Consider the following 68,215-nt stretch of genomic DNA (forward strand, 5'->3'; position numbering starts at 1 on the left):
GAGCGCCCGCATAAACCTGCTGCAGTTGCTCCTTAGATTAAAACTTTCTGAATTACTCCTGATTCTTCTGATCTCTGTTTTGGAACCCAGAAACATTGCAGTACCCAGGCTTGCAAACTATTAAGAAGTGCTGAAAAGATCTTCATGTCCAGTTCCAGAACTTCCACAAAGCAGCCTTAGCCATTAATCAGTGAAAAGTTTAGTCATTCCTTAGAAAGAAGCATTAACTTCACATTGAGATTCATGTCAGAGTGAAGATTTGAACATGAGTTTCCTAAATTGTAGTTCAATGCTCCAACTACGGTTGCCAATCCCCAGCTGAGTCAGATAGGGATCACAGTTAATAAGACAGGCAATGAAAGAAACAAATACTTTGTTGCACTGGCTAACAATGTTTAATAAAACCATTTAAAAACCTTTTAAATAACCTTTTTGTACTTCACTAGAAATAACAATTTCACATAATGATATTATCACAGAGGTCCATTCCCACATTCCAATATTACAAGAAAGGTCCTTTGAGCACCCAGATATAGGCTCATTTTGTCAATGGACTTCCTCAGGAGTAATCCTTCCTACATTTCTTCTAGGCTTACAAGCCTCTTGTAACAACCCATTGTTAATGCTCTTCTGCAACATCTTCTATCTTAAGTTTTCTCATCCTGGAATAAAACAAGGTAATAACAACAAGACACACCACAAAGCTGAATGGAAATAGTTAATCCTTAATTTTACATATAGTTGTAAAAAACTTACCACTCAATGACACTTAAGTACATATATTTATATTAGGAGCTTAAGCCAGTCCAAATTTATTCATTTAACCAGATGCACAAACCTTCTGGAGTTTGCTGGCCAATAGCTCTCTGCAATATTTTTATTAGAAGCAAGCTGTTCTTATAGATGGCCAATTGCTCTTATACTCTTTATAATAATTATTTATTTATTCATTCATTCTTAATTATGAGTAAGCCATTCTTTTGGCAGCAAATTAGCTCAAAGCCACTTAAGTATAAAATTTTAAGCAGGCCAGTCCTGTGCCTCTTCTATAACTGAATGCAAAAGCCTCTTAGAGTCTACTAACAAATGCTCTGTGCAAAAGACTGAAACACTAAGGGTGATTCTGCATTAGCCTTTGTTCTGGCTCTGACGCTGTGTTTCCCCCGGGGCAGATGTTGGTTTCCACACATTTTGACCCGGGGCGGCAGTTTGACCCACCTCTGAAGCAGTGCTGCCCCGGATTAAGAAGATCGGCAAAATACCAGAAAATTTTTTTGCTGCGGTTCCGAGGCTCAGAATTTTATGTGCGGAACTCAAGCCAGTGCGCTGTCAAACTTCTTGCATCAGTAGAACACACCCAAATAACTCCACGCCCATGATTCCACCCAGTTATTTTGTCATACTTCCGCAATTTTACTCCCTTTGAAAATTATGCAATATTTTTCTGAAATGGATTAATTTTTACAACGCAAAACAATATAACGATGTAATGCTATTTTTTTTCCAAATGCATCACTTACTTGCACCCGCCCCCCTTCTTTACTATATTCCACGTGAATTTGATAATGTGCCATTGCATTGCGATTACGTTCTTCCCCCTTCCGAAAAAATCAATCCTGACTGCTATATTTTTTTCCAAATAAGATTGTTGCAACGCAACTAAATAAAAAGTGATGTTGCACGAACTACTTTAAACATGCGTGATTGTTACCTTTATCGATCCCCCCCCCCCCCCATGGCCTCAAATGGGAGCGGAAATTTGATTATGCTTACAGCTTTATATTTTTGATAGGTTGGGGAAACTTTCTCCCTTAACCCCTCTGCATATTTCTTCCCCCCCTTTCACACATCTGTTTGTTATAGGTTTTAACAGAAAACTGTGTGCTTAACATTCAGCGTGTGTGGATAAAAACGGTGGATTGCCGACTCAGATTTCATGGTGCTCAACCTGCCAATGGCAGGGCGAAAGGAAAACACGTGACTTTGCCAGTATTATGCCTCTGGCATTGCGTTGTAATGCAAATAAAGACGTTACGTTGTAACGCAAACACACATGCGTGTAAAAAAAAAAAGGGAAACGTATGAGGGAGGGGGAACTCCGGGAGCAGTGGTAATGCGGAATCAGAAAACATGGAACAGATTGGGAATTGAATCCGGGGGAAATCCTCTAATGCGGAATCGGGAAATCTGGCCCGCATGGAACAACCCCGGAGTGAAAGGAGGGCAAACGCCAAATGCGGAATCAGCCTAACTCTACTTTAAAGACCATTCTGTTGATTCCATGCAGCTGTGTGTTACATATTAGTTTCTTAAATGTATGACATTAACAAAAATTCTTCAAGGCTGAAACCCATTGCAATACCTCCATTTGAATGGGCCTTTAACATAATAATTTTTAACACAATAATTTTGAGAGTTGAACTGGGCTATATTTCACATATTTACCTAATCCATTGCAACACCATCCTCTATGGGAGTTTAAAACATTTCAAAATCATACCAGAACCTATATTACTACCATAAAGATCTAATGGGACCTCATTTAAAATTGTAGATACTTTTTTACGATTAAGACCATAACCAATGAACTAATCCTGATTGGCTGCAATCCTCTAAATTGGAAATTTACTTGTAAAAAGGTTGTTCCATAGAAAAAAAGGTTGTTCCATGGAAAAAGTTTCTTAGAATGTATATGATTCCAGTTATGACAATTCCCACATTAGAACACTCTTAAAGAGATACAAATTGTTTGTGCTTGTATCTACAATTTGGGAAAAGAATCTCTCCCAGCTTGAACATTGATGAGAGTGCCATGAACATTATCACATTGTCCCTTTGGAACTATAATTTGGTTCGCAAGAATGACTGAAGTTGTGGCAAAAATAGAAGCTTCAGCTCCATGGTTTGGGCATACTCCCAGAAGAGCTGTTTGTGCAGTAATGTTTTGCTTTATAATAGTGAATACTTCAAACGAGTCCTGATGAAGCTTAAAGCAGAAAGTGCCAAAGCAGGATTACAGCTGAACATCGAGAAGAGAAGCAATGACTATTGAGGAATTACACAACTCTAAGGTCTTTAACTTAATCTTTATTTATACAACTTTGGTGGGCTATTGCTGGCAGGAAAAGTTAAAGGCTGCAGGAAAAGAGGAAGACCCAGCATGAGATGGTTGACTCAGTCAAGAAAGGCATGGCCCTAAATCTGCAATACCTGAGCAGGCTGTTAACAGCAGGATGTTTGGGAAGACATTAATTCATAGGGTCACCATCAGTCGGAAGCAACTTGATGGTACTTAAACATACACACACAAGGTTGTCAATGAAGAACTGCAATTGCTAAAAGTTTTCTGTTCCTTGGCACCATCATCAAGGGAGACTGCAACCAAGAAATTAGAAGGAGATTGAGACCAGGAAGAGCAGCCATGGAAGATCTAGAAGAGATCCTTAAATGTACGGATATGTCACCCAAGGTCAAGATAATTCATACTACAGTATTCCCCATTACTATGTATAGGTGCGAAAGTTGGACAATGAAGAAAGCTGACAGGAAGAAAGTTGATTCATTTGAAATGCCATGTTGGGGGAGATGTTTATGGGTACTGTGGACTGCCAAAAAGACAAATAAGTGGGGTATAAATAAAATCAAACCTGAAATCTCGCTAGAAGTTAAAATGGCCAAACTGAGGTTGAAAGTGACTTGAAGGCACTTAACACACACACATTGCTTTAAAAATGACAAGGCTATTTAAAATTTCCAGTTTCAGAACAATCCATGGGATTTTCTAGAGTCAGGTGCACATAAAAGAATTCCTGGACACGTGCCTACAAAATCCACTTAAAAGCGCTTCCCAAGTGAAGGGAAAGAACCTCAGGGGCAAATAGTTAACTCATAACCAGCCTAAGCATTTCAGCTGGTATGAATGCATATACTGAAGTCGATGTTTGATTTATATATTTTGGATATTTCCATGCTGCCCTCAACAAACAGTTTCATAGCATAATGGCAGGTTGTGCCATAAATGACAGGCAGAGCTAACTTCTTCAGTCAAGCATTTAGTTGCCCAGTGACATGCAGGTGGCTAATCCTGCTTTAATATTTTTCCAGTGTATCTTCCTAACATGACAGTGAATTGGATATCACACTGTGCAAAAGCCTGAAAGCATTAAAAATGTATCTCTTGTCTGCTGTAATGCTCTGCATGGTACTCAAAAGACACGGTAGAATAGTTTTAGTAAACCCCTGTGTTTCATTTCAACAGTTTCCTGAAACAAGATCAAAGAAAGTTTGGCATAACATAAGACTGCAGAAATTTACTTAGCAAATTGCTCTAGTGTGTTTGGCTTTCCAACCCAAGGGGGGGGGGGGAGAAAGGATTTAATGACCTCCAAAAACAAAGGCTTAATGAGTACTCAGATATTTTGATCTGGGGGAGAAATGGGTGCTATTGTTAGCCTCCAACATGTGACTATTAGGAACCCACGGAGAAGTAGAAGAAAATTGGATCTCTTAACAACCTATATTTATACACATCTGAAGAGGCTTTAGAACAGCTGCAGTTTACCAAAGAAGTTCAGTGTCATTTTTCAGATATCACCCACCAGTATTTTACAAATTGCTACTCTTGTGCAGGTCAGGAGTCCCTAACCTTGTTGAGCCTATGGTCAGTACTAGAATTTTGAGGGAAAATATTGGGGAACCACTATAAAATGGCTGCTGCACAGGGGGTAATAGAGCAGAGCAAAAACAACTTCCATGGAGATTGAGATCAGTCACACAATCTAAAGTTTCTAAATCTAATCTGATTAATTCTAATCTAAATCTAAAGGTTCTAAAGCTCTTATGACAGAGGTGGCTGTTTCTGAACAATTGTTGCTTGGAGACAGAAAGGTGATGCCTCTTTGGCTCTTCTAAAACACCTCTGGCCCCAGTGAAGCAGCTGAAAGCCAGAACTGGCTCTTTGCTTTGGGGGGGAAATACTTGGAGAAGAAGGAAGTGAGCATCAGGAAACACATTTATGGGAACCATGGTGCCCCCCTGGGTACCACATTAGTGTTCTAATGCACATAAGTTTTGCCAGCTCTGGGCTGGGAAATATCTGGAGATTTGCAGGGTAAACCCTGGGGACAGCAAGGTTTGAGGAGGGGAGAAACCTCAGCAGTAAACAATGCAATGCAGTCCACTCTCCAAATCAGCCATTTTTTCCAGACGAACTGATCCCTATAGTCTGGAGATCAATTGTAAAAGTAGAAGATCACCAGGCCCCACCTGGAGATTGGAAACCCTATGATCATAGCATCATGCAATGGGCACAGAATGCAGCATCTTTTGGGTCTCTGACCTAGTTTACACATGCAGAGGAATGAAATGGCAACAAGGTAGCAGAGTCCCCAGGAGGTAGAATGGACTGTGCCATTTCAGACTGCAGATGGAGGCCTTTCCAAGATCAGAATTTTGATGGCTGTGTTTGCTCAGAGTACACAAGCATAGTTTTCAGTAATTTGCTCTACTGTTGTGAAATCTTCTAACACATAGTCAGCTTTTACCTCAAGGTGTCTGACATGAGCCACTCCATTCCACGAAGTGACTCCTTCTTGTTCTACCATGGGGCTGCAAGATTTCCCTCTGCTTATTTTCAGGGTTCCTCAACTCCAGCCTTTCTGGAATGGTCTCTTGGAAGAAGTTAGGTGTTTGCATATACCTCACTAGCTTTCAGGGAGGCCTGCAAAGCCCAGCTAGCCTGTTTTGATGCATACTTTTCATGCCTCTTATTTCTATTTTATTGTTATTGTTAATTAAGGCTTCATGTTTGTTGTAATGTGGAATAATAAGCTTTTTTGTGTATTATTGCAAGCTTTCTTGAGGTTTCCTGTTCAGGAGGAAAAGGCAAGATAGGAAGAGGGTTGCCAGGTCCAACTCAGGAAATATCTGGGGACTTTGGGGGCAGAGCCAGGAGCAAGGTTGTGAAACACACAATTGAACTCCAAAGGGAGTTCTGGCGTCACATTTAAAGGGGCCATGTTCCTTTTAAATGCCTTCCATTGAAAATAATGGAGGATGGAAGCACCTTTGGGAGGGGGTTCATAGAATTGGACACCCTAGTCCAATCTTTTTGAAACTTGTGGAGATTTGTGGGGAGAGGCACTGGATGCTATGCTGAAAATTTGGTGCCTCTACCTCAAAAAATAGCCCCCCCCCAAGGCAAAAATACCCACATATCAATTCTCCGTTATACCCTATGGGGATTGGTCTCCATAGGATATAATAAAGTGCTCAGTGGACATTCCCCCTCCCCCCACACTTTCTGATAACCCTGAAGCAAGGAATGGCCTCCAAACCAGGGGATCGCCTGCCCCCAATTTGGGATTGGCAACTCTATACTCAAGGTCTTTGTTCTACATAATTTCCAAGCTGCAAAACAATGGAATGATGGAGTCAGTAAGTGCCATGAAACAAGCTGTTTGCTGACATTTTCTATTCATAGGGAAGTTTTACATAGGGGGACACTCCAAAATGTGACCCTGTATCCGCGAAGTGCTGTAATCTACTCCACCACCTCAGGTCTTTGCTGAAAGCTGCCAACAGCCTGAACAAAAAATATCCTTTTATAGATGCTTAAAGGGGTATTATTTATCAGATGATATTGGATTAGAAGGATTTTAACCCATGCTTACACGGTGGTGCCATTAGGGCCAGAGAGGCTTTAAAGGAGACTGCAGCTTCACATCTTAAGTATAGATTACCACTGAAAGTGATAATAGAAAAAACATCAAGCCCAGAATCTAAAATTAGTTAACTCTATGCCGTTATGCTTACATAACAGACATAGAGTTTATTAGTTACAATATTTTAACCATGCCACTTGAAAACTAATATTACATATTAGTTTTCAAGTGGCATGGTTAAAATATTGTAACACATACGTGAATTTCTCTGCACAAATTTTTTTTCTGAGAAGTGTCAGATACCTCCCTTGCAGGGCTTTTTTTTTTAACTGGAATGCAGTTCTGGCTGGCTTGGCATCAGGGGGTGTGGTCTAATATGCAAATGAGTTCCTGTTAGGCTTTTTCTGCAGAAAAGCCCCGTGCGAAACAATGGTGATGTCAGGGGTATGGCCTAATACACAAATGAGTTCCTGCTGGGCTTTTTCTACAAAAAAAGCCCTGCTCCCATGCAAATGTTTATCAATGCTATGGTTAAAGTTAGTATAAGACAGCAGCTGGACTCAGCATTCCTGCCAACATTTCAACTACATTCAGAAATCATTTTTAACCAAACATTGACACCCTCTCTGACCCCCTTTCTTAAGGGAAGAATCCCAGTTAGAAAATAAATCTAGATTCCTTTGATATATGAATGAAGATGCATGGGTTAACCAGAGTTAGTTTTCCCTTCACAAACTGGGTTTCTAACTGCAATTGTAAGCAGATTTTAAGTATGCCAGCCTCCAGGTGGGATCTGGGGATCCCCCAGAATTACAGCTCATCTGTAGACTACAAAGTTTCCCTGGCAAAAATGGGTGCTTTGGAGGGTGGACTCTAGAGCAGGGGTGGCCAGTGGTAGCTCTCCAGATGTTTTTTGCCTACAACTCCCATCAGCCCCAGCCAGCACGGCCAATGGCTGGGGCTGATGGGAGTTGTAGGCAAAAAACATCTGGAGAGCTACCGTTGGCCACCCCTGCTCTAGGGTATTGGAATCCACAAAGGTTCCTGTCCAGTCCAGGCTGCATCCCCAAATCTCCAGGAGTTTCCCAACCTGGCAACCTTACTCCCCATCCCCTGCATGTCGCCAGAGAGGACCTGGCAACCCTCACACCCTGTCATTGCTATGTTCACTGGTGTCAATGGGCTTAGAAGAATGTAACTCTGCTTTTGATGGCATCGTAAGAACTCTGGTTTGCAGACACAAAACTACCACCTGTTAATAGCCACAGGAGAACAAAGAGGGGAAATAAAGAGAGCCTGCCAACAAGCTACATTTTTACACATACTGGGATAATGTTGGTTAAATGTGGTCTCTAAAGCCAACCCTACTAAATGGTCCTGGTAAGGTATTCTGTCTTCTTTAGTACAGAACTGGATTTTCTCAATATGTTTTTCCAGTATAGAAGGTGAACCTAAAATATTTCAGTGGAAGAAAAAATAGGCCAAAAATTAGGTCAGACTATTTTAAAACCAACCATATTGGCTTTCATATGTTGCCATCCATGTGTCCATTTTACAAATCTCAAAGAATCCTCGGTAGCTCTGAGCAACAGTAACAGAACTCACATCATTCCATTAACATACTTGGTTAATCAACAATAAGTTTTTTGTCGCTTGATGTGTGGTAACCCAATGTCTTTGAACACCTGTGGGTATTAACAGTATTTTGTAACATAGTTTGTCACACAGCATTAATTTGTTGTGACAACATTAATATCAGTGGAATTTTCCTTTACTGTTTCTAATTAGGGTCAGCGAACAGCTTTACCAGTGTGAATCAATAAGATACAGGGGATGAATTGCCTCTTGTTTATTAAACCTGCATTTATTGTATTTTTTGCAACTGAACATCAGTCAGTGCTACAATATTGGCATAGTGATTTTTTTAATCAATTTGCTGTCTGCTATCATACATCCTCTAAGAATCTGTAAATTGTCAGAAACAAACATCAAACCATTTTTGTGATCTTTATTGCTAGTAAAATTTCAACAGCAGCTATAAAACATAACATGAACCCAATAAACCATTTGTTTCCAGAAAATAGCTGAAGTGTGTCAAAGGGCATACTACTAATCTTCCATCTCAGCTCCACTCCGGAGCAACAGTGATACAGGAAGAAGGCTTTGCTCACCAGCACCAAAGCAGTTTAGATGTAGACTACGAAAGACCTTGCATCAGGACAAGGGAGAAGTATTATAACTGGATTAAGATAATTAAATACCATAGCAAAGCATGTGTTTCATACTAGCAGTCCAATATATACAATTCAAGTTGTCTTAATCCAAGAATAAGTCGACCTGGCAAGGAACAGAGAGTCCGAAGTAGCTGTCCCATGTTTCAAAGATATGAATCTTCTTCCTCAGCACAGGTAAATTATTGGACATGCAATTGCAAATTCCAATAGGGCAAAAAGCTTCAGTATTCCAGTAAGGCAAAAAGCCTCAGTATAAGTCAGGCAATAAGCCACACAGCTCTGTATTGCCCCAAGACAATGTATCATTTCTTAGTTGTAGATTTAAAATTTTGAGTTATAAATTGCGACGTCCACTCAGAGCTTTAGTTGTTGTAGATTTTCTAGACTATATGGCTGTGTAGATTGGCAATTGAAATTCTAATCTTATCTGTAGTGCTGTTGTAAGATGCAGAGCATCTTGTGTGTTTTTAGGACTGGAAGCCATGCCCTATTCATTTTTAAACTCTCTTCCTTCCTGTTGAAACTGTGTTTATGTTTATGGATTGCAGTGGTTTCCCTGTGCAATCTAACATGGTAATGGGATGTGTTGTCCAACATTACAGTGTTGGAATAAAATACTGTGTCCTGTTTGAGTTAGGCTATGTTCAGCCACTGCTGATTGTTCAGGTTGGCCAAATGTGCAGTGTCTTTCATGTTGTTTTATTCTTGTCTGGATGCTACATTGTGTGGTCCTGATGTAAACCTGTCTACAACTGCACAACAGCACTACAGATAAAATTAGAATTTCAGTAGCCAATCCATATACAAAAGAACCCCCTCAGGAGAGCTCCTCCATTAACATGTCACAGACTGGGAGGCTCCCACAAGATAATGACTCAGCCCCTACCCCAATTTCCTGAGTAGATATAAATTACCTGCCTACCATCTTCTTCTCACTTTGACCCAGAGAGAACTCCAGTCTTCTGCGTTATACCTCTGAGGATGCCAGTCACAGTTGGTGAAACATCAGGTCTCACAATGTCAAGATCATGTCCATACAGCCCAGAAAATCTACAACAGCTAATGAACTCCGACCGTGAAACCTTCGACAACATATTTAACTCAGAGCATTCAATGAGTCACACTGGTTATTGTTTATGCTAGATACTAAAGTTACTGGCAGTCTTTTATTATATGTGTGGAATTGGATAGAATTTCCATGACTTAAAATGTTAATATATAAGAGACTGTATCGTATACATATATATTGGCAATCACCACTATTTTTATACTAGCCTTGATCAGTTCCGCAGGGCCTGCAAGTCTACCCTCTTTAAGTTAGCGTTTATGAACAGCTGAACTATAAGTGTACAACACGCTAAAATGGTCCGGCTCAGGGATCTGCTATTGATATGCCAACCGACAGAGATAGCGTCAAACAATAATGTTACCGCCAGATGTACTGTTAGATTTAGAATTGTTCTAATTAAGTATTGATTGGTTTTAATGTCTTAATGTTTTAATGTTAATTCAATGTTTTATTACTGTACTGTTTATTTTTGAATGCTGTTAGCCGCCCTGAGCCTGCTGTGGCGGGGGAGGGCGGGATACAAATAAAATTTTACTTACTTTTTACTTACTTACTTACTACTTCGGGAATTAACAACTGATCTACATGCTTTTCACTCTGTTCTTCTCCATTTTGAAGATTCAGAAGAGATTACAAGAACACTGTAAAAAAAAATCCCCGAACATGAACAATTAAAATCTCAGTTTAAGAGTTCCAGCTGTTGGGTACCAGACCAGGCAAAAAGGTGTTAACAGTTCTTCCAAAAATTGTACTACTAATGCTTCTGTCAAGGCTCCTGAGGAAAGGGATTAGAACATTTGTGGAATAGCCTCAGTGCTTTATCCATGCTTTATGATTATTAATCCTTCCACTAAACCCTTCTGGTATACTCAGTGGTCTGCAATTCTCACCTCAATTTATCTCACATTGTTGTCTGCAGTTCTGGACAATGTTCTCAAAATAGGCTTGTTATCTGTTCTTTATTTCAAGAAAGTGTTCCTTATTTGTTTCAGGAATACCTATAGAAAAGAAAAAATATACCGCACCTGTACAAAGCAATTTTAATATATTTCAAGGACATAGGGTTGTCTGGTCTCTCCTGGCAACTGGCAGGGATGGGAGGACTAAAAAGTAATGGAAGGGAGACCCAGCTGACATTGCAGCAATGAGTCTGTGTCACTTCTGAAGTGACCCAGAAGTATTGCGATGTGGTTAGCATCCAGATCTGTTCAACAGTTTCACTCTGAACAAGATGTGTACACTGGCAAATGCTTTGGCTGGAAATAATTAATGTCCTGTTATGTGTAGAAAGAGTCCAATCCACGAAAAGTAAATTATAATCAACGTACAAACAAAAAAGAGCCAGAAATAAAACCATATTCACCCAAAGGCTCCCTTAAATAATTGTTCCTGTAAAAAATAATGTGTTGCCTTCACAGCTTTTTGCAGTCCCTTCCATAGATATGGCACTGCCCCAGGAGAGGAAAAAGTCTTGCCTAGGTGATGGGGAATAGAAAGCAGGCCTTGGTGGGAATTTGATTGTAGCATCCACTTGACAGTAAATTCTAGCATGCACAAAAAATTTGTTAGTCTTCAAACTGCCACAAGACACAATAGGTGACTGCCACTATAGGGCACAAAATTAGTAGTTATAAACCCACTAATTTATTTAATCAATGTGCGTTCAGAGAACGCAGCTCCTTGGAAGAAAGCAAGGATAAAAGTCAAGAAGTGGAGGACTCTTTAATCTTATTTTGGCAAATCCCTTAAAACGTGCAGCATCAATCTCGCCCTTTCCTTGCATTTCATTATTTCAACGGAACTAGTTTCTAACATGCAGAAAAATCAAATCATTTCAGAAAACTGTTTTACTGAGTACTGTTGACACATGTGATTACAACAGTGATTCTTGAAATATCTACGTCTACACTGGAGATGAGAAGGGGGATGTTTCACGAAACAGACTGGAAGATGCGAAGCTCGCACTGAAACGACGCCAATCCCAGCATCCCGCTTCCCCCCCCCCCCTTCATACCAGACCGCTGCTTCTAATACCACATACTAAGCTATCTCCTGCAGATGGCGCTGTTCAGTGGGGACGCCGTTTGTGAAGTGCGAGAAGGTGGATTGTCCCAGCACGCAACCCGTCGTCGAAGAGACTTTCCAGCTGACGTGTGAGTTTCAGCAGGCCTTGTCTGGACGCTCTTCTCACTCTCCGTCTCCCGCTGTCTCTCCTTTTCCCGGAGCCACGATTATGGCGGCTACGTGGGAAGAGATTCTGAAACTGTCTCAGCAATTCCAGTCCGCCCAATTTGCCCAGGCGTCACAAAGGTGAGGGGGGGGGGGGGAGACATAACACGGAAGCCCAGGAGGCGGAGCCAAGCGGGAGCCCCTTCCCGGTAGCTCGCTCCTCCGTCAGTTTTATTGCTGGCGTGCCTTAACCGCTTTCCCCTGTAGCATTTCCACTTGCGCTTGTATAAGCAGCGTTTCTTGCAGGTGCTACCGTAACATTCCGCCCAAAAACATAGGCTGAGGTTTCCTGTTAACTTGGGGTCAGCAATCTGTCATGCTTTCCACACAACCCAAGCACCCAGCAGGTGGAACTTGCCCTAACGATTTATCTCCATGATAAGAAAAGCTCGGTTTTTGCATTCTGCTGTTAAAGCCACAGGAGTAACTGGTTGGTTTTTGGTTATTTTTAAGCGATATTTCTGCTTGCAGGAACGTGTCCTGAAAATTCATAACTTAATATCTTCTGCCTCCCTGTGTATGCGCACACACAGAAGCCACATAGTTTCAGATGGCTCCTCAAACCAGAACGTAGGCAGTCCACTAACTAGGGTCTGTTAAACCAGGATCTGAAATCAACGTTTAAAATTAGTATTATCAACCAGTTTTCATATGATGTACAAATGGGGACAACTTGACTTAATTCTGTCTTGTTCCCCTATGATACCCTCAGGTAATTATTGCAGAAACTTTGTAAACAGAGCAAAAACATTGAAAGCAGAATATGTTGAAACAGACTAGGTGCCTACAAACAGAAACTTGGTTTGACAAACCAGCTAAAAACATGGTTTTGTGTCGTCTGTACCAATCGTCTCACCAAAGCGCTCATAGCTGCCATCCTTTATTATTGTTGGTAGTGAAATCCTTGCCAAAAGGCCATTCCTAACATGGAAATTTAGGAAAAGCTGGAAAGTTATGCCTACACAATATACATTTATCCTGTTGGATAGCTTCATTTGTCAGAAGACTAAAAGAAGACAACTCTGTCCCCAGTTTCTTATTTGTGTGTATTAAAACAGGTATACTCGCTTGAGATCTGTAAGAAGATAGTGATAGTTAAAGTGATGTTCTTGCTTAAGTTTATGCCATCACAAAGTATGTCTGGAAAAATATTTCTGAGGCTTTCATAATAGTTTTCTACAGACACTTTGTTCTATATTATATATCCACACATGACTAAAATTTCTATGGCAGTCTTCTGGTTATAGTATAAACCTTGTGTTTAAGAGTTTTACTGAGACCGACAACTGTTTTGATTTGTGGACAATCATTATAGTGGAGCACTGGGGAACTGAAATGCATTCGAGATCCATTGATGTTAGCAGCTCACACTTTTATGTTAAATGTATTTGAAACAGAGCCAAAATTGAAAGAGCTCACCACAGAAATCTTGTACTAAATCACTTTCTTGGCTCTCACTGTTTGTGACAGTTATAAGCATGGCTTCCTAACCATGCTCACACGTTCCTTTTGCACTCCTTCATATGTGGGGTACATGCAGGCACACAGGCAACTTGAAGTTTTCCTTCTAACACAATGGAGTTCTAAACTAAGATTAAATCAACATTTGTAATCCCAGGGTTTCAGAGAGAAGGAAGGAGGAGAGTATCATTTTCCCAGGTGCCTCCATCTGGATTTAACAACAAATTGCATTTCAGCAGAAGCTCTCAGTCATGCTCCATACATGAAGGAAGGTGGAAAGATGCAAAAGAAGTGAGCAAACTGTGTTTGTGCTGTGAATAAATAAGTTTTTTTGTTTATTCATTTATATTTACCCTGTCTTTCTTTCCCATGGGGACCCAAAAGTGCTTATGTTGTTCTCCTCTCCTCCACTTTATTCTTTCAACAACTCTGTGAGGTAGGTTAGGCTGAGAATGTGTGACTGGTCCAAAGACACTTCGCAAGTTTTCAGAGTAGAGTGGGGATTCCAACCAAAGTCTTCCAGACTATAACTGTTACTCTGTTGACTACAGCCATTGGCATAGTTGCATGTTTGAGTAAAATCCTAGGTATGAAGGGCTTGTAGGACACAGGCAACCCCCCCCCCGTGTTTTTGAATCACTAAGCATGGTTTGTAAACACTTTATGTGTTTCAGATTTGTGCCTTGAAATGGTGCTCACATCACTGAATTGTGATACAGTGGATTGGGCAGCTTGGCTGTTGCCAAGGACATAGGATTGCAACCTACTTCTCCATTTGTATTAATCTGAATTAATTAATATGCACCAGTAATAACATGTATATATTAACTGGAATTCTTATTTATCCTACAAATATAGCTGATTGAGGGGAGTAATTGTGCTACCTTATTTACACTAAGATAACTGAAGTTAGAAGGCTGTTACTATTTAGGGTTACACTGCATAAACACAATACAAATATTGTGCTGAAGCTTCTCTAGATTCTTATAGTTGCAATGTTATCACTAGTTTAAATTCCAGGGGTGTGAGGCTGTACCTGAAGATGTTTGCCTTGTTTTATTATGTGTGCAGATTATCGGAACGTAATTGCATAGAGATCATTGCCAAGTTGATTGCTGAAAAACAGCTGGATGTTGTACATACTCTTGATGGGAAAGAGTATATTACTCCTGCACAAATTAGTAGAGAGATACGTGATGAACTTCATGTTCGTGGTGGTAAGTGTCCCTTTGTTTCTCGATGCCCTTAGAAATTAAAAGAATGAAGATGTGACATCCCATTTGCTCTTGGGGAAAAATATATGTCATAGGAAACATGTCTTTGTCTTGCTGAGTCACCTGCAAGATGCGATTTTAGTGCTTGATAGTGTCGTACTTCCTCTGAGTTTAATAAACTTCTGTCAGTGTATTGTGATGTGGTTAGCATCCAGATCTGTTCAACAGTTTCACTCCGAACAAGATGTGTTCACTGGCAAATGCTTTGGCTGGAAATAATTAATGTCCTGTTATGTGTAGAAAGAGTAATAAAACTAGTTTTCTTTCTGGTAATGATCTCTTCACAGCTTCACTTTCATCCTTCCACTTTTCTTGTTCCTTCATCAGACTAGCAGACTTATTTCTGTAGAACTCACTTCCAACTAATGACATAGATACAGAGCTCTGTATAAGCCTGATGTACTTTTGAAGTCCATCTATGAGGCATCTTCTAAATTCGCTTCAGAGGAGGAGATGCTTTCTTGCATCCATGCTTTTGCCTTTGTGGAATAGCATCCTCTCCTAAATTAGATTTGAATGTCATTGTGACTGTGTAAAACTCTCTGGGTATGCCAGAATCTCAGGCCTTCAAGTAATTGCTGGGTCCTCTTTATCTTTTTTGTGAAGCTGGAACAGCATATGAATAACAGTACATGAAGTTGGAGTAGCCATGCTGGTAAAGCTGCATGTGAAGGGAAGTTACAGTCCTCCACATACCGTGTGAGTGTAAGTCTAAGTGAACTGACTAGGGTTATTTCCAAGTAAACATACATAAGATCTGGCTGAATGTTTGATTGGATTATAAAATTAAATGAACAGTCTTAAAATTTTACTTTCTTTGTTAATGACTGTTTATACCAGTGTCTTAAAACCTGTTTTAATACATTCTTCTTCTTATAGGTCGCGTAAACATTGTTGATTTGCAACAGGTAACTTTTATCTTTTTTTTTTAGAAAAGAAGTCTGAAATCTGTATTTAATTGAACCATTGTAAAGTTTATAGTAGATTGTATATTTAAATGGTCCTGACCTCACTAGCCCAGGCTAGCCTGATCTTGTCAGATTATGGAAGCAGAGAAGAGTTAACCCTGATTAGTATTTGGATTGAGGACCACTAAGGAAATGCAAGGTCACTGTGTTAAGGCAGGCAAACCACTTCTAAACGTCTCTTTTCTTGAGTCACCATAAATTTACTGCAGCTTGATGAACAAATAAATATATAGTCATAAAATAGTGTATACACAGCTAATCACTAAGCTCTAGTTTATTTTTAGTAACTGTAGGTAGCAGTTCTTTACATACTGTTATGATGGTCTCTTACTTGGTTATACAAACAAATGTTTTTATTTGTGATATTTGTTTGATACCTGATTTAACCTATAAAGGAAGCAGGATTTTCTTTAGAAGTTTCTTATTAAATAACAGAGAACATATAAATAGAAATGCCTGATCACTGGGGCATTCACAAAATTAATTAATGTTTCATTTCCATTAATTTTTTCCTTCTTTTTCTAAACTTCAAGTAATTGAAGCTTTTCATAATTAGTTTTTTTTTACTGAAAATGTACATTGTATGTTTGAGTTAATAGCTGTTTTATTTCCCGGTACCACAATCTCTGTTCCAATACAGATATTGCTGGTGTATTGAAATTGAAAAGTTGCTGGTGTATAATCATTATGAACCTGAAAATAGATTGTTTTAATGGCAATCTAATTTGACTTCTAGGCACGAACCTGTTTTTTTTCCTCCCCTCCAGGTAATAAATGTAGATCTGCTGCATATTGAAAGCCGAGCTAATGACATTGTCAAATCAGATCGAACCATTCAACTAGTGTTGGGACAGCTTATAGATGAGTGAGTTCTTTCAAGGGTAATTAAATATAGTGGAAATTCATATCATGCTTTTAGGTGCAATGAATGTCAAATGAAGGCCAATAGTTATGAATTATGATTGAGGAATCATTCTTGAGCTTTTATGAAGCAGTTTGAACTGCCATAAAAGTGAGAATTGCTGTTCTAAAGTATTATTGCAGTTCTCTAACTTTCCGTAAGACCTTACCTGGAGTATTGTGTTCAGTTTCGGGCATCACATTTAAGGAGGATATAGACAAACTGGAACGGGTCCAGAGGAGGGCGATGAAGATGGTGAGGGGTCTGGAGACCAAGTCCTATGAAGAAAGGTTGAAGGAGCTGGGCATGTTTAGCCTGGAGAGGAGGCGGCTGAGAGGTGATAAGATTACCATCTTCAAGTACTTGAAGGGCTGTCATATAGAGGATGGTGTGGAATTGTTTTCCGTGGCCCCAGAAGGTAGAACCAGAACCAATGGGTTGAAATTAAATCAAGAGAGTTTCCGGCTCAACATTAGGAAGAACTTCCTGACTTTTAGAGCAATTCCTCAGTGAAACAGGCTTCCTCAGGAGGTGGTGGACTCTCCTTCCTTGGAAGTTTTTAAAACAGAGGCTAGATGGCCATCTGACAGCAATGAAGATCCTGTGAATTTAGGGGGTGGTATTTGTGAGTTTCCTGCATTGTGCAGGGGGTTGGACTAGATGACGCTGGAGGTATCTTCCAACTCTTTGATTCTGTGAAAGAGAGAAAGGCTTCTCTTGCCCTATTTCTTGTCATTCTTTGTGAGTGAATGAATCCAAATAAAAGAAAAAGACAGATGTGTGCAGATGTGTGGCATGACTGAATGCACCTCAGACAGGAAACTGTCGGAAGCGAAATGCACACAGAAGATAGGAGAGGTGTCCTATATTATATCTGATGTCTGAAGCAAAATGACATGAAATGTGTAAAAGGATCTGGAAGCATTCCATCATCTGAACTAGTTGCTCTAGACACAAAAGCTGGAATTCAGGAACTTCTTGGTGAAGCTTGCCTTGCTTTTGGGGTGGATCCAGCAGAGTCTGAAGTCTTGAAGACTCCTTATGCTGGAAGCTGCTGTGCAAAGGGGCTGGATCTACTCTCCTATGGACACTGTTATCTGGGATCTTTGGCAGAATAGATTGTATTTGGTTTTAGGAACTATGATTGAAATAGTACAGACAACAGTAACTTGATATGGTTTTATAGTAATCTGTTGCTGACATGGATCATCATGACTTGCTTGTGATGTCAAACCTGAGTGCAATACTCCTAGAAGTTGAAAATAGTATGTTAGCTCAAAGCCTTTCAGGTGCAGGTGAAAGAATACAAGGAACTGAATTCTGTGACTTCAGTTTACCATTCATGTAAAGATTCCAGATAGGTAGCTATCTATGTAGAAGCAAAATAAAAACAACACAAGCCCTGCTGGATCAGACTGAAGGCCAATCTAGTCCAGCATCCTGTCTCACACAGTTACTGGCCAGTTCCTTTGGACGACCAACAACAGGGCATAGAGGCCAAGGCCTTCCCCTGATGTGTTGCTTCCTGGCTCTGGGATTCAGAGGTGTAGTACCTCTGAATGTGGAGGTTCTCCTCAGTCACCATTGCTGGTAGACATTGATAGACTTATCTGCCATGAATCTATCTAATCCCCTTTTAGATAGATAGTCCTGTGGCCGTCACTACATCCTCAGGCAGCAAATTCTACATTTTAACCACTTTTTGTATATTTGTCTGTCCTGAACCTACTGCCCATCAGCTTCATTGGATGCTCTCAAGTTCTAGTATTTGGAGAGAGGCAGAAGTTCTTTATAAACTGCTATCATGACCCCCCTTAATTGTCTCTTTTCTAAACTGAAAAGTCCCAGACTCTTCAGCCTTTCATCATAGGGAAGGTACTCCAACCCCTCCTCTGTAGTTTTTCCAGTTCATCAATGTTCTTTTTTGTGATACAGTGATCAGAACTGCACACAATATTTCAAATGAGGCAGTACCATAGATGTATACAAGGGCATTATAATACTGGCCATTTTATTCTCAGTCTCTTTTTTAAGAATCCCTAACATAGAATTTGCCATTTCCCTGCTACAGCACACTCGGTTGAAACTTCCACTGAGCTATCCACTATAACCCCAAGATCTTTTTCCTTCTCAGTCTCACCAAGTTCAGACCCCATTAGACTGTACTTGAAGCTGGGATTTTTTTGTCCCAATGTGCATCACCTTACCGTTACCAACACTGAACTTCATTTGCCACATTGTCACCCACAGGACTCCAGTAGCGCCTTAAAAACTAACAAAATTTATTCTGCAAAACCTTATGCTGGAATAATTTTTTTTTGTTTTGTTTTAAGGTACAACTGGAGACCTGTTTTATACTGATGTTTTTCTAAAGGTCTGATATATTTATAACATCTTAATGTATGAAATAAAGATTTTCTTTGCCTTTCTCTCCCACCAGCTTCCTGCACATCCCAAAAAATCTTCTGTGAGGAAGGGGGGGGGGTTGTAAACAAAATGCACTGTAACACGAACTATGGTGAGAGGAGAGTTAATTGGATGCAATTATTATCTATGAACACCACAGCAAAACAGTGAAAGAAGCAGTAGGCTGTTCTGCATGATTTTCCCCCTTCATTTCATCCCCCACCCCCATGCTACAGTACATTTTGTTTACAAGAATTTCCCAGGGTTCATTAGAAGACTTGTAGAATTTGCAGGGAGCTGCTGGAGGAAGAAAGAGGTGGTGGAAAGCACTCCAGCAAACTACATCTGTGAACTTTTTCCATAGTATCAGACGAAAAAATGCTGAAATAACTGGTTTAAGAATACATATGTGAGGCAAATTTAGAACTGTGTATCAACATTTTATACTTGTATTCATGTGTTAGGCATTACCTAGATCAAGTGGCAGAAGAAACCAATGACAAATTACAGGAAACAGGCCAAGTGAAAATATCTGATTTGTGTAAAACATATGACCTTCCAGGAGACCTCTTGAAGCAGGTAACTGTATACTGTCATAATGCAAAAATGTCCCAAGTAGATGATATTTTATCCCCATAACTATTTTATGGTCCTTATTTCTGGGATAATAGGTTTATTTTCTGGATGACAGTGTGCTGTAGTAAAATTATGATGCTTGAATTTTATGTGATCCAATATGCATTATTTTAATTTGCTTGTTTCTACAAAACACAGTTACTGGAGTATCAAATCTCAGTGTTGTATCTTGGTTCCATTTTCCGGCAGCCTCTGTACTTAATAATATAGACATGAAGCAATGTCCTTCAAACGTAAACTAATGCTATCTGATCTGCTTAGTTCAGTAAATGAATGCTATCTGATCTGCTTGGTTCTTCAAAAAGAACAATAGTCTTTGTGCTCAGGTGCCAGGAGAGCAAGTCATTGCCTTGACCCATACTGTTTAAAAATAGTCTTGGAAAAAGTTTGTTGATCTGTAGATTGCATGGGGGGGAAATCTGTAGCTAAAGATAAATAAAAATGCACTTTCCTAAATGAATATATGAGGAAAATAAGTGGCAGTATGTTTTATTTATATGGCACTCTTACATATTATTGCCAGTATCACTTTATAATATTATTGAAAGATTTGGTATTCACTAGACTAGACCCATACTGGTATGTGCAGAATGCCTTGTTGTTCTGAATACTCTAAATGGACCTCAAATTGTGTCACCAATTAGCCACACAAAAATTATTTTGCTGTATTTTGATTATTAGTTGTTTTCCTCCAAGAATGATGTCCTGGATCTTGTTTACTGCATCAGAACATTGTTCTTGATAAAAAGAGTAAGAAGCCTGAATGCTAATATTGAATCATAATGAAAATGGTTATTGATGAGTAAAGGGCGTTCTATGCTTAGGGGTGCATATTCTTTCTCTCAAGCAGTTTGTGCCACAGTGGCTTTCAATAACAAAAAAAAAGTGCATGAGAAGGAAGGCTCATTCTTTACTCTTGCACCCTGCACCTATGGCCCCAGATGCTTCTGAGAGAAATTCATTGCTGCAAATAGAGGCCACAGCTCTCCCCCATTTATAAAAACTGCATTTTCTGCCTTTGTTTCTCACTTTTAACTGATGTTGTTAAAAAAGAGAGTAAAGAAAAAAAGGGGGCCACTGCTATGGAATAGGACCAGTGAGACTGAATTTGTTGGTATGGAGCAAGCTGTCTCCAGAGTTACCTTGAGATTCATCTCTCCCATTCCTGCCAAGGCAGTTGAGAGAAAAGTCTGCTTGCACATTTTCCTTTCTCTCTTTGTAAGGAAAAGGGCTAGACAGTTTTTTTAAAAAAACAAAAACTAGAAATTCAGAGAGGGGGAAAGGTATATGTCTAATAGTGAATCGCACATAGTACTCTCTGCAGCTTTGGGCTTGCTAGTTACTGGTACCCATGTACATTGTGGAATGCTTCAAGGAAATAATACAATGAAGTACCCCTGCTTATGTGCTTGCAACTGTTTGAATTTATCTCACAGTGGTCCTGGACAGGAGAAAGTCGATCAGGGGCTTTCTACTAGATACTGTTTATGTGTATGTGTGCCTGTTTCTGTGCATCAGCTGCAGGATGCCAGAGAGAGGAGGCAGCTCTAGAGTGGAAAAGTAATATTAGATGGATTGTTCCATGTGCCTTGGAATAATACAGACTTCATCCATGAAATCATTTTTGCCCTTCCCTCTGTATGGGGCAAGGCAGAGCAAAAGCTGTTCAGGGAATCTTTCATGTTCAGGGAATCTAACAGGCTCAGGCTCCCACCAGTCTTGTGACAGAGCCACAAAATGTAGCTCAGAATATTGTAGAAGATGGGTACTCCCATCAGTTGCTCTTGGATGAATACAGATTGTTACTGTGATGTCTGAACTAAACTTTCCAGAGCATGTTTGCCAGGCTTCAGAATATCAAGCTTTGTGATAACTAGAGAGAACACTGGATCTTCCAAAGATCCCCCTAAATGCCCATTCCACCCCAGATTGATCAGAAAGATTTCTCTTATATGGCAGGCAGTGATGGGGATGCTTTTGTGGTTGTGGTTGTGGTTGTGTAATACCTGACTCTGTCGAGGTTAAATCTTTTTATTAAACACCTGTGGCATGCACTCAAAACTCAATGCAGTGTTAAATCATTTGTCCAATCAAATTCTGTGATTCTGTTCTCAGACATTCTCTGCACGTCTGGGTAAAATTATCCATGGGCAAATAGATCAGGACAACCGAGGGGTGATTTTTACAGAAGCATTTGTAACTCGGCATCGGGCCCGCATTCGTGGACTCTTCAGTGCCATCACAAGGTAAATCTGATCATGCGTTTCTGCTTGTGGGAGTTATACTGTTTTCCCTGTACATGGAGGGGGAATGAAGAATTGATTCTTAAACATGTACATTTGTAACTGTGTTAAAAATCTTCTTGGGAAGATGTGCAGGTTGCATACATAGCTGCAGTAATCTGCTATGTTAAGACTCTCTATTAAAAGGCTACATTTGAATTAGATTCTATTTTTAATATCTAGCAATGATGACTGCATCATTCTCATGCTTGTTTTTCTACAGTGCACTCTGCCGTAATCATATAGACTAGTAGTTTCACACTTCAATTTTTTGGATTGTGGGCTGTCAGATCAACAATTGTAATGCTTCAAAGCCTTCTAATAGTACAATGTGTGTCACAATGACAGGGAGTGGGTATGCATCAGGCAGCTCATAGGAAGCAGATTTATTATGTTTGTGTGTTTTTTTTCTTACCTTCCATCTAGCGATCCAAGTACAGCCCAGCTACTGGGACAGAGTGAGAAAGAGCTAGAAGCTACAAAGCAGTGAGGGCATGCATACTTTTAAAGACTTCGTTCCTGCCTAATTTACATTGGAATTGTTTTAGCACCTCTCAGTTTATGTGTACTGCCATCCAGCTCATGCAGCCCAGACAGCATCTCACACAGAAAGTGCATTGCCCATGGTATTATCCATAAAGTCAGCCACAGAAATTTTCTTTACCTGCTGCCATCCTATTCTGTATGCATAATGAGGCTAGGTCTGCAAAACTGTCAGGTCTTGGAATGCAGGGAATATTAGAAAGGTGAGAGGACTTTCTCTCACCCACCGTTTCCACTCCGTTCCAGTCTTCCATCCATACTATGTTCTCCCCTGTTATGAGTAAACTGAGCTTGCATGTCAAGAATTGCTTGCTAATGGCATTAGCCTACATCATGGACTTTGTAGGACAAGACAGCCCAAGTCAAATCTTGGAGACTACAACAGGAAAGTAATATTCCCATGAATACAGTTGGTCCGACCATAACAAATTTCATATGTATGAAAATAAATGTCAAATAGCTAGTATCTTCTTTGACACTACAGAAAATGTCTTCACTGACAATAGTGGAGAAAGCAGAACTCATTCATTCTTCACAGCCTTTTGCTACTCCCAAAAAATGTCATATAAGTTCCACAAGACCCTATTACAGCCTGCCAGTAGTGTCTTTTGACAACATATTTGTTAAGTATCAGAAAGTATATGCAGTTATGCATTAATAGAGCAGAATGACTTCATGCCGTCTGCACCCAAACATATTCAAATTCTGGACTGTGAATAAAATAAGCCAAATATGCAAAGCACCAAAGTCACACTCCTAAATGCTTACAAACATGATGTAAATCGTTCCAAATTTCACAGCACTGTAGGTATTGAAGCTTAGAAAGCTGCATTTAGAAATAACCGTTTAGTGTTATGGTGTTTGACTTGAAATAAACATAAGATCTTGAATTTTCATTTAAACGTTTCCTGGCTTGTGATATATCTTTCTTCTTTCTTTAGACCTACAGCAGTAATTAACCTAATAACTCGGCATGGCTTCCAGGAGCATTTGCTTTACAGTGAGTTTTGTTCAGAGTCTTTCATGGTAATATCAATTTCAGTAGTCTCTCTGTATAAGAGGCATACTACATGAGTTGCTGATAAGTAATAGTCTAATGTCATTAGTCTATAAATAGACCATTAATCTCCCCAAACAGGTGATGCCTTTCCAGCCTGATGTTGTATATCAGGGTGGTTGCATACCTTATCTTTTAAAAAAGAACACTGCTTAAACTGATCCAGTGAAATGCATGTTGCCTGGTTTATATGTCTGTTACATGTCTAACTTAAACAGGTTTCATGTAAACAGTTTTGACAGAACATGTACAGATCTCAACAAGCAATCATTTTCCTATACCATTCCAACTTTAGAGCTTTCCTGACACTGGCAATGAAAATTCTTGATGATGAAACAGCTACCAGAGAAAGATGAAACAAGAAGCACAATACTAGTCTTGTCATCTGTTCAATTATTTGACCTTGGCAACAAACAGTTTTATCAGCCAAGCACATGCAGGGGTACAGAATTCACATAACTCAGTCACATTAACTGCTTTGGCTTCTTATTTATAGGCTTTGCTTGGTGTTAGTGGAGCCAGACTCTCTGTAATGTTCATAGCATTATATGCCAGTAAGTGAAATGTGTACTTTATATCACTATTTACCTTTCATTTAAGAAAGATAATGCCTTATAGTGGTAACCCTTAAGAAGCCCTATCTCATTAACAAAACCTTTCTGAAGTCCTTAGTGTATGTCTCTTGAACCATTGCATCTCATGATTCCTTCAGAGCATTCCAACTTAATTCCTTCTGCTCCCTTATCTAATTCTTTTTTTCTTTCCCTGCATCATATTTTGCATATCTTCTGGGAACACAACCTATTTCTAGTTGTCTACATCTTGAACATACATGTTTTCCTGTCTGCTGGTTACTTCATATGTTGCTGCAGCACTACGGGAGCCAGACCAAGTGCAGTGTAGTAGCTTGCGTGTCTGATGAGGATCTCAGAGATCCATGTTGAAATCCCACTCTGCCATGAAAGCTTTCTGGGTGACCTTGAGCCACTCACTCACTGACAGCTTAAACTAACTCACAGGATCCTTGTAACAATGAAGAATGATGTTAATAGGTGTCTTTAGGTCCCCACTAGGGAGAAAATTAGGAAATTCATACGTAATTGCGATTTCTGGTCAGGCTTCCATGTTGATGCTTGGAATTGTCTGGAACCTTCCCACCTGTTTGTTACCCTCTATCCTGCTTAGCTACTGACCAGTAATTAGCTGGGGGGGAAAGTTTCTTGACAAGCCCTGCCCATGTGGTTGTTCTGCGCTTCAAAACTTTACCATGTCGCAAAAAGTCACAGAAAAGTGGTTCCTGCACTAGACTAACATTTCTCAATGTCATTTACCTGTGTTTTTTTTCTGCCCTCAGTTTCCACCTTCATTCTTCTGCCATCAGTCTCCACCTTCAGACATTACTCCATATCATCTTCAGCACACATTGTTTATCAATTTTGATCCATGTATGTCATTTTCTGCTTTAAACTGAACCTGCAACAATGCCATTCATCTGATTAATTTTGCTTATCTGGACAGACAAAGCAGTATGCGGCCATAATGCCAACACAGCAGCTCCTGCCTTGAATGCAGCAGTGCTGGATTTGGCCTTTGAAATGTCTGTTGCTCTGCTGTGACTAAATAGCTCAGCCCAAAGGCATTGAATATTGTCTTTCAAACTCAAAATGGCTTTAGGGGAAACTATGTCAAAGTATCATCCAGGAAATGTCAGTGATCATTTATTAATTTTTTATACATCTATATCCTGTGCTTTCAGCTTACCTGGCTCTTCAAGTGGCACACAACATACATCAAATAGTTTTAAAAGGTCAGCAACACTAGCAGAATTCTGATATATGAAAAGTTGTGGAAATAGGTAACAAAGAAATTACAGCCACAGTGTCACGGAAGAAAAACATTGGTCTTATGAATATTCACAGGGAGGGGATGATGCTGTGAAGATGTGGATCCACAAAGCCTGATTTCCTAATTCTTGTGACTCATGAAAAGACAGGCACCCTCATTTGTGTGCAGATATGTTTAATGATGTGGCTATTTCATTTTCTTCATCAGCTGTCTTGGAGGAACTTGTTAATGCTGGACGTCTGAAAGGCACAGTTGTTGGTGGAAGGCAAGACAAGGCTGTGTTTGTCCCTGACATCTACGCCAGAACTCAGAGCAATTGGGTGGATTCTTTTTTCAAGCAAAATGGCTACTTAGGTAATGGCTTCCATGTAAACATAAATCTGTATCTAAAAGTTATTTGTCAAGTGAAGTTAAGTTTTAGGATAGTTCTCAAGACAGCCCAAGGGTTGTGGGGAAGTCAAATACATGTTTCTGACACTCCTCTCCTCCCACCCCCAGAATTTCTTGCAGTCAGATTCAACAGGAGAAAAGGTAGTGCAGTACATTGTTGTTACACTGCCTGCCCACCCCAAATACAGTTTTTTACTTACAGGGAAGAGATCTTCATTTCCTTTTTTTCTCAGGGCCTGGTAGTAATAACACTGGGCAGGCCAAGTTTGGAAAAGCAGCCTTGCCTGCAGTTAATCTGCCCATGTCAAAGTCCTTAATGGCAGATGGGGAAAGCAAAGGGTGGAGTGGGGCATAGGTTTCATGTACCTTCTTGCTACTTTATTCATCCCCTGGGAACATAGAGTAAAGCAGGGATGGAGCATTTCAGATTCCGTCTTGTGAAGTGAGTATATTTGTGTGTGAGTGGAGCTGGGGAAGTACTAGCTGTCTCAATTCTCAAGCAGTGGCCTTTAGTCTGAGTTCCATCACACTTCATTATGAGGAAGAAACAAAACGCTGTAAAATGATCAGTTATGCAAAAAGACAGGTTTGTCACCCTTCCTCAGTTTTTTAAAAATTATTTATTTATAGTTTCTATACTACCCTTCCCTGAGTTCATGGGACTCAGGGTGGTTAAGAACAACAGAAAGTACAATATAAAACCAGCTTTAAAACAATCAAGTTAAAAATTAAAGAGCATTGAATAGTGCCAATTTATATACAGTATACATTACTGTCCTGCAAGTGGGAGAAAGTAGCATTGGAGGTGGGGAGAAGGGAGTGCCAGATAAAGTGGTAGCCTTAAAATCTTAAGACTTAAAATCAAAGACTTTCTGTCATTTTGTAGAATTTGATGCATTGTCCAGACTTGGCATCCCAGACCCTGTGAACTATATAAAGAAAAGGTACAAGTCCTTGCAGCTCTTGTTTCTGAAAACATCTTGTGTTGGACAGGAGATTATGGATCAAGTGGAAGCCTCAGTGGATGAAGCCATCAATTCTGGGACTTGGGTGGATATTGTGGTATGATCTGTATTTTGTGTCTTCCTACCATATTTGTTATATCTATTTATCTACAAAGTCATTTTTTATGCAGTTATGCTTTATATGTATGTCTGAGTGAATAGGGGCCAACTAGTGTATGAAAGCTTAGTAACATTCTGCCCAACATTCTGTCACCAGTTATACCAGTGGAAAGGCTTCTTGGAGACATAAATATCTCTCCTTCCAGACCGAACAGTACAGGATTAAAGATCAGAGTGGCCAACTACTGAGTGGGTTAGGTTGTAAACAAAGCACAGTTGGCTTCAGACTTATATTTAATTTATTTAATTTATTTTTAATTTATTTCAATAATATTTAATTTATTGATCAGTGTGAGTAATTTGAAACAATTTATCCTATGCATGCTTCTTAAATATTTTATTTGGCCTATTCCATTCCCTTAAAACCTTTAGCAAAAGTTTCCCCTATCAAAAATGTTGGGTTTTGTTAACCTTTTAAACATTTATTTGCATCTTCACACCCATTTATACCTATAAACACAGAAATTTACATAGGTTATTAAATATGTTCTTCTTCCTACTCTCCAATAGCATTTGTGTTTTCAGCAGGCGTTTCCCACATACTGACCTAAAAACCAAGATTTTGGATTTCCGATTAAATTCAAGAGATCTGTGATTATGATTTCTATGGTTTTAGCTTATTAGTAGCTAGATCACCTTTTCCCTCCATTCCTGTTCAGCAATTGAAGCAGTCAAGAAAAGACAGGCTCAAGCTGTAGTGTCTTCTCCTCGTGTAGGACACTACATCCCTAATAGCTTCAAGGATTGGTTTATGTTATAGAAGATGAATGGAAAGGAGTGGTTTAAATATTCTTTTTCCTAACAACTGTTCTCCAGTCTTCAGAGCTATCTATGACTGCTAGTTGGCTATGCAGAAACCACAGAAGATCCTAACTGTAGATCTTTTATGTGTTGTCTGTTGGCCCTCAGAATGCTGCATTCTGCATGAACACCATAACTAGTATATACAAGTGACTTTGTATGTGAGCACATAGCTGAGTAATAATCTGAACTTGACTTCTTTTCCCAATTTTGTGTTTAATATTAGCCTCTTCTTCCAAGTTCATTATCGGCAGAAGATGCTAGCATGCTGCTTCAGCAAGTGATGAGATCTTTCAGTAATCAGCCCTCAAGTTTGGTCTTTAGTGAAACTGTGGTGGTCAGTGAGAAATTTATCAACAACTGTGCTGAGCTGTTTAATGACCTGATGCACCAGAAAGCTGAAAAGGTTTGTGTTCCTGAGCCCCTGTTTAGAAAAAGGTGGAACAACTAAGAACTCTCAGGTTCAGTGCAGCCCACCACTCATGTATTGTAGACTACCAAGTGTTTGGCATCCATCCTGTGCCCTGGTTATGAAGTCCTGGGCAAGCTGTAAAATCAGTTTATTAAGCATCTGCTGAACTGCCTGAGGAGTCTCATGATGTTTATGTTCACATTTTTTCTTTTTTTCAAAAACCTATGCATTGTCTGTGGAATCAAGTTTCTTATATGTTCTGTGTTTTGCATGGAGAGCTTGATTTTTTAAAAAAAAAAACATTCAGCAGATTTTAAGGGAGTATTAGGCTGCTTACCTTCATTTGCCATCAGATTGGTTTGCCTTGAACATATCTGTCTGTGATTCGTTTTCTTTTTTTAAAGAAATTGTTAATGAGTTTTTGATACAGATAAAAACAGAAAAAGAAAGAAATGCAAAGAAAAAAGGAGAAATTGAAGAGACATACCCATAAAATTTCCAAAATTTCACAAAGACGAATATAACTTATTACTAAATCCAAAACTATAGCATGATTACTTACTCTAAAGTCATAACTGAGTTACATCCATAAATCTCCTTTTCTATCATATAAAATTCTCCTTAATCCTCAACTCTACAAATCACCAAATCATTTTTCCTTGCATGCAAAAAGTCAGTATGTGGTTTTCAGTCCACCAAAAAAGTAGATAATGTCTTTTCTCTAATCAAAGAAGTAAGTTTAGCCATCTCTGCATATACTAACAACTTTAACAACCATTCTTCTACTTCTATTAGTTGGATATTTTCGTAGACTTCCAATTCTGTGCTGTCTGTGATTCATTTTATAATGAAATGTTGGACTCTGGGTTCTTCTGCTGGATAATCAAGAACAAAATAACAAGTGGTGTTGAAAGCTTCTTTAGTTGATTAGTTCTAGACTGTATGCGTACTAGCACCACAGTGAGAACTAAAGGCAATTTTGATGTGTTTTAATCTCTCTCTCTCTCTCTTAGGTTAAAGTGCCCCTTTAAAAAAAAACACAGGAATATCAAATTTATATTGGTTGCATGTATCAAAGTTTTCCTGAAAAGGGGGGCATGGTCCACTGGATAAAATCAAAATCTCAAAATAGTATTGTGTGTGGACCTGACCAATACATTTCCTCAAGTAAAAATAATCTGAGTATGACTTGGATCCTAAGGTGGTATTCCTTTGGCATAATGGCACATCCTCTCACAAAACAGCTTTCTTTTTTTTCTTTTGTGGAGGACAAGGGGGTAATTTTTGCCTTCTGCAGACTCCCCATTTGCCCCCTCATACACACACATACTGTTTTTTTGCGTACAGCAACCCAAAGGAGAATGGTTTCTGGGGGCACCCTGCAAATAGACAAAATCAGCAACTGCTTGTACACATGCCTTATCAGTTGTGGCCCTTATTTTATGCAGTGGCCTGCCTGATGAGGTCAGGAAGGCTCTCACTCTTCTGGCATTTCATAAATTATGCAAAACTTAGATATTCAGGAGGGCTTTTAACACAGGTAATAGGACTTTATTATAACAGAATTGATTCAAGATGAATGCTTTTATACAAGGAAAGAAGGAGGCTGTGGACAATACTACTGTGCATATTATGTGCTATCTTTTGTTATGTGTATTATCCTACTATGCAATTTATGCACCATTTTACAGGTTGTGTTAATACTTATGCTTTGTGTCAGGTTTCTGCTTAGTTTCAGATTTTTGCAGTCTTAATTTTTGTAATGCTTATTGGATGTCCCATCCTGTTTGTATTGACTTACACTGTGTAATGCACCCTGAGTTTCATTGAGAAAAGTGGACTATATATATATATAAAAAATGTGGCAACCGTTGTTATTATTATTATTTATTATTTCTGTGGATTTGTATTCCACCCTTTCCCATAAGGGCTCAGGGCGGATTCCAACATATCAAACAGTTAAAAACCAACAATACATCAATAGATAAATAGTAAAACAGTTAAACAATTAAAACATTAAAAGTTTAAGACAATTGACAGTTGAGCCGATAGCTCGGATTTAATGTAAGTTAAGGCAGCATGGATAAGGTAGACATTTAATTTAGGTGTCCAAAGATGCCAACTATATCAGCCCGATTTCCTCCAAATCCAGATGGTAGTCAGCATTGGGAGGCCAGTTAGATGGTATAGCTAAATAACGACACCTGCCTGCCTCAGCGAAAGGCCTGGTGGAACAGCTCCGTCTTACTGGCCCTCCAGAATGGTAACAGATCTGGGAGGGCCCGAACCTGCAAAGGGAGCTGATTCCACCAGGTTGGGGCCCGGGCCGAAAAAGCTCTGGCCCTGGTCAAAGCAAGGCAGGCATCCTTTGGGCCAGGGATGGTCAGAAGATGTTGGGTGGCCGAACATAATGACCTCCAGGGCTCATATGGGGAGAGGCGGTTCCTCAGGTATGCCGGTCTGAGGCTGTGCAAGGCTTTAAATGTCAGTACTAATACCTTGAAGTGGATCCAGTACTCGATTGGTAGCCAGTGCAGACTGCGCAGCATCAGCTGACTGCTCGCCCGTACAGGCAATTCAGTCAGCAATCATGGTGCCGCACTCTGCACCAGCTGGAGTTTCTGGGTCAACCTCAATGGTAAGCCTGCATAGAGTGAGTTACAGTAATCCAACCTGGAAGTGACCGTTGCATGGATCACTAGCTAAGTCCCGAGGAACCAGGAAGGGTGCTAGTTGCCTGGCCTGCCAGAGATGGTAAAAGGCAGACTGTGCAACAGCTGTGACTTGGGCCTCCATAGAGAGGGTGGCATCCAGTATCACATCCAGGCTCCTCACCTTCTGAGTTGGCACAAGGGATGCGCCATCCAGGGTGAGGAGCCGGATGCCTGATCCCAGCCCCCCGTGACTCATATACAGGACCTCCGTCTTAGTTGGGTTAAGTTTCAGCCAGCTCAACTTCAACCAGCCAGCCACTGCTCCCACTGCTTCCAGCCACTGTTCCACTTGTTGCCAGCGACTCACTTTTGACACGTGCACCAGCACTCCCTTGCTCCATTGTGCATGTGCCTCAGCAATGGTGGAGTGTAGGTTGCAGCAGCGCTCTGTAACATCACTGTTCCCTTCTTCTGTGTGGAGAGGTCCAGAGGCTCTTTGTGAGCTCAGGAGGCAAGGCGACCTGGCCTTTAAGTTGCAGAGACAGCCTTCTGTGCTGCCAGATAGGGGCAGTGTTTCATGATTCCATTCCCTCCTTCTGGGTGCAGATGTCTTGAGAGGTCTTTGGAAGACTATCCATGGAAGGGGGCCTTGAGTTGTGGGACACTGTGCCTGGAGACTGCAATGTCTGTGGTGCTCTTATGTGCAACCACACAAGACTGACTTTTCATGCTAGCACCCCTGCTTTCCAAGAGGACAAGATTTGTGCCACATTAGAGAGATTGGCCAGGAGAACTGGGAGTGGGAGGGAAGTGTCTGTGGGGGGGATTTCATGTCAGCCTTCTAAATGTGCCTTGCCTCCCTCTATCTTCCCCTTCCCTCCCCAGCCCCTCCACCGGCAAGGCTGGGGCACTAGCCAAGAGACTCTTTCTAGAGCCCATTGTATTTATTCTCACAATGGGCCTTATTCCTAGTAAATAATATAAATGTAAAAGTAATAGCAAATAATAGTTACTGGTTTTGCAAGTTTTTTGTGATGGGAGACATAAGGAAAAATTTAGATAATTTCATTATTGTAAAAGTGCTGTATAAATGGATTAGAGAAATTACATTTGTCCGAAACATACATTATTATAGAGGAAGGGGAGACATTCATAATTATTATCATAGCAACAATTCGTTCAATCTTGTCTTTTTGACAGAAATGTTCTTAAATGGTTTTGTGGTCCCACAGGTAGGACAGTTAGATGCTTTCAGACAGCCTCCAGCAGCAAGATCTATGACCTCAGTAAAATCCATTTTACAGTTCTCTGAGTCAAATACTGGATTTATAATACTATTGGGAAACATTATATGCCGCTATGGCTTCCCTGGGTGAGCACAACTAAGGCAGTAGCATTTTCTTCCCCAGAGATGCCAGAGCACTATGTTTGGCACTTGTCACAGCCTCTAAAGGGCTTACATTCAGTATAGCCAGGGAGTCAGATCTCAAGACTATAAAAGCAGGACTCTAATGCAGTCAAAAACTGGAAAAAAACCAGTCATATATTTTCTAGTAGAATGGATCTGAATACAATCATCTGAAGATCTAAAGTAAAATAAGTCAATGTTAGAGGACCTGCTTAGCATGCCAAGGGTCCCAAGTTTAGCAATAGCCTGTGGAGTTGCTGTGAGTTGACTGCGTCTTGATGGCACTTTACACACACGCAGCCCTAGCATCTCCAGTTAACGGCTGCCAAGCCAGAAAGATCTCTGCTTTATGTCCCAGAGATCCAGTGTAACTACTAGTTAGAGTACCACCTGCACATTAGTGGTACCTTGCTCAAATTGTTGAAAGCCCCTTATGTCCATACTGAGCAAGAGGGAGGCCTGGTACTGAAAAACTTGGGAGCTTAAAGTGAATTCTATATAGCACATTTGAACATGCTTTTGTTCTTCATTTCAGGAAATGAAAAATAATAATCCAGTTCACTTAATCACTGAAGAGGACCTGAAGCAGTCTTCTCTTATCGAAAATGCCTCTTCGAGTAAAAAAGACAAAAAGGATGAAAGAAGGAAGAAAGCAAATGGTAGGAAAGTGGGATCATTAACTGTGTTAATATTTTAGGTGGTCTTTTAAAATTAAACTGACTGAATGCCCTGTGCGCCCCACCCCCACCCCAGTATGGGGGAAATCAGGAGGTGGCTGCCACTAGAGGTGTGCATTCAGATCTTCCTGAGCCTAAAATATACCAAAAAAATACCTTATTGGTATTTTTCTGGTATATTTAGGCTTCCCAAATGGATCTAAGTTTTCTTGGGGAAACCAGGGGGCAGCGGGGGGGACTGGGAATTACTATTAGATTTGAAAGCAGTGGAGAGCCAGAAGCAGATTACTCTTGCCTCTCAGTTTGTCAGCCCCTTTACTGCAGCCCCTTTAAAAGGACTGCAGAAGACAACCCAATGATCAGCTATGATGAGGGGGAGCAGACTGTTCCCACTGGTTTGGCTTGTAGTGGGCTTCTTATGCAGCCCATTTTAAACTGGCCTTCATGAGAAGCCAGCTCCAGAAGCTGCCGTGCCACAGGGAGCAGTTTGCTAATCACAACACAACAGATCCTAGGGCCAGCTTCTCTTGAAGCACAGTTTAAATTGCACTGCAGAAGAAGCCATCCCAGCAAGGTCTGTATGCGGCAGGGAGAGAGTTCATTGTGTCACACAGATCCTGGGGCCAGCTTCTCCTGCAATGTGGTTTAAACCACACTGCAGGAGCAGCCATCTCAGCCTGGTCTGCGTGCTGCAGGGAGGGACCTCCCAATGGCACACAGATCTTGGGGCCAGCTTCTCGTGCAGGAGAAGCCATCCCAGTCAGGATCTGTCTTGATTCAATCAAGATTCAGACCTAGGTTTCGATTCAATCCAGGTGGATGAATTTTCTTGAGCAGGGGTGTCAAACTCATGAGGGCCGGAACTGCCATAAATAAGACCTTGTCGGATCGGATCATGTGTGTCATAAAATGTAATGCCAGGTAGAGGAGATACAAACTTTATAAAGAACACAAACACAACAGATTTTTAAGAACTTAAAACATGCTTAAAAGATTAGCACTCCTGCAATATTTTGTTTGTTTCTGATCTTTGACACCTCTTGCCCTGAATTATTGGATCAAAATCTAGAGACAATGTCTGTACTGTAGCAATCTTGAGTATGCTGTTCAGGTCTTGTTCAGGTGTAAATCTGTACATTGCAAACCTACTTTTGATTTATTGACATTCATTACAGAATTCCCATGATCAATGGTTTGAGCCTAAGGCCCAGGGGAAAATATGAAATGGCTGGGCATTGCAAGCTTTTGTACATAGGTTGCTTCATCTGCTGATCAGCCAGTGGGAGAAAATAGAGGCTTTGCTCTGTAGCTCCTAGGTAGTTGAGCAAGCCTAGCAAAGCAAGCTGTGATGCAGAAGGAAGCAAGAGAGAGAGAAGGAAAGCAGATAACAGTGAGTTGCTCGTGGGCCTGATTGGAACCCTCTGGGGGCCTGATCCGGCCCTCCAGCTGCATGTTTGACATCCCTGGTCTTGAGCTTCATTACTAGTTGTAATTCAGCAGACTTTCTAATTTCTGTTTTATATTCCCTTGTAAAATAACTGCTACTTTTGGGTCAGCAACTGAATATTCAGTAGCAGTTACCTTACAAAGGCATTATTCATCAGTTACAAAGGAATTATTCATGAAGAATTAATTGATTGAATTGAGACCTAGGTTTCCTGTCTCATTACTGATGCTGATTTTCCCATGCCTGTTACCTCTCTTCATATCACTTCTTATCCAATCACTCCTGCTGTTGTCATTTGCCTGCTAATGTCATTTGACTTCTGAAATCACTCCACTTTCTGATACATAAGACTGATGGACTCACATTCTAGCTGTATCTGAAGAAGTGAGCTGTGACTCATGAAAGTTCATACCCCACTACAAATTGTGTTGGTTTTTAAGGTGCTACTGGTCTCTTACTCTTTTCTATTGCTACAGACTAACATGGCTACCCATCTTCATCCAGTTCCTGCTGGTTATTAGTAGCTTTGTCCGCCATAGAATGACAAGGAAACAGACAGATGAGCAGTGAAATAATTCCCCAGTTACTCTGAGAAAGTTGACAGTGGGAAACATGAGAGCTCCTTTTCACCCCAGAATATGAAAGTTCACCTGTGGAGACTTGTTGCCGTCTTTCATGTCTTCAAAGAGTTGTGTGTGACTGGTCACAGGAGTCAGAAGAGAGTGGAAGCAGACCTAGTGAAAAACCCGTGCACTTCACTTAGCTGTTTCGCATAACCTGGTGCCACCATCTGCAGAGTCCTGCTGATCTCTTGATCATCTTGAATGTGAAAAGTACACTTCAGTAGTTCATATCTGTGTTGAAGTTGAGACAGACTAGGTTAGGTAGGGGGGCACAGAAACATACAAAATTCCAACTGGCTGTCGAAGTCTTCTGAGAAATTATGAAAGAAATAAAGGGTAATATATATTTTTTAAAAAAAATTGAAATAACTGTAGATTTTAAAACTATTTTTTACAATTAAAAAAGATAAGTTTGCACCAATGAACCAGATAAAGGGTTCATCTTATATGCTATATATTAGGATGATAGACCTGTTAACAACTTACAGTGAATGTATGTACAATCTGTGTACAGGGTGCTTTTCAATTTTTTAATTTATATATGTTGAGTATTTCTTATGTTACGTTCAACAGCTGAACATGCAGTTTAAGTCCCACCTTTATCCAGGTACTGCTCATGTGTAAAGTGAACCATAGATGGGCTTTTTCTTACAAGCAAATGTACACTTAAGATGTGCATTCATTGTGTAATAGTTTGAGTCCGGTGGCACCTCTAAGACCAATGAAATTTTATTCAAGATATAAGCTTTCGTGTGCAAGCACACTTCTTCAGATGCCAGTGGACTGCAGCTTTGTTCTGCTGTTTCAGACTACTCGCTTGAATCTATCACTGTCATAACAGTTGATTGAACTGTGAGCACTGCTGAGCTTAGTTCTTGCATGTGCTTGTTTTTTGTTGGTATTTATTGTAAATAAGGAATACAGATTTAATTAAGTATTTTCCTTTAGCAGATGATAAGATTTGCTGTGGTTCTGTTTACATGAAACATTGAGATTAGTCATGGTGCGAGTCAGTCAAGGGTACCAATGTTTATGCTGTGATATTTATCACAGAACTTGCAGCTGATTTTAATGTCATAGTGTACCTTATAGAAGAATAAGTGTTACATAAGGTGAACAAATATTTTTGTTAATGTTTTGCTCGTGCAGTGTTCTATAGAACAAAATATTGTATCACAGTCAGCTCAGACTCTATTGTTGTGATTGGATGATTGAGGATTAATGGGGCCATTTTGAATGAAAAGCACAGGGGATACTTAATTCTATTTATAATGCATACAACAGTTATAGGTAAATGTAAGTGAAGTTCCTGTATTCAGCATCACTGAACTGTGGGTTAATGCCATTGTTTGCTGGCTAAAGGTGTTTATTTTGATCTTTAAGCAGCAGTGTGTGGTCACAGATCCTGTTGTGAAGTCTGCTTTCTTAAATTTTGCCTGTGTTCAAATTAAGTAGTTTCGTATTCATCGCGTTCAAATTCGTTTTACTACTGAATTGGAAATTAGAGTTAAGTATTTAACTGTGTTCTTTGTCCCTTTCCTACATATCAAAGAGTGGCAGTATTTATTCTTTTTCTCTGCATAGTACATCAAGCTTTACTATTACCCTTATTTGAGTTTACAGGGATTTCAGTTGTGTGTTGTGTTTGCCTGAGAGAACATCTCTTCATATGCTCTGCATGCTAACCAAATAATTTTTCTACCAGAGGGCAGCGGAAGTGTGAGAAGTGGTGGTGGTGGAAATGCTAGAGAAATTAAGATTAGGAAAACCAAGAAGAAGGGAAGAAAGGATGTTGACAGTGATGAGGAATCGCAAGCAAGTAAGCACAAGTCTGTAATCTTGTTTTTACTTGAAATGCTTAAGAAATACTAGATCAGCTTCTGCTTTTATGTGTTTTTTTTCCCATTCATTCAACTTAATGAGTTGCCCCATCCCAGCTAGTGCCAGCCTCTGGTTGATGTACAAGAGTGATAAATACAAACATATAAAACCAATAAAATCAGATTAAGATGACAATGTATAGATCCTGATGGTGTCCTATTAAAATTCTTCTAATCCAGATTTCCAGATGTTGCCTCAAGGGAAGACCCCAAAGGGGTGGGGGGCACATGGGGTGCCAGCTCAGCAATAATCACTGTCCTTACTCGAAAGCTTGGTGGAACATCTCTGCTTTACAGTCCCTGTGGAACTGTAAAAGATCTCACAGGGCCCTGGTATCCTCTGGCAGAGAGTTCTACCAGGTCAGGGCCAGGACCAAGAAAGTCCTGGTCCTCGTCAAGGACAGCTGGATCTCTTCAGGGCCAGGGATTACCAGCAAGTTTTGAGAAGTAGAGCGTAGTGCTCCTCCAAGGACATAGCAGAGAAGGCGGTCCCATAGATATGTTGATCCCAGACCACTCAAGGCTTAAAGGTCATAACCAAAACCTTGACTCTGACTTGGTACTCAACCAGAAGCCAATGTAGCTGGCACACACAGGCAGAATATATGTCATCTGTGATATTCCCATCAGGACTCGCACTGCCACATTCTGGATCCGTTGGAGCTTCCAGGTCAGACTCAAGGGTAGGCCAACATAGAACGAGTTACAGTAATCTAATCTGGAAGTGACTGTTGAATGGATTACTATGGCTAGGTGTGAGCAGGACAAATGGGGAGCCATTTGCCAGGCTTGGTGAAGATGAAAAACATCCTCATCATAAAGTATCATAGATATATGATAGTTTATATATGTGTGTGTCTATTACATGCACCTATGTACACGCACACGCGTTCCAAAAGCCCTAAAGAAGTCAGCCTAAAATATTAAACAAATTATAGAAAGAACAACAGCAGCAGGTGACTACTTTCACTGTTCCATCACTGAAAGTAGTCACCAGCAGCAGGTGACTACTTTCTTTTGTTTGGTGTTACTTCATTAACTGTTACTAGCCCTTCCCTCTGTTGATATGTGTTTGTGTTTATATTTTAATGTTTTCTGCGTTGGGGACCCTGAACTGGGTGGAAAGGTGGCATAGGTACGTTTTACTAAATAACAATAAATAAATAAACAACAAATGTTAACTTCATCTTAAATTGTATTTGTGAATAATGTATTCTTTGTTAAGTATTTGTCTGGACACACTATGAATAGGGTAAAATAATTCCATAATGTGGTTTCCCCAAAGTCCCCAAAACTGACTTTACTCCCAAATTGTTCTCACCTGATTATCAAATTAGGTAGAGGCTGAAGGGGCAGGAAGAGCTGTGACATTTTGTAGTTAATTTACAGAAAACAAAATAGTGGCTTGGAATACTTTATGTATCAGTGGTCAGTACATTCTATATCTCTGTAATATGCAAGAGCCCAGCAATTAAGAGGAACATGTTTTGCATTGGCTTTAAGAAGTATAGTGTTATATTGTTCAGTGTTATCATTCCAGATCGGAGCAAACACATGGAGACCCTTTTTATGTCACATGAAGAGATTGAGGATGTTTTAAGAAAACACATAAGGGACTGCCCTGAAGATCTGATACTAGAACTTGCTGACCATCTAGTAAGGTAATTGAATTCATTTATTTATCTTGGGTCAGTCTTCACAGATTTGGAGAAATGCTGACTTCTTCTTGTTTAACATACCTTCTTTTATTCTCCTTATCTTCAGGCCTTTAACAAAAAGCTATCAGGAAGTACTGCGTTCAGTGTTTATGTCCTCAGTTTCTAATTCATCTGGGGCAAACAGGAAAAAGACCATCAAGGACTTGCAGGAAGATGTTTCCAGTTTGTACAGTAATGTCCGGTTATTTGAAAAGGGAGCAAAGCATTTTACAGGTACAGTAAATTTATAGTTTTAGTAACTTACTATTGATTAGAAGTCTGAACATCTGGGAAAAATAGAAAGTGCAATTTAGATAATTTGGACTAAGATATGAAGAGTGCAGGCACTGTTCCATCACTGAAAGTATGCCATGCTTTCTTTGCATATAAACTGGAATAAGTAGAAGAAGAAGAAGAAGATATTGGATTTCTATCCCGCCCTCCACTCTGAAGAGTCTCAGAGCGGCTCACAATCCCCTTTACCTTCCTCCCCCACAACAGACACCCTGTGAGGTGGATGGGGCTGGAGAGGGCTCTCACAGCAGCTGCCCTTTCAAGGACAACCTCTGCCAGAGCTATGGCGGACCCAAGGCCATTCCAGCAGGTGCAAGTGGAGGAGTGGAGAATCAAACCCGGTTCTCCCAGATAAGAGTCCGACACTTAACCATTACACCAAACTGGCTTTGGTAACTAAGTAGTATTCTTAGTTACCAAAGTAGAGCCACCAAATTTGCAGCATAAAACCTCTCCAAGTTTCAAAAAGATAGGACCAGGGGGTCCAACTATATGGGCCCCAAAAGGAGGTGCCCCCATTTTCCATTGTTTCCAGTAGAAGTTGTGAGTTGAAGCAGAAATCCTTTGAGCTGGCTGTTAAAATCTTGTGCACTAGCACCCGCTAACACAGCTTAGAGGGAACTATGATTGAGAGTCCTGCTTTAATTCTTCAGAAATAGCCTTGCTGGTTTATTATATGCTAATATAGGAAAGGTCCCCTGTGCAAGCACCAGTTGTTTCCAACTCTGGGATGACATTGCTTTCACAACGTTTTCATGGCAGACATTTTTACGGGGTGGCTTGCCATTGCCTTCCCCAGTCATCTACGCTTTCCCCCCAGCAAGCTGGGTACTCATTTTACCGACCTCAGAAGGATGAAAAACTGAGTCAACCTCGAGCCGGCTACCTGAAAACCCAGCTTCCACCAGGGATCGAACTCAGGTCGTGAGCAGAGCTTAGGACTGCAGTACTGCAACTTTAACACTCTGCACCATGGGGCTCTTATGCTAATATAACACCTTGGCAAATAGAAGGGGAAGACATGGAAGTAGTGACAGACTTCACATTTCTGGATCCAAGATCACTGCAGGTGGTGACTGTAGCCATGATATTAAAAGATGCTTGTTCCTTGGGAGGACAGCTATGGCGATCCTGGGCAGTATAATAAAAAGTAGAGACATCACCCTGCCAACAAAAGTCTGTATAGTCAAAGCGATGGTATTCCCAGTAGTAATGTATGGCTGTGAGAGCTGGACCATAAGGAAGGCAGAGCTCTGAAGAATAGATGCTTTTGAGATGTGGTGCTGGAGAAGAATCTTGAGAGTCCCTTGGACTGCAAGAAGATCAAATCAGTCAGTCCTAAGGAAAATCAATCCAGACTGTTCCCTGGAAGGTCAGTTGCTGAAGCTGAAGCTCAAATACTTTGGCCACCAAATGAGAAGGGAGCACTCATTGGAGAAGATCCTGATGCTGGGAAAGACAAAAGGCAAAAGAAGAAGGGGACGGCAAAAGATGAGATGGCTGGAGAGCGTTACTGATGTAACAAACACAAATTTGAGCAGACTTTGGAGGATGGTGGAAGACAGGAGGGCCTGGCATGACTTTGTCCATGGGGTCGCAAAGAGTCAGACTTGACTGTGCGACTGAACAACAACAATATTTTTCTTAACATAACTTGGCTTCTTTTTCCAATCATTCATCTCTTTTATTACCCACTCTTTTCCTTGAGCTTTTCATTTCCATAGCTGTGTTTTTGTAATCTTCCTATCTACTTCTTTCACTGCATGAATGTTTTTGAGTTAATGACTGAGTCCTATAATTTGTGCCCCACAAATGAAAACCAGTTTTTTTTCCCTCTTTGTTTGAAAAAGATACCAGTTTGAATAAAAATCTTGTGTAGTCTTTATAGGTTGTTCATACTTTTTTGAAGTTAAACTTTAATTTATTTTTAAAAAACCCAGCTGAAATAAAAGTTTCTGTATCATGGCGCATAGATAATGTGATGGTAATTAATGTGGAGAATTATAATGAACTGATACCAAAGTAAATTTGCAAATGTTGTAATGTTCTGTTTCCATTTATCTTCTGCAGATGAGACGCAAACTAACATTGCCAAACACATGCTGAAGACTGTTTGTACAGACATTGCCAATATGATTTTCAACTTCCTAGCTGCTGATGTAATGATGGCGGCAGAAGACTACACTGGCATTACCAGTGAGGTATAGTAATACCATTTTCTGTCCTCTAATGTTTCTAAATTCCCAGTTTGTGGATTAGCGTCATGGTTTCTTAACACACTGACTCATAATCTTTCAGTTCCAGACTGTTGGCCCCAAGCCTTGTAAGGCATGTGTGCTTTTTCCAGCCATCTGCATATAGCCACAGGCTTCATGGAGCTGTTCCAAGCTCCTTCAGTCAGTGTTCAGTTTAACATTTTTAAAGGTAGTGTCTAGCATTTTTATTAGTGTATACAAAAGAAGACATGTAGGCACTATTTTACCCAACTGCTGAGTAAAATGTAAACAGGCACTTTCCCTCCAGTGTCCTGACTTATTCTGCGTGGACTTAACTCATACATCTATCTGTCATTAAGTCCCCTGACTTTCTGTGGTCTTTCATTCACCTGCTGTGTCCAGTGGCTGAATTGAATTTCTCTCAATGTGTTGAGGCTTACATGGTTCCAAATATATAATGTTAGGAGACTGGGGAGGTTGCAGCTATGGAATGAGGATACAAAGATTTTAGAAAAAGGTTCAGAGAGAAGGCTTTCTCCTTTAAGACCTGCAGAGGACCAAGGTATAGCTTTGAATGCCATGATCTCTTATAGAGATTCCATAATCTCATTAACTGTTATTCATTTGGCGCTCTAAAATTATTTACTTATATGAAATTCAAATATTATTTTCAGTGTTTTACATCCTTCTTCCAACTCTTAATAGATGAGAAAGAAGATTTTAAGTACACTGCATGAAGAGATGAGAGGCCCTCTAACAAAGCTCCACATTTCTTTGAATGGCAAGGTAAATTCCAGGCATAAATTAGCAGAATTGTAGTATCTTCATTGTTAGTTTATTGTAGGATTTTGTATTCTTAATTTACTTTGGTAATAGTTTCAGAATGGGGTAGCCTAATTAGCTAAACAACTTTGAAGTAATTGTCTGTGCACGCATGAAGAGACATTTCATGAGCACTTTACTCATAACTGCAGAAAACCAGGGTATATGTGTCTGTTTTTATAGACAGAAACAATATTTTTTCATATCAGTCACTTCATATTATGACTTTATTAGGTGAATTCTTGGTAAAAACCCTCAGAGTGATTTTAAAACAGCTGCAATTCAGCTATTAGGAATGGAATTCATAAAAAGAATAGATTAAATAGAACTTACAGACATTCCTATCATTATGCTGTCTTTCACCATAAGGAGTAGCAGTGAACACACAAGTACTCTCTTACTACATTGTACCAGTTTGACTTCAGACTGGTCTATACAGGCAGCAGAGTAAAGTGGTAATAGGGTGGCAGACTTATGAAATGGTAGAATGGGCTGCACCACCTCAGACTGCAGGTGAGGGATGACATTTATCAAAGACTCACTATCATAGTAATTCTCTAAATGTAGAGAATACAGATTCTGCTAGAATTTCCCCACACACATACACTGCTAAATTTTTATTTGTGTTTTATATGGATGAGCATTAAAAATGTAGTCTGAAGGGATACAGCTCATTTTACCACCTCATTATGCTACATGTTTAAAGGCATTACTTTATTGCAGCAATGGGCCACATTCTCTATAGTGGGTAATGGATGGGAAGAAAAAGAAATATGTTAAAAGAAGATTTGAAGTTTTAGGTCTTGTGGTCAGCAAACTGCAGCTCCTTTTCTTCAGATGTCAATGTGGACACTTTGTTGGCTGCTACCTTTTACTGTGGAAAGAGAGAGAAAGCAGCTGCTGCAGTTAAACTAAAAATATTTGGGAAAACATTATCAAACAATAAAGCATACCTAAAGTGTCTGGGGAATTATAGATGTTTGTATGCAAATACTAGAAGCATCCGGGATAAAATGGGGGAGGTGGAATGCTTAATGTCAGAGGAGAACATAAACATTATTGTGGGCATTTCAGAAACTTGATGGGATGAGGATAATCAGTGGGATACAGTGATTCCTGGATATAAATTATATCAGAAGAGTAGGGAGGGAAGGGTTGGAGGTGGAGTGACTCTGTATGTCAGAGAGGGTATACAGTCCAGTAAAATTGAGAATATAAGAGAAAAAGATTTGCTTACAAAAATACTATTGAGTGGAAATAGTGAACCAAAACAGAAGCTTAATTCTGGGAGTTTGTTGTTGCCCACCAGATCAGCAAAATAATTAAGAAAAGCAGCTAGATGAAATAACTGTGTCATAATAGGTGATTTTAATTACCCACACATTGATTGGGTCAATATGTGTTCAAGTAGGGGAAACAGATTGGGTTTCTAGATATTCTCAGTTACTGTGACATGAAGCAGATGGTCACAGAATCTACCCAGGGTGGAGGCAATCTTGGACTTGGTACTAAGTAATGCTCAAGACCTTGTAAGCGATATAAATGTGATAACACCAGTTGGAAACAGTGACCATAATGTTATTATGGTCCTTAAAGCCCTGTATGGCCAGGGACCTATATACCTATGGGGCAGCCTTTCCCCACATATTCCCTGGAGAATACTATGGTCATGGTTTTGACATCTTTCAGTCCCTGGCCCTAGAGAGGCCAGGTTGGCTACAACCAGAGCAAGGACCTTCTTGGTCACAGCTCCGCTCTGGTGGAATGAGCTCCCTGAGGACATTAGGGCCCTGAGGGATTTTCTACAGTTCTGCATGACCTGTGAGATGGAGCTCTTCCACTAAGCCTTTGATTGTTAAATCAGAGATCACCACCTGCACTGTACTGGATGAGTCACTGTGGAGCTGGGACCTTCTATTATATCTGGAGGACTTAATAAAGACATGAAGAAGACTGGATGTAGCATCTTATGATGTTTTAAATGTAATAGATATGTTAATGGTTTTATTGTTTTAATTTATGCTAGTTGATCTTTAAGCCACCCTGAGCCTGCTCTGGTGGGGAGGGTGGGATGTAAGGTAAAGGAAATAGATAAATAAATACAATTAAGTGTCACATTTATATAAATAGAGAGTTGCCCAAGAAGATCAGCACAATAACTTTAGAAAGGATAGCTGTTATAAATTGCCCAGAGCATGACACTATCCAGGATGGGGCAATTCATTAAGTTGAATAAATAATAATAGCACTAATTATCTCAAATGAAGGAGGGGAATTGTGAAGAAGAAACTGAAAAGAAAGGTAAGGAGGGTCAAATCTCTTTGAGAATCTTGGATACTATTTAAAACTACAATACTGGAAGCTCAGATAACACATATACCAAAGGTTAGGAAAAGTACAAATAAGTATTTTAAAAGCCTAACAAATAATGTTTTAAAAAAGAAGAATTGCAGATTTATACCCCGCCCTTCTCTCTGAATCAGAGACTCAGAGAGGCTTACAATCTCCTTTATCTTCTGCCCCCACAACAGACACCTTGTGAGGTGGGTGGGGCTGAGAGGGCTCTGACAGCAGCTGCCCTTTCAAGGACAACTCCTGTGAGAGCTACGGCTGACCCAAGGCCATTCCAGCAGCTGCAACTGGAGGAGTGGGGAATCAAAGTACATTAAAAGCAGAAAACCAAGCAAAGAAGCAGTGGGGCCCTTGGATGACCAAGAGGTAAAAGAATTACTAAAAGATGATAGAGAAATAGCAGAGAACCTGAATGCATTTTTTACTTCTGTCTTTGCTGTGGAAGATGGGAGGCGCTTGCCCACTCCAGAATCACCGATTTCAGGAGGGATGTCAAAAGACCTGGGTTGGATTGACGTGATGAGAGAGAAGGTCCTATGACTGATGGACAAATTAAAAACTAACAAATCACCAGGCCCAGATGTCATACATCTAAGAATTCTAAAAGAACTCAAATGTGAACTTGTGGGTCTCCTGACAAAATATGCAGTCTATTGCTAAAAAATCTTCCTCCATTCCTGAGGATTGGAAGGTAGCTAATGTAGGAAAGGAAAGGTCCCCTGTGCAAGCACCAGTCGTTTCCACAGCAGACTTTTTACGGGGTGGTTTGCCATTGCCTTCCCCAATCATCTACACTTTCCCCCCAGCAAGCTGGGTACTCATTTCACCAACCTCGGAAGGATGGAAGGCTGAGTCAACCTCGAGCTGGCTACCTGAAAACCCAGCTTCCACCGGAGATTGAACTGAGGTCATGAGCAGAGCGTAGGACTGCAGTACTGCAGCTTTAGCATTCTGCAGCATGGGGCTCTTAACAGCTAATGTAACCCCAGTCTTTAAAAAAGTTTCCAGGGGAGATTTCAGGAAATGACAGGCTGGTTAATCTAATTGATAATGGGTAAATTGGTGGATCTGTTATTAAAGATACAGTTAGTAGGCACAAAAGCTACTGAGGAAGAATCAGCATGGATTCTGTAAGAGAAGATCTTGTCTCACTAACCTTTTAGAGTTCTTTGAAGGGATGAACAAACGTGGACAAGGGCGACCCTGTAGGTCTTGTTTAGCTTGACTTCCAGAAAGCTTTGAATAAAGTTCCTCTTCAGAGACTCCTAAGTAAACTCAGCAGTCGTGAGATAAGAGGACAAGTCCTCTTGTGGATTAAAAACTAGTTAATTAACAGAAAACAAAGAATGAGTATGTATGGACAGTTTTCACTGTGGAAGGTGGTAAGCAGTGGCATCCCACAGGGCTCAGTACTAGGTCTGGTGCTTTTTAACTTGCTCGTTAATTATTTGGAGTTGAGAGTAAGCAGTGAAGTGGCTAAGGATGTGGATGACAGGGCAGTAAGAACCAGGGAGGACTGTGAGGTGCTCCAGAGGGATGTTTCAAGGCTGGGCAAAGGGGTATCAATGGGCAAATGAGATTGAATATGGGTAAGTGCAAAGTAAATGCATATTGGAGCCAGAAAAACTATAAATATGCATTGATGGGGTCTAAACTGGCAGTAACTATCATGAGAGAGATCTTGGAATCATGGTAGATAATTCACTGAAGATGTCGACTCAGTGTGCGACTGCAATAAAAAAGGCCAATGCTATGCTGAAGATTATTAGGAAGGGGATTGAAAGGAGATCAACCAGTATCATAATGCTCCTGTATAAATCTCATTTGGAGTGCTGCATACAATTCTGGTCACTGTACGTTAATAAAGATATAGCATTGGAAAAGGTGCAGAAAAGGAGAACTAAAATGATTAAGGGGATGGAAGGAACACTATCTTTTTAAGAAGAAAGGTTTAAAGAGATTAGGGCTTTTATCTTGGAGAAACAACAATTGTGGGGTGACATGATAGAGGTTTACAAAATTATGCATGGGACTTCTCTCTGTTTCTCACAATACAAGAACTGATGGGCACTCTGAAATTAATGAGCAGTAAGCTTAGAAAAGATAACAGGAATTACTTCTCCACCAAAAGAGCAACTAACATGTGGAATTCACTGCTGCAGGAAGTGGGGCAGCTACAAGCATAGAGAGCTTCAAGAGGGGACTGGATTAACATGGAGCAGAGATGCATCAGTGGCTGTTAGCCACAAGGTATAGATGAAACACCATGTCTGGAGCAGTGATGCTTTGTATTCTTGGTGATTGAGGGTAAGGCTGGGAGGGCTTCTAGAGTCTGGCCCCCCTGGTGGACCACCTGATGGCACCTCATTTTTGGCTAGTATGTGACACAGTGTTGGACTAGATGGGCCATTGGTGTGATTCAACATGGTGTTTCTCATGTTCTTACATTTTTCACTGGAAACTATAAATTTGTGTTAGAAGTGTATTTATTTGGCCATAGGAAACATAATGCATCTCAGTGTAGCCTATTGTACAGCGTTTTGAAGTCTTGTAGAGTAATGCTCTATAAAGTAATAGCAATGAAGAATGTGAGCTCTCCTCAGCCCTTCTTAGTGCTGCATTTCCATCCAGTTAGTATGTTGCAAATGCGTAATGACCCCACGACCTTAATGAGAAAGGAATTCATTCTATGGGGGTCTTAGACTAGCAAATGAATACTTGATTGGTGGAAGTATGAACAGCAAGTCTTTTACCTTACTATATTTCATCTGTTTTATATATTGTGCTAAATGTTAACAAGTTAATATTTTTTCTTCAAATATTTTTGAATGTAGTTATATCTCGCTACTTGAATTCATTTACTTGTTTTGGATTCCTTCCTCCATGGGCTTTACTTCTGCATGAACAAAAATGTTTCAAGTGCTGGGGAAATTTCCAGAATTTGAATTGGCACGAGTGAAAAGGACATAAAAGCCAAATATTTGCTTCTTTGTTTTTTTTTTTAAGAGCTTGGAAGAATTTATTTCTGCTTTTGATGCTGCTACCGAAGCTTGTGATATTATGGTGAAAAGAGGGGATAAGAAGAAAGAAAGGTACTTCTCTTGCAATTCAATTTTTGCTTTGGGGAGTCCACAATAGGAGCAAATTCTCTGCTTTTATATTGGAAGGGTGTCCTGATTCTGCAGCAATATAATAATCAGTGGTGGCTGCCCATAAGTGTGAGTTCTACATATCTTGCCCTCGCTTTTGTTGATGAACCATTCTCACCACAGTTTCCCTCAGTGCCACCCATCCCAAGAACTCTTTTTACTATCAACTATTACCATAATGATTTTCTGAGTTTCCCAGGAGGATTTGGCTGGTGGTAGCTATGGATGGATGGCAATAGGTGAACTCATTGAAGACTGTGAACTGAGTATAGCAGTGGATTTGAGCACCAAAATACTAAGCCACTTGTTTCCTGCTGCAGCACAGCTTCCATGTGCATGGCACTGTAACAAGATCCCCGTTCAAACAGTGACCTGTGGCCATTAAAATAAAAATACATGATCAGGATTTTGATTAAGCTTTCTCACATAACTTTTCCCCTTTTTAGTTTTCCTCTTTGTGTGTGTGTGTAATACTACACTATAAATATCAGTGCTTCTACTTGTATTGATGCATTCTAGAATTATGAAATGCACAGTGGAATCCTGGTTGAGAGATTTGGTTGCCATGGAGCACATCAGAATGTCCAAAATGGAAAGTGTCCCACTTCCAGAAGAGCTGCATTAAAGGCTCAGTGTATATCTTCATGTCAATCACTTATAGAGTGGCATGGAGTCAACTGTTCTGTTGGGTATCTGTCTGTAACTATTATTAGTTGCCTTTTGCTGTTTCACTGCAGTAACTGCCAAAACATTCAGACCATCATACATAAGAAAGGAGATTGCCACAATGTTTTATATGTCCTTAAGGCATATAAGGCATACTATGTTTATGCAGGCCTGTGCCACATCATTCCATTCTTTTTATGTCTCCTTTTCTTTCCTTTTTTTCCCTTAGTAGCCTGTAAGCCTGCATGCAAGTAGGGCCTATTGTTGTGTCCTTAATTTTTGTAAGTGCTTTGATCTTTGAGGCATTATACGCAAGAATTATACTGATTGCTGCTGTAATTAACACTAATAATAATAATTACTGCAGCTATAATTATTGGCAAACTAGTGATATTATGTTCATGGAAGATCAGCCTTGGCAGTTAGTCATAAGTTGAATACAAAGCAGAAGTGTGTTCTGAGTCCTAAACAACAATCACAGCCATCTTCTCTCCCCTTAAGATCTAGTTCCACCCAGATTTCAATTAATTTCATACCCAAGCATCTTATTAATTGCTTTTCTGCCTTCTCAAAAGGAAAGTCCCAGTTTTCCTCACCCTGTGGAGCATCCCAACCTCTGCCCCCCACCCGCTTCCAGCATTAAGAGGCAGGGCCCAAGTAGAGAAGGTATGAAGAACAAACTGCTGCAGTCACTCCTTCCTCTTCCATCTCAACATAGTTCATGGCCTCTGAGTGCTGTTCAATTATGCCTCCATAAGTGCTGGCAGGAGAGAACCTGCAGTCTCTTTTAATGTTGTAGAGAATTTGAATTTGAGGTCTCAGCTGCCATCTTGAGGACAAAAAAACCCTGCAGTGAACATCAACAGGTTTGGGGCATTGCTTTAAAGAAAGTGATTTTGGGCATGCTTGTTAAAGTAGTTACTATTGATAAAAGAACAGCCGTAGCTGTGAGAGGGGGAAGGTAAATAAGTAGACAGTTGAGATATCTTTTAATAGCAACTGTTTTTTCAGAAAAGCGGTTTTCCACTTTTCTTATTAACTTGTTCTTCTTTGTTAGTATGCAGCCATGATCTGTACCTTGATCAGACATATACAGTCTTAAGGGATGTTGTTTACATAGATATCAAACCACTTAGCAGGACCTTGATCTTAAGCTTGGCATTCCCTAGTCTTGTGGACTGCACTGTCAACAAGGTGCAAGTATCTATCTCGTGAGTGTGTTAAATCCTTCAGTACTGATGGGTAAACGTTGCTGCTTATGGGTACTGTATTAGAGGCTGAGAGAATTGGGTGGCTTGTTTAAACAAAAATTGCAAAAAGCGTACTTCACAAATTATGATCAGATATTGCAGGTGGGATTAGCACATATTTGTCCTCTGGCTTTACTACTATTTATGACAGCTTCTGCTGTGATTGATCAGTTGGGCAGTGCTTGAATAGTAAGGATTAGTGCAGGGTAAGTAACTGGAGAGTTAAAGATCCATATCTAACTAATTGGGAGACTGCAGCAGCTTCTCTAATGCATCATGGTCATAAATGCTCCTTTCAGAGTATTCCTCAGAATCAGCAGGACATCCTGAATTGCACTGCTGGCCTTTTTAAACAGATGTTCCAAATCAATAGAGCTCCTTACCATCATTAGACTGGTGGCATAAGGCGTGGCCAACGGTAGCTCTCCAGATGTTTTTTTGCCTACAACTCCCATCAGCCCCAGCCAGCATGGCCAATGGCTGGGGCTGATGGGAGTTGTAGGCAAAAAACATCTGGAGAGCTACCATTGGCCATCCCTGGCATAGACTAACAGAATTCATTGCAGTATAAGGTTCTTTGAGTCAGAGCTCATTCTCCCAGTGAAGACACCACCAGAGTCCTGTTTAATTTTGCTGTAAGAGACTAACTCAGCTACCACCTAGCTTTATAACATCATTGCAGCTCAAAAGTATTTAGAATAATATATTTAGAATAATGCATTTGGTAGCAGTCGTGACTTTTGGCAATTTAGCATCAGTAAATTATTCTTTATGCTTTTTAAACAGCAAAGTAATGCAAGAGTAAGTCGCTATCACTAACCCAAGAGTAAGTGGCTGTTATCACTGCAGTACAAATGGGGAAATGTGAGATTTTCGTGTTGAATGCTGCCCAGAAGAAAGCATACCACAGAGCTGCATTTTCAACAGTGGTGCCTCAGGTTCAATTCCAGTGTGTCCACTAGGCCACATTGTCTCATATATGTATTTGTCATTATTCCAAATCTGCAAGTAATTAAATTGGTGAAATCCTGTTTTAAGCATATGTCCTGTTTCTCTAGGCAAATCCTGTTCCAACACAGACAAGCTCTCATTGAACAGCTGAAAGTGACAGAAGATCCAGCCCTTGTTCTCCATCTGACATCAGTCTTGCTGTTCCAGTTCTCTACTCACTGCATGCTTCATGCACCAGGAAGATGTGTACCACAGATAATTACTTTCTTAAGTACAAAGATCCCAGAGGTATTTATAGAGAAGACCAATGGAGGGTTTTTTTATACTGGAATTTCTACTCTGTAATTTATCTTCAATCTTCGTTCACGAAGCCAAGCCAAGAGAGAGAGAGAGAGACAAAAGATAAGGAAGTACCCGCTTCGACTTTTCAAATAATTATATCTTGGCATTTGCTTCTTTGGTTTAATAGCCCCCTCCCACACACACCCATATGATGGAATTGGTTGGGTAATGGCTATAAACTCATTTTGGGAGATAACTTTGGAGGATGGTCCACTGAATTTGGAATTTTGTAATGTTAACTATTAAAATGTGTTCTGTGTGGTGTGGGCTGTTTTATTGCTTGCAGTAAAATGCACCATTTCAAAGGACATAGTATTTCTGCATGCCATTTAAACAGTTCTCATCGTCAACAAAATTTTAGTCCCTACTAGACAGAATCAGAAAATTAATGACCACCTTAGCTTTACAACACAGCTTTTGTTCTCTCTTATGTCACTTAGATTCTGTTTTTCCCAAAAATTGTGAGTCTCCAGATGTGTCAGATTCAGCTAGATTTCCAGCATAGAAAGTGATTTGACTATGCCAGTGGAAACCTGGAGATTGTACTTCTGTAAAGAAGAAGATGATATTGGATTTATATCCCGTCCTATATTCTGAGTCTCAGAGTGGTCACAATCTCCCTTACTTCCGCCCCCCCCCCCCCACAACAGACATCCTGTGAGGTAGGTAGGACTGAGAGAGCTTTTTACAGCAGCTGCCCTTTCAAGGACAACTTCTGTGAATGCTATGGCTGACCCAAGGCCATTCCAGCAGGTGCAAGTGGAGGAGTGGGAAATCAAATCCGGTTCTCCCAGATAACAGTCCACGCATTTAACCACTACACCAAACTGGCTATTGTAAGAGATAAGCAATCTTACAATAAAATTCTCAGGTGTTAAAAGATGTACCAAACAGTGTTCCTTCTAAACTGAGTTAGTGTGAGCTAGTTCACAGTTTTTAGCATCCAGCTCACACAGTTTTGTCTTAGCTCAGGGAACATGGCCCCAGAGCAAACTGATTTTGGCAGTTGCTCATAATTTTAATGCCAGTAGCTCGTGAAGCAGAATTTTTGCTCACGAGACTCCACAGCTTATAGGGAGTATTGGCACCAAAGTATTCTTTGTTGAATATTTTGAATCTTTGAAATCACCTTTCAGTAACATTGTTTTGCAGATATGCTCAATGGTTGACAGTATCTTTCTCAGACATAGCTATTGAAAACAGGACAAATTAACTAGTTTAATCATATGACTGCAGACTGTCTTAAAAGATGAGTTTTTCATTTTCCAAACATGTATATTTTCTCTTTTTATGTCACCTCTGGATGTCTCCCTCTTTCCTAGTGGATTCCACCAAACTGAAACCAGTATCTCATGTAACCCTAGGACCAGCATTATTATATGCACATTTGTTTATTTTTAACATGTATTCTACTTTTTCAACCAAACAGGTCTAAAATTATTGTCAAATATAGTGAGTCCACTAAACTATGTTAAACTTGCTATCTTCCAGATGAAGGATTAAAAATCATGGGACAGTATAGGAGGAAATAGATGTTATTCAATTTATTTGTTGGCAAATTTTTCTTAGCAAGAAATCAGGTTTGTGGAATTCTGCAAGCCATCACACTCTGAACAAGTCTGCTTGTTACAGGAGAATGCAACTCTGTTTTCTTTTACTACACTTCAAATTACTTCATGATCTACAGTGATGTGCAAGTAGAAAACAGAGGCAGTTGGGTGTCTCTCAGTGCCTTCCTAAACAGGTCTACTCAGTATCTTAGTCAGGTATTTTCAGTGGAGCTTACTCCCAGGAAAGTGTTCTGAGAATTCCCCTGTAAATGATTGAATTTTTTTCTGAAGGCATGATTGGCCTCTTCAAAACCACACACATCCAAATCCTTATTTGCTTTTCACAAATGGTTGATATTCTTTCTCTGCCTCACACTCTGTCAGTACTTAAAAATCATCTCCCTTCTGTTGGAATAATGTGTGTGCTCCCTATTTGGTCTTGTATTTGTTAACTAAATTGAGCAGATATTTAGTGAAGATTGCCTTGCTTTGTGATTTACATATCAGTATTGTGAACTACATTGATGGTTATTTTTTGTGTAGCATTTCTCTAGCGCAGTTGCCTTCCGGTAAAACCTGCAGAAATAATAATATAATAAAAACATGCTTACATGTTATCTGAGCTGCTGCCTTACTAACCCCTTCTTTTAATTATTTATTTTTTACCAGGATCAGCATTCTTCTCTTGTCAGATATCAGGGATTAGTAGTGAAACAACTGATAAGCCAAAATAAGAAGATAGGGCAAGGAGATGACGATTCCCTGGATAATAACCTGGAACTGGAAGAGAGCACGGAAGCAATCCGAAAAGAACTGCAAGAACTCACTGCCTCAGTCAAAGATCTTGTTCTCCGGCCCAGAAAATCATCTGTAACTGAGGAATGATAGTCTTAATAAAATGTGTTCAGGCTTTTCAGCGTCAGAGTATTTTTAATGAGGAAAATTAAGATGTTCGCTTTGTTTATGATGCTTGAAGTAGCCTTGACTTTTAGAAAATGTTTGCAATAACATTACGCAGCTGGAGGTGGAAAGTTAGGAGTGTGTTTTAGCTGGAGTACCCCTTAATACAGCACAAGTAAATACATGGCATAATAACACCAACATTCGGCTCTTTATTTAAAAAAAAAATAGGAAGACTGAACAAATATTTATGTTTATCTTTCCTTTAGTTAAGCATTCTCAGGTATTTAGATGAAGTTTACAGCATTAATTTGAAAGGATAGATGAGGTAATGTAAAAGCCTTCTGTTGAATTGTCTTAGCTTGTATATTGCTGTTTAAGATTTCATGTTTTACAGAACTGTTATGTCTGGAGAACTATTTGAAACATGAATGACCGGACTTTTCTAGCCCCAAGTGATTTGCTCCAATACATTTCATTATCTTTGTTTAATTTAAGAATACTTACATATCTGCAGAGCTGCAAGATGCATTTGCTTTGAATAATTTTTTTAAAATCTTCACTGTCAATATATGGGATACTCATACACTTCATCTCCCTGTACCTAAATGATAGACTTCTTGGTCAAGAATTTTTAGTTGTTTGTATGAAGGTTTAATCATAATCAGAAAGATGAGCTTATACCAAAAGCAAATTTCATATTACTGAGAGAGAAAAATGACCAAAACCATCTTTTTGCAAAGATTTCATGTATCATGTTGAATTTTTTAGAAAGTTAGCTTGGAAATAAAGTATTTTTGTTACTTTCATATATAACATATGCCTATAACCTTAGTGAGGAAAAAAGATGATTAATTAACAGTCTGAGATAATTAAGAGATTCCTTAAAGCAGGGGTGTCAAATGTGGCCCAGGGGCCAAATCAGGCTGGCTCCTATCAGGTCCCCAAGCAACGGGCTGTCGACTTTCCTTCTCCCTCTCTTGCTTTCTGCTGCATTACAGCTTGCCTTGCCAGGCTTGCTAAATTGCATAGGAACTACAGAGTGAAGCCCCTGCTTTCTCCATTGGCTGAGGCTCCTCCCTTAGAATCATAGAATTGGAAGGGACCTCCAGGGTCATCTAGTCCAACCCACCCACCTCCGAACAATGCAGGAAACTCACAAATACCTCCCCCTAAATTCACAGTATCTTCATTGCTGTCAAATGGCCATCTAGCCTCTGTTTAGAAACCTCCAAGGAAGCCTGTTCCGCTGAGGAATCACTCTAACAGTCAGGAAGTTCTTCCTAATGTTGAGCCGGAAACTTTTGATTTAATTTCAACCCATTGGTTCTGGTCCTACCTTCTGGGGCCATAGAAAACAATTCCACACCATCCTCTATATGACAGCCCTTCAGGTACTTGAAGATAGTGATCATATCACCTCTCAACCGCCTCCTTTCCAAGTTAAACATCCCCAGCTCCTTCAACCTTTCTTCATAGGATTTGGTCTCCAGATCCCTCACCATCTTCGTCACCCTCTTCTGGACCCGTTCCAGCTTGTCTATATCCTTCTTAAAATGTGGTGCCCAAAACTGCACGCAATACTCCAGGTGAGGTCTTACCTAAGGAGAGTAAAGCGACACCATCACTTCACGTGATCTGGACACTATACTTGTGTTGATACAGCCTAAAATTGCATTTGCCTTTTTTAGCCATCGCATCACACTGTTGACTCATGTTCAGCGTATGATCCACTAAGACCCCTAGATCCTTTTCGCACATACTACTGCTAAGACAAGTCTCCCCCATCCTATAACCATACATTGGATTTTTCCTACCTAAATGCAGAACTTTACATTTATCCCTGTTAAAATTCATTTTATTGGTTTTAGCCCAGTTTTTCAGCCTGTCAAGGTCATCCTGTATCCTGTTTCTGTCTTCTACTGTATTTGCAACACCTCCCAGTTTAGTATCATCGGCAAATTTAATAAGCATTCCCTCTATTCCTTCATCCAAATAATTGATAAAGATGTTGATCAAAACAGGTCCCAGGACAGATCCTTGAGGCACTCCACTTGTCCCTCCTCTCCAAGAGGATTAGGAACCATTCACAAGCACTCTCTGGGTGCAATCTGTCAGCCTGTTACAGATCCACCTAACGGTAACAGGATCCAAACCACATTTTACCAACTTGTCAACAAGGATAGTATGTGGAACCTTATCAAAAGCCTTACTGAAATCAAGATAAATGATGTCTACAGCATTCCCCTGATCCAGCAAGGTAGTCACTTTTTTCAAAACAAGATCAGGTTAGTCTGACATGACTTGTTTTTGAGAAATCCATGCTGGCTCTTAGTAATCACAGCCATTCTTTCTAAATGTTCCAGGACTGACTGATGACTTGTTCTAAAACTTTTCCAGGTATAGAGATCAAGCTGACGGGTCGGTAGTTACCGGATCCTCCTTTTTCCTCTTCTTGAAGATGGGAGCAACATTTGCCTGCCTCCAATCTTCTGTCACCTCCTGTTCTCCAAGAATTCTCAAAAATAATAGCCAGAGGCTCAGAAATTACATCTGCAATTTCTTTTAGAACCCTTGGGTGCTGTTCATCTGGCCCTGAGGACTTAGTTTCATTTAAAGAAACTAGGTGTTTGGGTACTACCCCTATGCTGATCCTAGTTTGGAACTTCATACCCACATTATATGTTCTGTTTTTGCCATGTTGAGCTCTGTTTCCCTCAGAAGAGAAGACTGAGGAAAAGTAGGAATTGAGCAGTTCCTCTCTCTCATCATTGCCTGTTACAATTTCATTTTCCTGCCCTCGCAGTGGGTCTACCACATCCTTGCTCTTTTTCTTACTCTGCACATAAGAAAAGAATTATTTTTTGTTGTCCTTGGGGAGGGATAGCTTGCTTTGCCAGGCTCTCTCAATCACAACCTCTCTTCCTTCTGTTGGCTGAGGCTCCTCCCCCTCCTGGGGAAGGAAAGAACCACAGCTTTCTTTGTCCAGTTCCCTGGATCCCACAGGAGAGATATAAAGAAAACACCTTTAAGTCCAACGAGTGTTAATGTTTTCATGTGTTTTGTCTGTCCTTTATAAAGTTTATATCTCCACTACCTGGCACTACATTTTATGACGCTCATGGCCCAGCCCGACAAGGTCACATTTATGTTGGATCTGGCCCTTATAACAAATAAGTTCAACACCCCTCCCTTAAAGTGTGTTTTCTTGACCGTTGAGGGGAAAATAAGCTCATGGCTGCCAGTTTGCATTGTTTAATAGTGTCTCTATCTTGGGTTCTTTGGAACTTTACTGACCATATCAGTGTACCAAATTTAATCTTTCAAGAAGAAAAGTGAGTCCTAATAAGCTATCATTAGCTCCTTTGTGAGTGTTTTAAAAATGTCTCTTTTATTGAGGAAATAATTATCAAATAAGATATTTTTGTTATTATTCCAAATCAAACTCTTCTTTATATTGTTTTCACTGTTGTCTCAATAATTATCTTTATTAATGTTACAGATGTAAGTTAAATCAAGTTTTAAATGATAGGCATTGGGATGTGCAAACAAAATGGTGTTTTTGGGTTCAGGTATATTGAACCTGAAAAATATTGGTATTTACTGATATTCCTGAATTCCAATACCAGTATGGTATTTGGATTCAGGAAATATTCAGAAAACCATTTTTCCCCCACCTCCGTTGTATTCTAATAGGAAGCTTTGGTTCCCACAAGATATAATAAAGAATCAATTTGGGGAGGTTTTTTGGGTTTTGTTGTGTTTTGTTTTGGGGAGTAGAGGCCTGAGAGCTTCAGTATAGCTGCTGATGCTTCTTCTAAAAAAGAAAAAAAAGTGTTAAAAATTGGATCAGGAGGTCTGATTCTGTGGGCCAACAAAGAAGGTGCTCCTATCCTCCATTAAGACCATAAGAGAAGCCATGTTGGATCAGGCAAACGGCCCATCCAGTCCAACACTCTGTATCACACAGTGGCCAATAATTTATATACATATCTATACACACTGTGGCTAATAGCCACTGATGGATCTCTGCTCTATATTTTTATCTAACCCCCTCTTGAAGCTGGCTATGCCTGTAGCCGCCACCACCTCCTGTGGCAGTGAATTCCACATGTTAATCACCCTTTGGGTGAAGAAGTACCTCCTTTTATCCATTCTAACCCGACTGCTCAGCAATTTCATTGAATGCCCACGAGTTCTTGTATTGTGAGAAAGGGAGAAAAGTACTTCTTTCTCTACCTTCTCCGTCCCATGCATAATCTTGTAAACCTCTATCATGTCACCCCGCAGTCGATGTTTCTCCAAGCTAAAGAGCCCCAAGCGTTTTAACCTTTCTTCATAGGGAAAGTGTTCCAAGCCTGTAATCATTCTAGTTGCCCCTTTCTGCACTTTTACCAATGCTATAATATCCTTTTTGAGGTGCGGTGACCAGAATTGCACACAGTATTCCAAATGAGACCGCACTATCGATTTATACAGGGGCATTATGATACTGGCTGGTTTGTTTTCAATTCCCTTCCTAATAATTCCCAGCATGGCATTGGCCTTTTTTATTGCAATCACACACCGTCTTGACATTTTCAGTGAGTTATCTACCACGACCCCAAGATCTCTCTCTTGGTCATTCTCTGCCAGTTCACACCCCATCAACTTGTACTTGTAGCTGGGATTCTTAGCCCCAATGTGCATTACTTTGCACTTGGCCACATTGAACCTCATCTGCCATGTTGACGCCCACTCACCCAGCCTCAGCAGATCTCTTTGGAGTTCCTCACAATCCTCTCTGGTTCTTACCACCCTGAACAATTTAGTGTCATCCGCAAACTTGGCCACTTCAGTTACTTCACATTACTTTCAATGGAGGAAAAAAATGCCTTCTCAGTTCACTCGCCAAGTCTCACCACTGTGGTGGTGGCATGACTTGGCAAGAGAACTAATCAGTGAGTGAGTTCACTTTAGTTCAGAAGCTGTGCCGGCACAACTTGGCAAGTGAGCTAGTCAAAAGGCATTTAAAGAGACTGTGTCTTTGAATGCCTTCTGAGTTCATTTGCTGAGCTGTGCCACTGTCATGGTGGCGATTGCACAGCAACTGTGTAACTCAGCAACTGAAAGGCATTTGAAAAGACATTCTGAGTTCACTTGCTGAGTTGTGCTGGTGGTGCAGCTTGGAGAAGGCATTTTTATGCCTTCTCATAGCTGAGCCCATATAAAAGCAAATTATATTGGTTTTTATTCTGGCTCAGCCACTGTATATGGGTAGCTGAAGAGAGACTTTTTGGATTTTAAAAAACAGTATTTGGATTAAGCAGAGGCTTTGCTGTTTGACACTTTCTTCTTTGTTTAAAAGTTTCTGCCATAACAAATTAGGTCCTGTGTTTTCTTCTTGATGTTGTTGCTTACAGATACTGGTTTTGAGGTACACAATAACATGCTAGATGTAAAGGAATATGTAGTTCACCTGCCATTAGAATGGTATTTATAATGTAACTATAAGATATCACTGAATGACTTACTACTAATCATCGATTTTCTACCTTTCTAACTTCAAATTTTGAGTAGAAACAACTGTAGTGATTTAAGAATCGGCTTACTACATGGTGAAGCACTTGCCTGAAGCCTCCAGCCCTGTAATAAGCCTTGAGATACCAGACCTTTCTTATTCATCCAGTTCAGTACTTTCCTTGGACTCTGAACAGTTTGCATGTTGGATTGGAGACAGAAACCTATATCCTGATTCCACATGTCAGTATCTCATTTCACAAGTTTTAGAACTGTGCTGCTACTATGTAGTTACTAGCCTGTGTCTCAATCATTATATATTGTTAACTGGGAACTTCAGCATTATGTATACTTGGTTATAACTTCTAGCAGTTTTGCATTTGTGTTCTTCACTAAACAACATACCTCAAAACTGGTAGATAGATAAATACTCTTGAGTTGCCTCTGCAATTTTAAAGAAACATGGTAAGGTATTTCTTTTTTGGTCATTGTTTTATTGAACTAAGTTTATTTAATTTCCTGCTATTAAATATAAAATCCTAGTTACAGACATTCATTTTGCAAATACGTTATAGTGAAATTCTAGACAAAAATATGAAATATTTTAATAAAACTACATAATGTTTTCAAACATTTTACTAGTCTTTCACTGTTACTTGTAAGTTGTTATTTGACACATTTGATGTGTGTTGGAGGACATCTATACTACACTTTAAAAAAAACCCCTCTAATCTGACTAATTTAAGTCCTCAAGGATCATTTATTTATATCAGACAGAAAGACCTAGTATCTCACAAAACCTGTGTCCTTGAGCGAACCAGTTAAAAAGCAGTGGTGGTTAGGGTTGCCAAGTCCAATTCAAGAAATATCTGGAAACTTTGGGGGTGGAGCCAGGAGACATCGGGGCGGAGCCAGGAACAAGGGTTTGACAAGCATAATTGAACTCCAAGGGAGTTCTGGCCATCACATTTAAAGGGACAGCACACCTTTTTAAATGTCTTCCTTCCATAGGAAATAATGAAGGATAGGGGCACCTTTTGGGGCTCATAGAATTGGACCCCATGGTCCAATTGTTTTGAAACTTGGTGGATACTTTGGAGAGAGTCACTAGATACTATACTGAACATTTGGTGCCTCTACCTCAAAAAACAGCGCCCCCAGAGCCCTCAAAACCTCCAGATCAATTCCCCATTATACCCTATGAGAATCGATCTCCACATAGAGAATAATGAAGTACTCAGCAGAATTCTCCCCCCCCCCCCCATTTCTGGCAACGCTGAAGGGGGATCGGCCTCTCTACTCACGAGTTGCTGCCAACTTTTTCAAAGTAACACAGACACCCCATCCCAAGAGGAAGCCTTTCAATCAGCGACTGAAGCCTCCGGAGGTAGAAACGCACATGGTCCTCTGGGGGTGGAGCTCCCCCCCCCCTCCGCCGGCCAGACTCCCCGAGGAGACGCCTGTAGCAGCTGGAGAGGATGCAAGGATTACGAGGCTGCGCCATTTTCCCCACCCCTCCCGCTTCCACGTTCTTGGAGATCGGGGGGAAAGGCTCCTAAACCAGGGGTCCCCCAGCAGGGCGGGGGGTTGGGAACCCTAGTGGTGGTAGATATAGTTGGCTTTCAACTTTGACCATGGTCTGAAAAAAATTGCTTTGTCTTCAAGGAAGAGGGGTTGAGATAGACAAGTCTTGTTATGGTACTGCAGTAGAATCTGATATCCCCCTGACTGGGAGAACCATTGCCTTAAACCTCAGAGAACCACCACCAAATATTGCTATTGGTGCCAATATTGTTATTAGTACCAGTCTAGCCTATAATAAGTAATAGTTCAGTGTGAAATCAGTTCCTTTCTCATTTTTTATATTGGGACATGAAGATAATTAAAGTGGTTTAGTTAAGGAGCCCCATGGCGCAGAGTGCTAAGCTGCAGTACTGCAGTCCAAGCTCTTCTCACGTCCTGAGTTCGATCCTGGTGGAAGCTGGGTTCAAGTAGCCAGCTCATGGTTGACTCAGCCTTCCATCCTTCCGAGGTCGGTAAAATGAGTACCCAGCTTGCTGGGGGTAAAGTGTAGATGACTGGGGAAGGCAATGGCAAACCACCCTGTAAAAAGCCTGCCATGAAAATGTGAAAGCAACATCACCCTAGATTCGGAAATTATTGGTGCTTGCACAAGGGACTACTTTTTTTTTGTTACAATAACGTTTGAATTTTTTTAAAAAAAAGATAAAGTGGTAGTGCTTTACACAATGATTGTTTTTTCTAATAATATAAACATTTACTGGGTGCTGCACCTCAAATTTTTTTTTTTTAGTGGTGCAAGAATATTATAATAAAATTCAGTGCAGAAAAGCAAAGCAAAGCAAATGATGGGGAAAATGGAGCTTCTGAGGGCTACTCACTTTTGCCCACACCAGCTCTTTTGAAACTAATACAAGTATGGCCCAGCTGTGAGTGTGATGATATCCCTATGCAAGTAAGTCAGAATGATCCTCTCTGAGTTGTAAATTGACCCTACAAAAGTAAGAAGTGAATGTGCCAGCTGCTTACCACACTGCAGGTATAATTGCAGAGAGACTCTCATCTTGGTCCACTTCTTTTCTGTGGGAAATACTTTGTGTACTGTATAGCCAGCAACTACAGATGGCCATCTCTCCACATCATATGAATGACCACATTTAATAGGAGCGTAGCTATATTGCAATTTGGGCTTTCTTTTCTGACATCTCCAGATCTTTGGAATGGCTCCTCCCTTCTGAAACATAAATCTCTCCAAGTACCTCCTCTCGCATATTTTAACTACAACTTGAAAGTAGTATATGACAAAAATAACAAAGGAGCTAGCTGTTTAAGATCTAAAGGAAGTAATGTGACCTTCCTAGTGGCCTTGCACAAAGCTAAAATCTCTGAGACCCAACGTATCCAGCTGAACCTATATTGGATGTCATCTTGTGAAACCTTCCAAAGAATCTTTTCGTTTATCTAGATGCACAAGATACAAGAAGCAACTGGCAGCAGAATGTGAGTATTAAAGTAACCTTTCCCCCCGCTGTCTCAAATGCATGTACCTGTTACTATCCAGAATGTTCACTGCAATATAAAGCATGTTGTACCTTTTCTTTCTCTGGCAGAACCTAATGGCTCATTCCTATTCCCCATGTCCTCTTCAGAGCATTTTCCTGTTTGTATCTTAAACTTTTGCTTAAAAATATTCCAGAGAAGGGAAAAAAGAACAAATATGTATAAAATATACAAACTAGCTAGTATTAGATGTGCCAAGGAAGGATTTTTGTGTGTGTGCATAGTAATAATTATAATAGCAATAAAAGTAGAAAACAAGATTGACTTTTGGAACAACAATTGTCAAACATACAACTTTATGGTTTCTGGTTGTCAAGACAAAGGCATTCTCTTCCTATTTTGCAAAATTCACTGAGCCTGTTTAAACAAGCTCAGTGTTTAAGAGTTCCAGAGGCTATTCCATGATGTTCTGTTAATGGGATAATTCTGTGATTAAAGGCAACTCATTTGCTCAGTTAACGTGATTTTTGTTCTCAGTCTGCTGAACTTCCTTTTTGCCTCTATTGCATCAACCATGTCCACATATCTGAGTAAATAAGATAGTCAGTGAAAGCTTGGGCCATAATTGGAAATAAATTCCATTGAATTCAGTGTGAATTATTTCTATGTAAATATGCTTTGAATTGGAATATTAATCCAAGTATTAATTAGGTATCACGACACTCTGGCATGCCTAAAATAGATCTCTGAATCCTAACCCATAACCTGTCAGTTTCTGCAATCACTTTTCGTGTTAGCCCTGTGGTGATACTGAACCAGAACTTTAAAGAACATATTGATTCTTTTTAATTATTTTTATTAGAAGTTCTGTCATGATCTTTCTGAGACACAAATTGAACTTAATACCTGTTGTTGAGATCCAAGAGTTTGCTTAGTAGAATGCCAGCTGCAATAAGAGCCTCCCATTGGAAGATGTAGGTGTGTCTCTTGAAGATGGAATTGTGCCAGTGACAAGGCTCTTTTCCCACAATATATGTAACAATAGGACACTGGAATTATATACATGGAGCTTATTGCTGCACTTAAACTGTCTCCCTCATCTTATTATCCAGCTTGAGGAATAGGTCAGATAAGGAAAAATCTAGGTGCTGATTTCAGAGAACGGTACCAGTTTTTTGATATGTATATTTCAGATGGCATAGGATTTTGCATGGGAATGTATGTATCGCTGTAAAGTAGCTGGCCTTTACAGTGCTGTTGCACTTTTGGGGGGCTGTAACAGACTACAACATTTAACAGTTTTCTGGCTAAACTAACAAGGGTGGAAAGAAGATAAATCCTCATGTGGATGTTTAATTCAAAAAAGGTACTGTGGATCTTTTTTATTTTTGTATCAATAACATGATGTGAGAAATAAGTAACCTTTCCCCAAAATGAATGCCATTTTATATTACACTTCCATTTTCCATATAAAATTCATATTTTTTAAAAAAAAATTGCTATGAAGGACATTTGGTTAAAACTGTTAGACACTTGTTAATGTTGAAGTGGTATGTATGCCCTCCAAAAGTCCTCAGTTATCATGATGTTATACCTAGATCTTAATAGAAATGTTTTCAGTGACAAAACAGTTTTCTGATGTGTGGCTTACTTCTGTCTGCTTATTCTCAGATTTATCTCTATATTATACAATCAGTTGATTTTTCTCAGAATATTCTTTCCAGAGCTGACTGAGACAAATACATCTTTCAATCTGTTATTGCTTTGCTAACAATATGTCATTTAATTTCATGCTCATCCCTGATTTAGTGCTGCATGATCTGTAGAAATTGTAGAGGAAATATTAACATGGCAATATCCGTTTGTTTGATCGTCTTTGACTGCCACAGTTCTTGAAGTTCCTTGTTAAGAAAAACGGTAAAGCTTTTCATTTTTTTTTAATTGCCTCATTTCAGAGCAACATTAACAGATTCTGTCACAAGTAATATGATCATTCTGCTGGTCTACAAAAAAATATTTCACCCTTAAAACTGCTCTTCCATCTTTTTTTTTTATAACTTCCACCTTTTATTAGGTGTGAGTGGCTAATTCTGCCAGCCTGTGTATATGTACACTAAAAGATACAAACAACAAATGGCCACAGTGGATCCAAAATCCAAAGGAAAGGTCTACAAAAGCCACTGTGGATACAATATGCACAAATTCTATCAACTCTTCAATAACACATTTGTGATATCCAAGTAATGTAAAGTTATAACATCAGCAATAGGATTATACAAAACTGTAATTGATTCAACCACTATGTCATAATCTCACACACAAGTCAAGAGTAACAACAATAGAAAAGCTCTCTAAAAATAATTACTAACCACCTCTATAGCTAATAGTGTTAATATCCAAGATATTATATCAATCCAGTGCTACTGGGGGACTTGCAGTCACAATGGTATCAACTGATCGGCAATTGATATTGGAGGGCAGACTTTATGACATAACATCCCTGTAGAACTTTCTCCCATCTCCAAATTCCGCTCTCCCCAGGCCCTAGCTCCAGGTCTCCAGGAATTTTCCAGCCCAGAGTTGGCAACCTTAGAGAGAGAGTAAGTGTGTGTGTGTTTTGTACCAATGGCTCCAAATAATATTGGTCACATTAATGCACCACCCAAGTTAATGTTCTCTCTGCTTAAAATGACCCTACCTCTGATATCCATTGCAAATTTAATCCCTTTAATTATGACGGATACAAAGAAATAAGATGCTAAGAATTTCAGTACAGCGCAGTGCCCTACTGAAATTGACAAAGGGCTATACTGTGAGTACTATAGGCTTGGGTGTTCCATTATAAATTTAGTTCTCGTTTTTGGAATTCATGTTATAACGATATTGCTCTTCTTTGTAGTCAGCTGCTGAAAAAGACTCCAAAACTTGCTCCAAAATTGATTGTTGGTCAATATTGATTGTCACACACATCGAACAACAATGGGGCTCTTTGGGGGCAGGGATCTCCCTGGCAATCTGCTCTGAGCTGGCAAGTTGGGGCCCCCCAACCGGGAGGGATCCCCCGCCCCTGGTGAGAGCTTGGCAGCCCTACTTCTAACATGGAGAATTGATACATGCCATGGAGCTAGTAGATCTGTGGACAGTCAAGTTTCCGAAAGTTTCTCAACACTCCATGGAGACTAATTTTTATGAGGTATGCTTATATAAGGGTTTTTAAAAAATAATAATAATAAAGCTGTTCTCCTGGCAGCAGGCTCAGATGGTGGTTCTATTCTTTAAGAACTAGGTCAAGTAATCACAGTACAGGGAAAGAATACTGACAGATGAGGGTTTTAAAGACCTTATTTTGAGATTTCACATTGTTTGATTATTTTCAGTTTGTTTATGCTTAAGGTTTCAGTAGGTCACAAAATAACTGAAAGCAAAATACCTATCTCAAAAGGAGAAGAGCTATTTACACATCAAGGAGCCAAGATGTTAAAAGGGGAAGGCAGATCTTATTTTTTAAAAAAAATACAAATTAATGAGGAGGAGGATTACTGTAGCCCCCTTAATTCCTAGTATCAGTCATAACTAAAGGGATTAAATTGGCAATGGATATCAATGAGTAGGACCATTTTAAGTGGAGAGAACATTAACTTGAGTGTTGCATTAATGTGCTCTATATTATTTAGAGCCACTCAGGGCTCTTTTTTTTTTACCAGGAACTCCTTTGCATATTAGGCCACACACCCGTGATGTAGCCAATCTTCCAAGAGCTTAGAGGGCTCTTAGTACAGGGCCTACTGTAAACTCCAAGGGGATTGGTTACATCAGGAGGTAGGGTTGCCAAGTCCAATTAAAGAAAAATCTGGGGACTTTGGGGGCGGAGCCAGGAGACTTTGGGGTGGAGCCAGGAGACATTGGGGGTGGAGCCAGGAACAAGGATGTGACAAGCATAATTGAACTCCAAGGGAGTTCTGGCCATCACATTTAAAGGGACAGCTCACCTTTTTAAATGCCTTTCTTCCATAGGAAATAATTAAGGATAGGGGCACCATCTTTTGGGGCTCATAGAATTGGACCCTCTGGTCCAATCGTTTTGAAACTTGGGGGGTATTTTGGGGAGAGGCACTAGATGCTATACTAAAAATTTGGGGCCTCTACCTCAAAAAATAGCCCCCCCAGAGCCCCCAATTCCCACGGATCAATTCCCTATTATTCCCTATGGGAATTGTTCTCCATAGGGAATAATAGAGTGCCTAGTAGACATTTCCCTCCACCCCCACATGCTTTCTAAAGGGGGGGAGGGCCTCCATACCAAGGAATCCCCCCTTCCTGCCCCCTCCCTCTCTCACACACCCAAATACCGGTACTTACTTGGTCTTCTTCCCTCTGCCTGCTGTGAAAACAAAAGCAAAGAAAGGGAGGGGCCGTTCTCCGAAGCCCTTCCTGTTTCCTCCTTCCTGCCCAGCCTTAAAGGGGCAGACATTTTACAAACTGCTCAGGACAGACATTTTACAAACTGCTACACCAACATGAACCCTACAGGTATGTTCTCCCCCACCCTCCCGCTTCCTGATTTCTGGAGACCGGGGGATGAAGCTGCAAACCCAGAAGTCTCCCACCAAAGCAGGGGGGTTGGGAAGCCTATCAGGAGGTGTGGTCTAATATGTAAATGAGCTCCTGCTACAAAAAAAGCCCTAGAGCCACTGGTAGAACACATACTCTAGGTATGCCAACTCTGAGCTGGGAAATTCCTGGAGATCTGGAGCCAGGGTCTGGAGAGAGCGGAGTTTGGAGATGGGAGAAAGTTCTACAGGGATATGATGCCAGAGAGTTTGCCCTCCAAAGCTACCATTTTCTCCAGGGGAAGCTGCCATTTTCTCCAGGAGAACTGATCCTGTAGTCTGGAAATCAGTTATAATTCTTGGAAATCCCCAGGTCCCAACTGGAGGCTGACAATCCTAACACACAGTATTTTTTTTTTTATTGTATTCAGGAACAAGGCAAAAAAACAGGACTTAACCTAACAGATCAGTAAAACTCATAGTAAGAAGTCTCTGGAGCCTTTATCTGATTCACACAAATGCAAAATCTAGCTTCCAGCAATATTAAAGTCAATAATTCTCCTTGGGAGATTAAGATCAAAGCAGGGGGGGGGGGAGAGATTCCATTTCAACAGGATGATTTTTGTTCCCTAATTTTCCTCTGGGAACAGGAAGTGACAAAAGTGGAGAGGCATGTTTAATTATATTGTGGTGTCATCTTATGGGAGTATGTACCACAACATTTAAAGAGGCCTGTTGTGGCTCACTAATTTCTCCTAGAATTCCATAAGGACGTAAGAGAAGCCGTGTTGGAACAGGCCAATGGCCCATCCAGTCCAGCACTCTGTCACACAGTGGCCAAAAAACCCAAGTGCCATCAGGAGGTCCATCAGTGGGGCCAGGACATTAGAAGTCCTCCCACTGTGTCCCCTCAAGCACCAAGAATACAGAGCATCACTGCCCCAGACAGAGAGTTCCAACAATACTCTGTGGCTAATAGCCACTAATGGACTTCTGCTCCATATGTTTATCCAATGGAGCAGCATATTTTGCAGCAGCACTAAAATATCTGAAGTGAAAGTACTTCAGTTGGAACCATACAACCATTTTTGAGACAGAAGAGGTCATCTGGTAAGACCTCTTTCCATATCCATGAAGTAATAGGGTCTCCCTGCTTAATAAACTGCAGGAATGGATTCCCATGCAGGATTGCCATTTCAGTGTAGAGGCAGAGATTTTGAGAGTGGAAAGATTTATAGAAGCATCCAAAAGGCCACTCATACATATATTCAAGATTAAAGTGCAGCAGCATCTACTGTATTTACATTAATTACAATTTCTAACTATGGAATAGTCACACATTCAAGGCAGCACACTTGTGGCATCGATCTCTTATGCAAACCTCTATGTGTGTTTAAGGATTGTGTTATTACCTTTAAAGCAAGACATAAACATCACAATTTATAAACTGTAGTGAAAAATAACTCATAGTTATGGAGATTGGAGTTGTGGCATGGAGGGCTCATGTACTCCCCTGCTCCATTTTCAACACTGAATTAGTTCCAGAACATTTTGAAATCAGGAAAATGTCACAGGAGAGGGAGTCCCACTCTGCCAACTCAACTGGTGATGCGTTGATTCCACCCCATGATTTGCAGTGCAAGCTTAAGTCACTGCTGGGTTGGATTTAACCAGGAAGGAATGGGCAGACTTACAGCCTGGGAAGAGTCCAAGCCTCATTCTGAATTCATTCATGTAGCTCCAAGCTGTACTTTGGTGATATGTCCAACCAAGCCTATGGGAGATTGTTTCAATGAAACCATTTTATGAATCTGCTAAATATATCTCTTCTTGTGGCATAATATAAATGAGTAACATTTATAGAGTGCATGAACCCCACTTGATCTGAATTATGGATTGTTTTTGATGGATTATACTCTGTCAGTTTGGAGAACAGTGAGCTTTGGTGTAATTAGAGACACAGCAAATCACTT

The 68,215-nt window shown here is 40.1% G+C and overlaps 1 protein-coding gene across 1 annotated transcript; it reads left to right on the forward strand.

Moving 5' to 3' along the window:
- Positions 1 to 12,103: 12,103 nt before the first annotated feature.
- Positions 12,104 to 53,188, forward strand: UFL1 (UFM1 specific ligase 1). The gene is made up of 20 exons (XM_060237361.1): positions 12,104 to 12,275; positions 14,727 to 14,872; positions 15,809 to 15,837; positions 16,665 to 16,762; positions 19,669 to 19,783; positions 21,956 to 22,086; positions 23,607 to 23,665; positions 25,775 to 25,921; positions 26,844 to 27,019; positions 28,109 to 28,288; positions 32,892 to 33,015; positions 36,809 to 36,926; positions 37,681 to 37,685; positions 38,524 to 38,644; positions 38,748 to 38,914; positions 41,045 to 41,175; positions 41,896 to 41,976; positions 47,371 to 47,456; positions 50,488 to 50,668; positions 52,942 to 53,188. The coding sequence occupies exons 1-20, from the start codon at positions 12,199 to 12,201 to the stop codon at positions 53,155 to 53,157; spliced, it is 2,388 nt and encodes a 795-aa protein (XP_060093344.1). The 5' UTR covers positions 12,104 to 12,198; the 3' UTR covers positions 53,158 to 53,188.
- Positions 53,189 to 68,215: the final 15,027 nt, after the last annotated feature.

Source organism: Heteronotia binoei, chromosome 1, assembly GCF_032191835.1.
Source record: "Heteronotia binoei isolate CCM8104 ecotype False Entrance Well chromosome 1, APGP_CSIRO_Hbin_v1, whole genome shotgun sequence".
Lineage (NCBI taxonomy): Eukaryota > Metazoa > Chordata > Lepidosauria > Squamata > Gekkonidae > Heteronotia > Heteronotia binoei.

What these genes read in the sequence shown, in the direction of transcription:
- UFL1 (XM_060237361.1), top strand. Translation starts at nt 12,199, where the DNA reads ATGGCGGCTACGTGGGAAGAGATTCTGAAACTGTCTCAGCAATTCCAG. An exon ending in GGACTTGGGTGGATATTGTG is followed by an intron (nt 27,020 to 28,108) that starts GTATGATCTGTA and finishes GTTTAATATTAG; the next exon opens with CCTCTTCTTCCAAGTTCATT. An exon ending in AAGAAGGAAGAAAGCAAATG is followed by an intron (nt 33,016 to 36,808) that starts GTAGGAAAGTGG and finishes TTTTTCTACCAG; the next exon opens with AGGGCAGCGGAAGTGTGAGA.